The sequence below is a fragment of the Ambystoma mexicanum genome, chromosome 9 (assembly GCF_040938575.1).
Source record: "Ambystoma mexicanum isolate Mex_15411 chromosome 9, UKY_AmexF1_1, whole genome shotgun sequence".
In the NCBI taxonomy this organism is placed as follows: domain Eukaryota; kingdom Metazoa; phylum Chordata; class Amphibia; order Caudata; family Ambystomatidae; genus Ambystoma; species Ambystoma mexicanum.
Genome location: NC_090931.1, coordinates 1,524,996,760 through 1,525,068,848, shown reverse-complemented (window position 1 = coordinate 1,525,068,848; position 72,089 = coordinate 1,524,996,760). Strand labels below are relative to the sequence as shown.

The window sequence follows — 72,089 nt, the reverse complement described above, 5'->3', positions numbered from 1 at the left end:
CCCCCTCAATTCATCTCACTCTACGCTGACGATACTATGCTATATATGTGAGACCCTGAAACCAACCTTCCCCCAGTGATGCAAGAAATTAATGACTTTGTGAAATACTCAGGCTATAAAATTAACCAAGCCAAATCAGAAATCATCCCCCTTACTCAAGCCACAACCCATTCACCAGCCACAGCTCGATGCCAATGTTCCCCAAATTCAGCTCACTATTTAGGCATCATAATGGTGACAGATAAGTGCACCCGATACGCTGCAAATTATTAACCTTATTTAACACTGCTCGACATCAGGTTATGGAATAAACTCCCAATATCTATGTATGGTCAAGTAGCCCTACCAAAAATGGTCATGGTACCCAAGTTATTATATCTATTCAGTAATATTCCAATTTGGCCTGGCCGCTTAAAACTCGCCTCCAACTTCATATGGGGAGGAGGTACGGGGAGACTTAGCTTGTCCAAAATGTGCGAAAAATACGATACAGGCAGACTGGTGGCCCGGACTTAACCCTATACTACTATACTGCAAAGGCATATTTTGCGAAATACTAGACTCACACCACAGAACTATATGCACACATACAAACACAGAAATTTGTTGCTACCCCCATAAATCTGCAAACCATGCTATATGCCAAAGCTAAGCAAGACACGGGCAAAATAGACCTGGTGGCATCCACAGTGCAGGCCTGGGCAGCGCTGTTTTGCAGAGTAGAATGCATAGATCCATACTTGCCCTCTTCCCCCCTGTGGCCCTACCCAGACATTGAACCTACACTAGACACGAACCACAACAAAAATGGGACCCAGTGAAAGAGAGGTTTGTGAGTTTGGAGGAGGTTCAGAAGAAAGTGTGCTTAAGCCTCATACAACATTACAATGCCATCGACTAAGAGCAGCATGCAGAAATAAATGGCCTTCATTTCCAACTGCTCCTACCCCACACCTGTTTCTGACTTCCGTTATGTCGCAAGAAGGTTTTAAAGGCAATGGGCCTCATTACGAGTTTGGAGGCAGCCATGCCCTTAAAAAGGGCATGGCTGCCTCCAAACTCTGGTCCGGGTCCAGGTCCGGGTCCCGCAAAAGGGGACTTACCGGGCCATTCTGACCTTGGAGGGCCCAGTAAATCGCTTTCGCGGACCCAGACCCGGTACATCACCATTCCCATTTGAGCCCCCATAGGGCTCAATGGGAATTGGAAGGATGCTAACAACGGGCCTGTTAATGATGGGCCTGTTGTTAGCATCCTGGACTGCTAGCGGGTCCAGCTCTGCAATTCTGGTCTGGCCAGGCATGCAGAGCGGGACCCGCTGCAGATCTCGTAATGTGGCGGTCCGGAATGAACGGTGCCGGTCCCTTACCAGCTCCGTTCATTCAGCGGCCGCCAGCCTTGTAATGAGGCCCAGTGTCTCCACGGTGTATAAGGCGGTGAAATCACAAAAATACAATGAAGACCAAATGGGAGCGAGACATGAACATTATTAGAGATGACCAACAATGGTCAAATGACTGCTACTCTACCAAAACAATCTCCCTCTGTGCCAACTTCAGACTGAATCACCTGCATAAACACCCAGCAAATGGACTAAATGTGACCGCTCTCAACAAGCAAAACACCCCCAAAGCAAATTCGATACACATGTACTGGGAATGCCCTCGTACAGGCACTACTGGGAAGAAGTGGCCGCCATCCTCAGTGACATACTGGACATAAACATCCAGTCCACCCTACTGAAGTAACTTCTGGGTGATATAGGAAAGGTGCCAATTAAAACACAGCTTCTCGGTTGCAGGCGCAGTGGCCAAACGGAACATTCATTAAAGTTCACCCCCACTACCCAATCATGGCTAAAATACTTGATTTACGTATACGAATGTGAAGAGAACCATCTTAAGGGGATATCCTCCACCTGTAGACCAAAAGACATTCGGTGCCCTCTCCGGAGGTATCTGTTAGGCATCCAGGGAGAGTCGGACGAAGAGGTGGACCTCTCCACCCCATGTCTGATCACTTTGATCAATGCTAGACCATCCTCCATATTGTTTAGTTTAATATTTGTGGTGCGCACCGGACCCAGGGGTATCAGGGCGCAAAAAGGCAAAAAGAATATTCTCAGCTTGGTTACATTGCTGTACGTTCATATGAAATAAAGAAAATACAGTAAATAAAATACATATTAAAATAAAGAAAATACAGTAAATAAAATACAGTGAAAAAAATAGGCGAGCTTATACAGTAAGTAATATACATACAAATAAGGAGGGAGATATAAACAGAAAATAGTAAATGTGTGTAATATGTACAGTAGTATCGGTCATATGTACAGGATGTATAAAATGTACAGAGATAGGCTGGGAGGGGGTAAGGAGGTCAAGGAGAGTTAGATGTCATTTTCCTTGATCCATTGGATGTATTTGCGCCTGAAGCTGACTGGGATTCAGAGGTGGTGCCTCATTCATTTTCTAGAAACAAATAAATATTATTCAATTGCCATGTGCGAGTAGCTTACTTGGTATGCGTATAATGTGTTTCAGCATAGAAGTTGAGAGTATTATTTCAGGAGGTTGGTGGATGGCCCAATGGGCAACTCAGAGCATCCATCCGGTGTGGCCATGGCAACCTTATGGAATGGGGGTCATTTGGGCGACTTCTCAGTTATTAAGCCCTTCGCAAAAAGTACTTGAGAGGATATGTCCGGAGGTATACTTGAGGGCTGGAATCTCTGGCAGTGGACAGTGGGCAGAGGCTGGTCCTGGATGAGAGTGGGAGGAACACAGGGAGGAGTGGAAAGCATAGGAAACATGCAGTAGAGGGTACCCAGTAGGCAGTGGGAAGAGGGTGGTCCTTGACAAAAATAGGGGAGAACATGGGGGAGCGGAACATAAAAGGAGCATGCAGCTGCGGGTACCCAGTAGGCATAGGATGGCCCTCGAGGAGAGTGGCGGAAAATGGGGAGGAGTGGAATACCTAGGAAGCATGCAGCAGTGGGTACCCAGTAGGCAGTGTGCAGAGGATGGTCCTGGATGAGAGGGAGGAACATGGTGAAGAGTGGAAGACACAGGGAGCATGCAGGAGTGGGTACCCAGTAGGCAATGGGCAGAGGCTGGTCCTGGAGGAGAGTAGGGGAACACAGGGAGGAGTGTAAACATAGGAAGCATGCATTAGAGGGCACCCAGCAGGCAGTGGGCAGAGGATGGTCCTGGATGAGAGTGGGGGAACACAGGGAGGAGTGTAAACATAGGAAGCATGCATTAGAGGGCACCCAGCAGGCAGTGGGCAGAGGATGGTCCTGGATGAGAGTGGGGGAACATGGGGAGGAGTGGTAGACATAGGGAGCATGCAGCAGAGGGCACCACGTTGACTCTGGGCAGAGGATGGCTCTGGATGAGAGTGGAGGAACATAGGAGGAGTGGAAGACATATGGAGCATGCAGCAGCGGGTACCCAGTAGATAGTGTGCAGAGGTTGGTCCTGGAGGAGAGTGGGGGAACATGGGAGGAGTGCAAACATAGGGAGCATGCAGTAGAGGGCACCCAGCAGGCAATGGGCAGAGAATGGTCCTGGATGAGAGTGGGGGAACATGAGGAGGAGTGGCAGACATAGGGAGCATGCAGTAGAGGGTACCGAGCAGACATCGGGCAGAGGCTGGTCCTGGTGGAGAGTGGTTGAACACAGGGAGGAGTGGAAGACATAGGGAGCATGCTCAGCAGGTACCCAGTAGGCAGTGGACAGAGGATGTCCTGGGTGAGAGGGTGGAACATGGGGAGGACTGGAAGACATGGGGAGGACTGGAAGGCATAGGGAGCATGCAGCAGAGGATACCCAGTAGATAGAGTGCAGAGGATGGACCTGGAGGAGAGTGGGGGAACATGGGCGGAGTGTAAGGCATAGGGAGCATGCTCGGCAGGTACCCAGTAGGCAGTAGACAGAGGATGTCCTGGGTGAGAGGGTGGAACATGGGGAGGAGTGGAAGACACAGGGAACATGCAACGGAGGGTACCCAGTAGGCAGTGGGAAGAGGATGGACCTGGATGAAAGTGGGGGAACACAGGGAAAAATTGAAGACATAGGGAGCATGCAGAAGAGGGCACCAAGGTGACTTTGGGCACAGGATGTCCCTGGATGACAGTGGAGGAACATGGAAGGAGTGGAAGATACAGTGAGCATGCAGCAGAGAGTACCCAGTAGGCAATGGGCAGAGGATGGTCCTGGATGAGAGTGGGGGAACATGGGAGGAGTGTAAGGCATAGGGAGCATGCTCAGCGGGTACCCAGTAGGCAGTGGACAGAGGATGTCCTGGGTGAGAGGGTGGAACATGGGGAGGATATGATATGATAGGTTATTTATAACACACTTAATACCCAGAGGTTTGTAGGCGCGGACCCGCGGATCGAACCTGTGTTGCTCAGTGTCGTCTTGCTTCCAAGGCAAGCATGTTGCCACTGAGCTATCCTCCCAGGAGGTGTGGAAGGCATAGGGAGCATGCTCTACTAACCATGATAGGGGAATCCCAATTGTGGTGCAGCTATGGTGGGGGCCATGCAAAGTAAAGAACAAGTAGTTCCAGTAGGTTGCAAAAGATACATTTATTTGAAAGAAGTCAATCTTATAATTATAATAGAGGTATCCAAAAAACGAATATCTGCATATTATTTTCCCTTTATGGATCCAAATGTAAACATTAGTCTTTTAAGGAAAATTAACAAATACAAGATATCAGCCTAATGTATTCTTTGTGAAACACAAATTATGTGAAGCATAGGAGGATTATTTAGCATAGCAAAAACAAATATTGGTGTACAATACACATAAACAAATCACAAAAGAATCAAGAATAACAAAATACAATAATGATTTGCTCATTGCAGGTCTGCCAACATAGCAAAACTAAATGTTTGTGTCCATTACACATAAATAAATTACAAAAGAGTCAAGAAAAACAAAAAGAATTATTTGATCATTGCAGGTACGTAAATGAAAACATCATAGTCTTTTACAATTTTGGTGTTCTAAGATGTGTCCTTAAGTCCAGTCTATGAACAACCAAATATGTTTCGGCAAGCCACCTGCTTGGTGTAAATTGCCTTCCTCAGGGCGATTATGACACCAATTAATTAGTGGGTAAAAAAGGAAGGACACAATCCGATAGTGGCCCTCGTCGGTGTGAAGAGCATAATGCAGAGGGTAGGAGAATCCAACCAATATTCGGCTTCTTAATCTGATGTTGAGAGGTAATCAAGTATATCCGTTAGTTCGATGCCCATTGGATCAGATGCATCCAAATCCAGCCCTCTTGTGTAGAGCGTGGATATGTTGTTGAGCAATAACCTGGTTTTCACGGTAGACTCGAGGATTTAATGATGTTGATTCATGGCAGAGACAGTTTGGATCTCACTCTTGTAGCGTTTCTGGTACTCCAAATCCTGACTTTTCTCCTCAGAGACAGCGGCATTCAAGTGAAAAATGCTGGGAGAGTGGCAGATCATGGTGAGGAGTGGAATACCTAGGGAGCATGCTCAGCAGGTACCCAGTAGGCAGAGGATGGTCCTGGATGAGAGTGGAGGAGCACAAGGAGGAATGGAGGACACAGTGAGCATGCAGCGGAGGGTACCCAGTAGGCAGTGGGCTTAGGATGGTCCTCAAGGATAGTGGGGTACATGGGAGGAGTGGCGACAAGTGGCAGTCCTGCAGGGTGTTTTTGCACTGACTTGGTGCTTGGAGTGGTGCTGGGAATCTGTCTACCATCTCTATTGACTCTATTGCCTTTTACTACAAAAACGCCATTCACACGTGGAGCGGCGCAGAGTGGCAGCAAGTGGCAGTCCTGCAGTCTCGCAGGACAGCAGACAGTAGAAGGTAAGCGATATAACATTTGGGAAAATTACGCTGCCTACATTTTCATCGAACATCGATAGCAAAAGTATGGCTAAGAACATTGAGCCCACAGAACACAGTATACATTCAAATGTAACATTAGACGTGAGGTCCACTAAAAGTGTGAACCTCTTAAAATAAGCTCCAGTGCGAGAGCAAATGACGGAATTACCGGATGTGCAAATTATAGAACAACAACAATCAGGTTTATGCGCTTTGCATCACCAGCCCGGCTTCCATGTGGAAGTAGACATCACAGCTCGAACGGCATCACACATAAACATTAAACAATTGGCGGAATTCCAAATCGAACAGCTGCCTCTGAAAGGAATAATGCCTAAACATACTGATGAGATAACTGAAGATCAATGCGCAATTGATACAATGCATAAACTAAACGAACAATGTGCAAAACAAATGGAAGAAGCAGGAAAAATTGAACAAAAGTGCAAAAATCATCTGCAAACAATATTCACAACACTGATAAACACTACTTACCAGCCGAGGCAGGCTGCATCGGTAGCCGTAGTGGTAATGGTAGTGACTGCACGATCGTGGAAACCGCAGAACTCGAGAGCGGACGAGAGGATGGTACATGTGTGGAGAGAGGAGGCGAGCTGGGAGCGTGCGCGGAGGAGGGGAGGAGCGGAGGAGGGGAGAATCAGTGAAAATCAAACTGAAGTCGCAGTGCACGAGTTGGCGGGTGGCGATGAGAATGTTGGGGCAGAGAAAATCAGGCCGCCCACCCCAGCTAGCGGGACACTTGAGGGGCGCCAACCAGGAAAGCAACTCTCACTCGCACAAAGTTTGTTTACAGTGCCCGCCGCTATCAACAATAAAGCAGTCAAGACAAATGATTTGGAGAGCACGAGTATATCTGCAAAATTGCCCAGGGAATTAAAAAGGAAGTTGGATATAACATTACACGAACAAAGAGCAGGCAACTTTTTTGGCAAACGGGCTAATATTAGGAAGGAGTGGAGACCAATGAGCCTAAAACCAAACAACAACTTTGGCGGATGTGCTTTCCACTACACAAGTGAATGCCAATATGCAAGAGACGCGAACGATACACTGTCGAGTAGATCGACAAAGAAATCTGACAGTTCTACACTGGAAATCATACATAAGGCGCTATATAAATGCCAAGTAACATAGCATAACATAACACAGATAAATTAGAGCAGCGGGAGCAGCGCGACAAAGTGAATAAATGTGCCAGTTTAAGTGGAAATGGCTATCACCCAAATGTACTCCTCATGCCACTAGTAATAACAGCTCTGTAGAGACAGGAAAAAATCATGAACCATCTAAACAATATACAATTGATCGACATAGTACATGTAAAGAACTAGAAAGAAGCATGATTCATGCAACAACTCAAAAGGAGACAATCCCAATAATGGAGAAAGAGGAAAGTGCAAATGATAACATAAGTAACCGTGAGTTCATCTTAGTTTCTACACTGACTGCAATATTATCAACTTTCATGAAACTATATGAACAAATTGGGGGAAACCAGAAAGACCAAACAACAATGCTGGCAATGTTGCACTCCAAAATGATTCATGTGGAGGGTTTTATAAATGGAGTACAACAAAACATTGATACAAGTGAAGCAACAGTAGCATCCCTCCTACATACAATTCTAGCTCTAATCATTAAAGAGAAAGAAGCTGGTAGACAATCACGTACTTATGAAATACAAGAATTACAAAATGTAACTGGATTAAAAAAACAAGCTTCTGTAGTAGAAACACAAACAGATACTAAAAAGCAAGTAACAAGCTCATCACAGAACACAAAGACAACTTAAGATGTATGTCTATGAAGTATATTGAACAGACAATAACACAAGCCAGTGAAATGAGAAATTCAGTGCAAGCCCCTGTAGAGAGAGAACATCTATTGAACGATACAATGATAGAAAAACCATAAAAAAACAATGGTGAAGACAATTCAAGACTAATGAAGAAACATACAATGGTTGGCATACAGAAAGTGCAACAACCTAAAAAAAATAAGAGGAAAAGCAAACCAAGGGAGAACAAATAAAAATCAATCATTAATTACGCATGCTAAATCAATTCAAAAAAAGTTGTTCATTAAGAATATAAGAATACCAATTTCCGAACCACAACCAAAAATGTTAAAGAATAAACTGCACCATACTGATTTGATTCAAGTAGTGGAAGAACTTGATCAGCCCTTGAGATTGCAGAGAGAGCCATCAATTGTTTTGATGGATATGTCAACATACCCGATATCAACATCAGATGAGCACGACTCAGAAGTAAAGAGCAATGAAGACTCCTCTTGTGTACCTCAATCATCTGATTCTGAGGAGGAAACTGTGGAAACATCGCTGGACAAAACACCACAAGGTCCGGCTAAAATTCAGTGTCAAACATCAAGTAGTACTGTAAATGCAGGGAATAATAAAGTGGAAAAGACAAGACAAGCAATTATAAGAAAAAGAACAGTGTGAACAAATCCTACACTGAGAGATACTGATGACAGTTCAAGAAGAGGTTGACAGGAATTTACCAATGGATCAAAAGGAGCAGCGGCTGAAAGATATACCACAGAGAACGGAAAAATCTAAACAAGTGGTACATAACAAAGGATAATTACATAATATCTCCACTGAGAATAACCAATCGAGAGAAACCAAAAAGAGCAACCAAGAAGAATCAAATAACGAATCCAATTAAAAATCAATTTCAAATCAAAAGGATTCTGCAGCTCTAATATTAGTTGAACGTATTGATCCGGGATGACGATGGACTTATTATAAATAGATCTAACGACATCCAGTTATTTCACCATCTTCCTGCTCTAAGAGCCTTAAAAACAAAAGATCTAAAGACAATTGAATTCGTAACCGAGGACCGATAGGATACAATCATTATCCATTTAGATAGTATAATGATTAAACAAATCCTAATAAAAGAAGCACTGAAGTTGGGACTTGACCTGACAGAGATAAATAACTCGGTGCGAGAATTCATAACAGGGAAATCACCCACAAAACAGACGATAGTTAATTCATAAAAAGAATTTAAGCAACAAAAAATTGCATTCCATCAACCACAGACAAGACAACACATACAACAGCAAAACACGAGATCTAACCAATTGATGGAGAACAAGAAAGAGCCTTGTTGAGTAGAAATACCTGAATTGGGGTCTGCAGAAAACAGGAAATTACTTGCTAGTTTGCTTGCGACAAAAATGAACAATGCATAGTACTCAAAGCAACTAAACAACGAAGGCTTAACAATAGCAAGCTGGAATTCGCGTGGGTTTGTGCACTTGATAGATGCCACTGAAACAAGCAATCTAATTCAGGACATAGGGCCTCATTACGAGGTATGCCGGTAGCCATGACTTACCGGACCATTACGAGTTCGGATGGCCCAGTAATTCCTCACTCGAGGACACGGACACGGTTCATCCCCATTCCAGCCCCCATTGGGCTGAATGGGAATGGGAGAGGGAGTAACAACGGGCCATTACGGTTTTCCCAGGCGTGCTTAACGTGTCCTGCGAGGGGACCTCGTAATGTGGCGGAACGGGTTGAACGGCGCTGCAGCCTTTTACGGCGCCGTTTAACCCGTTCCGCCAGGGTCTTAATGAGGCCCATAATCTGCCTACAAGAAGTGGAAGGCCATCAGCAAGTTTGCTAATTGCAATTAAAAAATAAACTCAATTTTGAGTTATTGCACACAACCAATATGAACTTGCATATTCAATGTGTAGCTGGAACATTGGTAGAAAGTGATTCACATAACTTAATTACTTTAATAGTTTTAAACGTATATTGGAATCTGGCAATATCACACCTCAAGAAGTTTCCTGAACTAATAGCAGCACAGGTGGACAAAGCCAGAGAAAAATGGCCCAACCCACATATTGTCATCTGTGGGGATAAAATTCAATTTAGTGAAACAAATAAGGCTACGTAACAGATGATGAACCGCCTTATGTTACAACAGCTAGGCAGCGAGCAATAGACTGGAGAAGAACAATGACTCAACAAAATATAACCATTCTCACTGATAACCAGCATAATGACACACTAGGTTCTGTAACCTGGAGAGGATTGAAAAGTAGCAGAATACTCGACTATATATGCATATCGGAAAACATCTTACAAGACCAAATAACACTCGAGGTGATTGAAACACTAAAAAGTGATCATAACTTATTGCAGATTACCTGGTTTTGGCAAACAGAAAGACTGGGGAGCGATAATAACACCCATCTGGATGTGAACCCAGGCAGAAATAGATAGCGAATCTCCTCGAGAAATGGAATTTGATAGAACAATTTCAACAAAACGATCTCTGGGAGAAGTGGATCTAGAGTTCACACTATTACTGCACATTTTCGAAAGTAAAGAAGACAATTCAACTAAAGTAAAATATCAGCATAAACATCATTATGATGAAACAATTGTGAGACAAAAAAGAAAAGTGAAGGAAGAAATACGAGCCATTAGAGAGATGGATATAGTACACAGGAAAATTCTGATTTAAAAAATCTGACAAAAATATCAGAACTGGAGGAAAGGATATATGAGAATATTAACACTTAAAGATGCAGAACAAATATTAAATCTCATTAGCAAAAACAACACAGCACAGATATGTTCATTGATTAATAATCTGGACATGCCCCAAAATGCCTATACTATTCAAAATTCTATGACCAAACTAAAGAACAATATTCCACCAAAGAATCATGTGGCAGTTGGGAACTGCTACACATTTAGTAAACAATTGTGGAAGAAGCAATACATGAATGAAACAAATCTCATGCAGCAGGCCCGGATGGTCTAATAAATGCACTGTTAAAAAACAATGTAGAACAATGGTCAACAATTTTAACATCATACTTTTCAGCAATTCTAAAAAAAACAAGAAATTCCACATTTTTGGAAGAAAGCAATTATCGTCCCAATCTTTAAAAAGGGATTGAGAAGGAAACCATCTAACTATCGCCCCATTGCACTGTTAGATGTGGTGGGGAAGTTATTTGCTTTGTTTGTGCGTAAGGCTCTGAATTTGTGGAGTATTGAAAAATGAACCATCAAGACACTTGGCAAAGTGGGTTTGTTAAGGGCATAGGAACCAGCTGAAACCTTTTTTTAGTGAACATCTTAAAGGCGCGAACTCAACGCAGCAAAGGAAAAAGGACCTATGTCGCTTTTATCGACCTAACCAAAGCCTTTGACCTTGTTGACCGGCAAACACTTTGGTATAAGTTAAAAACGTGGAAATGTCCACCAGCAATTCGCCAAATAATTGAACAACTATACTCAGACATTTCGATTCAGATCTGCGTAAATCAACAAGGGATCCTGGCTAAATTGATAGCAACAAACAAGGGGCTAAAACAAGGCTGTCCCCTTACAGCTGAGTTGTTCAACTTGTGCATTGCTGATATAAAACAAGCCTTCAGCAATACAAGATACTTTCCACCAAAAATTGGAGCTGTCACAATAAGTTGTCTATTATATGCAGACGATATTGTGGTCGTAGACCAACCGCCCATAGGGCTGCAATACCAACTGAACGCATTCCACTCCTACATTCAAACAAATGGGCTGAAATCGAATTCAACCAAATCAAGAGTCATGATATTTGGAGAAAAAACAGGGAACGCTAAGAAACACACTAATTCTTGGATGATCAATGGAGAAAAGATACCACAAGTAACTGTGCTCACACACCTAGGAGTATGCGTGAATACAAGCCTAACTGATAAACCAAGAGGTGATACTTTAAAAGCAAAAGGCAATAAACCTGGCAAGCCAAGGTAGAATTCTCTGCAAACGCTACTGTGAATTCTTCATGATGCCCCTGATAAATATTTATCGATCAAAAGTCAGCCCAATCCTAACATATGGAGCGGAAACAGCGTTCACCTTTAAAAAACAGAACTGGACGATTCTGGAAGGCACTTTTTGGAAGCGGGTCCTGCATTAACCATCTGGTCTACCGATACAAGCATTACAAATGGAATTGGGGTTGACATCCCTCCAGGCGATTGTTACATGGAAATCTTTAACTGTGTCTCGAAAATGTATAGAACCACCAGCTAAAAGTGGATTTAAAATCATAATCTTGATTGACACGTCCCGCCTGCAGGACTCGGAATCAGCGGGTCTGGAAAGAACGGTGGTGGCGGTTTTACCACCACCGTTCTTTCCGGACCGGCTGACTCATAATGAGGCTCTGTGTATTTCTTACTTTCTGTAGATCTCACTGTATGTATATTGAATGTAAATTTAAATACATGGCCACGGTAGTGGCCATGTAGTTATGGTTAAGTTGCTGTTTCCATAGGAAGAGCACTTTTTGGGCGGCTTATAACTTCGCTCTCCCTGGACGGATCCTCACCAAACTTTGCAAAAAAAGTAGTTGGGTCACTCTGAATGTATTTGCAAAGTTTGGTGAGGATTCGTCCAGGGGGGGCAAAGTTATAGGGGGGGTCCCAAAACTTTTTTTTTCCCCATAGACATAATGGGAAAAAACTTTGCGCACGGCTGCAGCCCGAACCTCTGGACGGATTTACACCAAATTTGCGGCAGGCGAGGCGGCCTGGTCCCAAAAGCGTGCTTTTGTACATTTGGTGTAAATCTGTCCAGTAGTTTTTTTAAAAATGACCAAAATGTAAGGCAAAAAAATTAGTGATATCTGCGTTCGCTTCGCGGACGGACTTCCCTGTTCGCTCCGCGGACAGCACCCCGATTGGCCTGTGGGCTTGCGTCATGTCCGCGGACATGCAGCGTGTTCACTGATTGGACGGTGAGGGGCGTGGAGCGCGTCAGATTTTCTGTGGCGCCCGCCATCTTGTATTCGCAGTCGACCGCGTACAGCGCAGTGAAACATGGATAAAAAATTGTATTTAGTGCCGTGTGTTGGTGTGTAAGAGTGTTTGGGGAGGGTGGGGGAGTACGAGATAGGTTCAATGCTTTGTTTTTTTATGTGCTAGACCTTTTTTGTTGCGTTCGATTTGTCCGCAGAGAACACGGCTCTTCTGACATTTTGTAAATAAACTAAATGGTGGGGTGTTTAGATGACGGAGTATGTGTCATTTTTGTTCGCAAGGAAGGTAAAAATGAGCTCTGAACACTCGCGGTGCACTTAATTGTTCGTAAATACACAAACTGGGGGTGTCCTCCGGACGCTGTCCGTATTGTAATCTGTCTAGTTGAATGTGTTCTAAGAACACTCGCAGTGTCCCGAAATGGTTGCAATTACACAAAATGGGGGTGTTCTGAGAACGTTTTTTGTATTGTTCGTTGTCAGGGTGAAAGTGTTTTAAGAGCACTCCTTTTGTCCGCTAATAGTACAATTTCCTAGGGGCGTCAAGCGACTTTTTGTCCACTAAAGAAACGATAAATCCGGCTGGTGTGCGTCGACATTATGTGATAAACGTATGACTGGCACTATTGACCTGGGTGACTTGCTTTTGCGACACTAAATCATATCTCCCGCCACTAAGCCTGATATTATCAAAGCATTCATATTCCCCGCCTCTCTCCGTGACGTTACAGGGTGCGTCATGAAATGCGCCCAGTCGTCTGCAGTAGTACGCGACTTTACACAGAACCCGGAAGACAACGCACATTATGTCACAACACAGCAAGCCGCAATTCAGAATATGAAATTGTGAATTAAAAGCAAAGAGCAAGATTGTAAATGTTGTAAAGTACATTTATTTGACATCAAATGTTTAGAGAATATTTAGCAATTTGCATTTGTCTTTGTTGTCGATCCGCAAAAGTTCATGTTGATACACGCGATGTTCCTTTGCGGTACAGAGAGTGTTAGATCAGGTTACAACTCAGTGCGTCACAATTCGGAATATGAAACTGTGGTTTAAAAGTAAACAGCAGGATTGTACACTTGGTAAAGTACATTTATTTCACATGAAATGTTTAGTGAATATTCAGCGATTTGCTATTGTCTGTGCTGTCGATCAGCAAAAGTTTATTTGGACCCGCGCGTTGTTCATTTGCGGTAGAGAGGCTGTTGGTTTATGATAAAAGCAGTAAATGGTCTCTCTGATAATCGGAAGGTTGCTCCAACAACGAGCCATTAGACCACCGTATTGGTTGGAATGTTGTTTGTAGCCGCTAGTACTGCGTAAGGGCATATTGGTCCTTGGCGATTGTCCCATAAAATGGTGAGGGTCATGAAGTTGTATATTTGGACTTGCACCTGGCAGTTGAAGACCCCATCCGCTGGAGTCTGTAAATCGTGACACAGACAAAACGGGGCCACGTACCTGTTTTAAAAAACATAAATTAGTCTCACCAGCCGATCTTCATTAAAAATCATCATTTCATTTATTAGGGCGTGAAACTATTTGCTATCGAGGATAGTGCAACAGAGTATGTTAATAATAAAAAAATAATATGTTCCCATTCATATAGCGCTAAGAAATGTGAGGTATCTAGGCGGTGCTTATTATTAACCACGGTGTGCGGTCCTCATTTATCGACTACGGAAGGATGAAAGGCTGAGTTTGGGCTTGCCTGGATTCGAACTTGCGTTAGCAAGCTGTGCACGGATGTCAAAGCGAGCGCTGTACTCGCTGTGCCACTTGACAGGCTACAGTAAAGTGGCACAGCGAGTAGAGCATTTGACCGCCTATAGACCGGTTAAATTATTTCTATTAACCCACCCTGTGTCGTCTGCCTTTTTGAGAGCCCTCTAAACGACAGGGGATCAATTCGGCGGTGATAGTACGCAGTAGAAAACATTATGCCACTTTCAACGAACAAGTTCAACTTCAGCGGTCTTTAATGCTGAGCTATTGTAATTATATTTGGTATAAAGTAATGTAAAGGGTTACTTACAGTACAATTGCAATTTCCATTGCCTACGAGTGGTGCAGTCCGGAAATACGACTCCGCGTGTGCCAACGATCTTTCGCATAGTGATATAATATGTAAAAGTGGTTTCGTTTCAGAAATTTCATCTTTACCTTCTCTTACGTTTTAGCCACACTCCTTCAAGAGAAGTCTTTCATCACAATCTCTGTCTGTCAAGGTCAAAACAAAATACAACCTTATAGTCCGCTTCGTGAGCCTCTCCGGGGCCCGAGCAAAATATGAAGCAGCTGACCTTCACTGTGAACGAGCATGAATTCTTACTTTGCAACATTCTGTGTAAAGCCATCTGTAGAAGTTGGTTGTTGCAAGCCATGTTTGTGTATTGTTTGCGTGATATTAAAAAAAGTTTGTTTAAAAGACGTTATGGTTCTAAGTACAGCCGAAAAACCCCTGAAAATAAGAAGTTATGGTAAGGTATGTAAAATAACTCGCGCCAACACCATGCACTGCTAAGACTAACACCCATGACATCGAAGATGACATCGCAAATGTCATTGATGACATAACTGATGATATCACATGTGTATGTACTTTTCATGGAATTTGTGTACTAGGGATTTTCATTATAATGTTCCGAAAAAAGTGTCAAGGATATTGCAATAAATATCATACCGTTATTAGTGCTTTGCACGATGCATTTATATCAATAAATAGCATTGTATTCTGGAATTCTTTGTGGTATACTGAGCTGCTAATGGAGAAAGATAGCATTGTGTGCAGAGTACAAGATAAAAGTATAATATTTGTAATGTTAATATGTAGAATAATGAAATGATAATTGTCCTGAAATGTTGGAAAATTCACAAAATGGGGGTGTTCTGAGGACGTTATTCGTATTGTGTGATTGCTTAGCTGTATGCAATGAGGGAATGGTACAGAGAGTAAAGTGGACGCCGTCCGCGGACACCGCGGCTGTTCGTGGACAGGGCGTGGTAAATCAGGGTTTTTCCAGGAAATCCAACATGGAAAGAAGACTGTACGGATCAGTCAATCAGATGTCGAGGTTGTGGATTTGTGTTGAAAGAGACTGTGTGTGGTGAAGATGGCAGAAGTGGAGAAAGTCAGGGTGTTGGTGCTCGGAGATATGTTTGTGTATGGTTTACAGCAGTACGCTGAATGCAGGCATGTTGCAAACAACTTTGATGTCAAAGGAGTGGAGGTGGTGTGGAGCACTGTGCCTGATTGCAATGTACAGGGAATTGTACAAGTTTGTGCGGATATGGCCACGATGAACAGTCCGCATGTGGTAGTTTTGCACTATGGTGCTTTCCATTTGGGCAACGTCAGTGCCCCTACTTTGTTGGCTGATTTGGAATGCTTGGTTCAAGCCGTAGTGAAGATCCTTCCAAATGCGAAAGTAATTTTTTCTGGATTACTACCTAGGGTAATATGGGACAATAGTTCAGTTTTTTGTCCTCAGCAAAACATTGGTAGGTGTGTCATCAACCGAGGCATGTGTGCCTTCATGCTTAGAGCTGGGAGCACGTGCAGTGCAAAATTGTTCGTGCGTTTTTATAACACGCGTCCTTGGTGCGGAGCCGCGTGGGCGTGTGCTGAGAGCAGGGCCGGGATCGGCGTGGAGCTGCAGGAGCAGAGGAGGACGCAGGCGCTTGCGGGCCGGCGGTGTTTGGCGTGGGCTGCGGAGCAGGATGGGCGCCGGAGGCGAGGAGGAGGAGGACTCGGCGGCCTGAGGAGACGCCTCGTCGCCAGTTGTTAAACCCGGATGGGCCTACACAATAAGGACAGGCACACCGAGAGTTCTGGAACACGTCTTCTTTATTCAGCATACAACTTCTTGCTGACGATCCAAACTCCCTCCCCCTTACGGCACGCGTCACGTGTTCCAACCACGTGACACCAACGCTGTCTCTTAAGGAGACAAGGCCGGCGTGCCAGGTATGTTCTTCTGTAACAATGAGAATATTGATGCCAGTAATGCTGTTAATTTTAAAGAAGATGGCATTTATTTATGTTTTACCGGAAATGCCTTTTTATTTTGGAATGTAAGGGTTGCTTTGGAGAAGGTTATGTGAAGATTTTAGGAGTAAAGTAAGAAAAAAAACCAGAAAAAAAATATAAAATAACAGGTGTCTGTCAAGCATCTGTAAAAAAAAAAAAAAAAAACGGCTCTTTTCAGAGCGAACTTCAAAGGGGAAATGGGGCACACTATTTAAATTTTGCATTCACAACGCTCAGATATTCGATGTGTCCGCGGACATGAAAATCACTACGAGGGGGTTAGTATGATCTATGTTACATGTCAGGTATATTATGGTTAAGTTGTGCTACTAAAAACCTATGAAATTCAGTGAAAAAACTTTGTTAAAGGGACGTTATGGTTAAGTTGTGCTACTAAAAACCTATGAAATTCAGTGAAAAAAACTTTGTTAAAGGGACATTATGGTTAATTTGCGCTACTAAAAACCTATGAAATTCAGTGAAAAAAACTTTGTTAAAGGGACGTTATGGTTCCAAGTAAAACCGAAAAAACCTTGAAATTCGGCAGTTATGGTAAGCTAAGCAACCATAACTCGCGCCACCGCCGTGCACTGCTAAGCCTAACACCCAGGACATTAAGATAAGATAAAGATGACATCACAAAAGTCATTGATGACATCACTGATGACATCACATGTGCATTTACCTTTCATGAAAAGTCTGTACAAGGGATTCTTAGTGTAATGTTAATAAAAAAAAGTGTCAAAGATTATTGGAATAAATATCAAGTGCTAATCAGTGCATTAAGCAATGCATTGATATAAATAGCATTCTATTATCAAGTTCCATCCAGTATACTAAGGTACTCATGTAGAAACATAGGCATTGTGTGCAGTATACACGATGGAGGTGCAATATTCATAAGCTTACCATGTTGAATAGTGAAATAATAACTGTTTTCATATTAAAATTTTGTGTACAGTGAAACTTGTCATAAGTAGGTAATAAAACCCACTTACTACGTAATTGCATTGTAGACCAATCACAGAGACAACACCACATACAAATATGAATATATACAAGTGAATTGAAGTAAGAAAAAAAACAGCAATAGTAGCAGAAAGTGTTCAAACCTAACTGATTACCTTAATGCAGACAAATTATTGCTCTGTTTCAAAGCTGTTACTTACCCTATCTATATATATCACATGATGTGTCTGGACCCTAAGGAAAATAGTGTGAGTACAACATATAAAAATATGAGTATATACAGGGAAAGTAAAGTTATAAAAAAAACATCAAAACTATCAGAAAGTGCTGATAAATCTACTGATAATTTTAATGCACAAAAAGGATTGCTGTCTTTCAAGGTTGTGTCTTCCCCTATGTATATGTTTGATATGATATGACTGGACCATAAGGGAATTATTGTAAGAACATACTTGAAGGATAAGTCTACGAATATAGTACATTTACAATTTTTAGTTCCTGACTGTTACTGAAGAAAATAATGTGCCCTAGATATGTCAGGAAAAGAAAAAAGGGGGAGTCAGACATGTGATGTCATCAGTGATGTCATCAATGACATTTGTTATGTCATCTTTAATGTCCTGGGTGTTAGGCTTAGCAGTGCACGGTGGTGGCGCGAGTTATGGTTGCTTAGCTTACCATAACTGCCGAATTTCAAGGGTTTTTCAGTTTTACTTGGAACCATAACGTCCCTTTAACAAAGTTTTTTTCACTGAATTTCATAGGTTTTTAGTAGCGCAAATTAACCATAACGTCCCTTTAACAGTTTTTCACTGATATAAATATAATTGCAACTTTACTCAAACTGACAAATACACTATTGAAAGATTGATGTATTCAATTGTAACAATAATAAAAAAAAAATTAAAAAAATTAAAAAATCAAGATTGAGTACACCTGATCATCTGTGCGGGGTTCCAGACTAACATTCACCCCAAGACTGCTGGATCTTCTTCGGAAAAATAATCTCTGGTGGTAGTTTGTCTGCATTTGAACTCGATGCCGGCATTGATGTAGCCTAAAGGTTTCACTGAGGCTTCCCCAAACACAGTGGGTCTGTGTTTGGTCCCCCTTCCCTATACCCGGTGCTCCCCCACCATGTTCTTGTATGTTTGAATGGGCAGGATGGTTAAATCTTAACCATAGACAGCTATCACTTGAGTCCTGTTGCCGTCCTCTCTTATTATGCTATGAGGGTTCTCTCTTCACACCCACAAACTGTTCAACATGAGGACTCTTGGCCTATCTTTATCACCCACATCGTTTTTACTCAATTCCCCCTCGCCTTCTATATAGGTAACCTTCTTTCCCCGCCATTAGCAGGCTATTGTGACCATATCTCTTGCAGTTTGAGCATTCTTTACTCCTTTCGGCACAGCCTTTGTCATTCACCAAGTGGTGTGTGCTGGTACCCCTTTCACCATAGAACACGTGTCTGGGATTGTTACGTTGCCCCTTCCATTGCACTGCGTGCACATCAGTGGCTGGCACCATTCCTGCCATTTCTTTGCACCTGCACGAGGTCACTTCTTCCGCTCCAGTGATCTGGATGGCTTTATCCAATTCCAGCTCATTTTGAGTATGAATTTGTCTTTGTGAGGACTCTGGGGGCATCCATACTTTTCTCAAAATAGCCCCCCCTAATCGACATGAATGCCCTGTACCTGAAGCCAAAGGGGCAGTATATATGGCCAGCTCAGAAGAGGCTAATGGAGAGAACGGGAACCCTGTGGAATGCGTGCAGACGGAGAGGCTGGAGGAAGAAGCAGGGAGACCTGTGTCCGAAGTGCTGCAGAGCCTTTATAGTGGAAGCAGGATATGGCTGGTGTTGTAAGAAGGTCTCTGGTGGAAGAGGCAGGGTGCTGGCCACAAGGAGTTAGGAGGACTCCCTCTCCAACAGCCTGAGGTGTCGGAGGCCCAGGAAGAAGGGCCTGCCGAGCCGGGAGCAGCAGCCAAGAAGAACTGAGCAGAGCGGCAGATGGGCCCACGAAGACAGCATACCCAGTGAGTCAAGTGAGGCACAGTGACTCCGGGAAAGTGTGGGCGAGCCGCATGCTGAGTAAAGGTCAGACCACTCGTGAGTGAGTGAGCGTAAGCAGAGGCAATGCGATTGGTGCTTCAGTAAGGTAAAATACTGATGCTGGATGCATACGATGTTGTGAAGGGTGATGAATTTTATGAAAAGAGCGGTTTAATAATACAGAACTGTAAAGCAAGTCAAAAGGCCAAGGAAGGCCCGGAAAAGTAGTAATTGTGAACGGGAATGAGAAACCAGTGAGCCAGGTGCAAATCCCCAGCAGGAGAGTTAACTGGAAAGTTGCCTTTATGTTGTTTTGAAGATGAATGAAAAGCATTTTGAATACCAAACCAAAGGAAAGTGATAATGAGTGAATGCCACATGTATGAAAAGCAGAGCTAGCTGATACAAAGGAACTGTGAATCAGATACATTGAAGAAAACAAGCATTTATAATGAATATGATGAACTGTGAAGTGTTGAAGTTGAGAAAAAGCAGCATTAGCTAAAGCCATAAGGAGAAAAGGAATTGTTCAAGTTGTAGGAAAACTATGAAAATGTTGTGATACCTCAACAAGGGAATAGTGGTAAGACAAGTGTTGGAAAGAACTGCAAGAGAATAAGTCTGATACCACAGTTGAGCTAAAGCAGTGGTGGTGCAACTGTGGAAAAGAAGCCAATCAGGAGTGTTGGTTGCGTGACCTGTAATGGGTGGACCGTGTGGTCAGACAACTGTGCCTAGACTGAACACACCCCACTGAAGAGAAGCCACTTGAATCATCTATAAGTCTATGGTTGAATATACAGAAAAAAACCTGAGCTTTGTGAACTTGAAGAATTGAACTTTAGGATTATCATGAAAGAGTCAAGAGCCTGAGAGCTGCGATGAATCCCAAGGTGTTGTTGTGAAAACAGTGAGACTTGAAAGCTCGGTGAAGGGAACCCCTTTCGAATGACATTGAACTATTTGGAATCCTGGGGAAGGGAGAGCCCCTTTCTGACCTAGAGTTGGAAGAAACTCTGAACCTTTGTCTGAGCACTTATTCATTTGAAGCCGACATCCCTACACAGTTTGAGCATCTAGACGTGGGGGCAAGTATAGATTTTGAACACAGACAGACCTTTACTTTGGACTTCCTGACGAAGACCATCCTTAGTTTTATTTAGGTGGCCTTAAACCCGTATGCCACCATGGATTGGAGTTTTTAATTGAATAAAGGCCCCACGCAGGCCTTTACCCCTACACCACCAGGGATATAATTCATTATTATTTTGAAAGGGCCTCTAGGCCTTGAGTGTGCCAGCGTCCCAAGACCCAGCAGGGTCCATGTTGGAAAAGGGGCAGGGGCAAGCCCTTTTAAGCCCTCCCATGGCCTTCCCCTGTCACATACTTGGAAGCAGGTAAGTGAATGGACAGGGTAAGTAGCCAATCCTGTGAGGGGTGGAGTATTGAAGGAGGTGTGTGTGAGTATGCAAGTGTAGGTTAGTTGGGTGCAGACAGGAGGCGGTGGAGGACATCTGAGACACTAGTGGAGGCAAGAGCAATTGTAGTGCAGAGGCTATTGTTAAGGAGGGGGTCTGTGGAGTGTTTGGGTGAGAGGAAGAGTGACTATTAGAGGTAGAGGAGTGGAGTACTGACGAAGAGGTGATGGTAGTAACTGGAAGTAAGTAAAATAGGCGGTGGGAGTAGCAAGTGAAGGAGATAGGGGTAGTGGGTAATACAGGGGTCTGCAGGGCACCTTGTCACTGGGGGTCTGACCAGGGACTAGCGAGGATGGTGAGCAAGGCACAATATCCCAGAGTGTCTTAGAAAAGTAAAAGTAGTAGAGAGGTAGTGGCAGTAGCGAAATAAGAACAGTAGTAAAGGTAGAGTGGGAGTGACAGTGAGCAGGAGAGCAGGAGTAGAAATTGGAAAAGACTGATAACTAGAGAACCAGTAAGAGGTAGGGAAAGAGTGAGAGGAAGCAGGGAAAGGAATAAAGGGGAAAGGAGGATAGTTGGAGTTAGAAGCGGTAGCAAGAATAGGAGTGGGAAAGAAAGTAAGATCGAAGGGTGGAGGTGGAAAGGCAGATTGTGATTGGAGGGACAGTAACATGGTGGGAGGAGAACAGCTTAAGAGATAAGTACATCGAAGGGTCAGGTACGAGAGGCTGAAAAAGGCTGTGAGTGTGACACTGGGCGAAAGAAGGCACAATTCCCTATTCCCTGAGTACTAACTGATGACAGGAGAGGTAGAGTTAGAAGTTCCCTAGTGAGCTAGGTAACCACCATCTCAGGGCAAACAATTAAAGTGTAGAGAGAAGAAAGACAGCTAGGGGATACTGATCGTAGAATTACTAACAACCCATTAGGGATGTCTGGCCTAGGGAGGTGGGAACCAAGCCTGGGGAAGTCAAGAAAGGAAAGGGCTGACCCTTGTGCCAAATTTCCTCAGCCCATTAGACCCAAAAGAACCTGGAGAATCGGCCATTCTGACCATCAAAAGTCTTTTGATGGTCAGAATGGCTTGAATTTACTCTCGGAGTCCGCGTGGTTATTTGTGGCATGTCGCCCTGTGACAAGAGCATCAAAAGATACATTGGCAGAAAGAAGAACAAGCCCATTTTTACACCCTCAAATTGATTCTGTGCAGAGAGTCTGTGTTAAAGGTCCAACATTTTAATAAGGAATTCATTGTTCAAACAGATGCCTCGAAGGTGGAGAATGGTGTGGTACTATCACAGGAATACGATGGTGTAGAACATCCCGTGCTATACATCAGCCAGAAATGATTTCCAAGGGAAAGAAATGATGCCATCATCGAGCAAGAGGCACTGGCAATAAAGTGGGCCTTAGGTTACCTAAAGTACTACTTAACAGGTAGGAAGTTTAGGTTCGTTACGGCTCACTCGCCCCTTATCTGGCTCAGTCGACGAAAAGACGCCAACCCTAGGGTGATGCGCTTGTTTCTAGAACTACAGCCCTTTTGTTTTAGCGTGGAACATAGGAAAGGAACAGGGTAACCGGTCTCACTTTCCGATAGAGGGAGATGGGGAAGCCAGCAACATTAGGAGAAGGGTACGTGACAATTCCATAGATGTTGTCACTTCTCCCTGAGGGGGAACCCCTTCCCATGAGGCCAGAAAGGTGAGGCTGCTACCCGATAGTTCCACCAGGGGTGGTAGACATCAGGAGGATCCCATGGGAAGGGAATCCCCCTCTGGTGAGGAGGATGAACATCTAGAGTACAGCCCTGGAAAACACATCACACCCCCACACACCCTAGACCCTCATTTCTCTGATAACCCCTTTATAGAACATAGGTCCATCTATTGGTGCCAGGCAGAAGATTTTAATATCCTGGCAAATACGGAGAAGAAGAATGTGTGTTTGTAGTTACAAAATCTTTATTCAGAAATGAAAATTCCCATCAAAGAACACATAATAAAATAATAATACAATAAAATCTGGTACAATACGTCCAAATCTTGCGTTCTATGGAAATGATTAGTATAAGAATTGCTTGCGTAACATAAGGGCTTGCTCAATTTATAGGTGGTATACACTGTCGGCTATCAGCAGATCCGGGACTGACAATAAAACCTAAGTGCTGATTGCACGTGTCTATGCTTAGGCGCTCTTAATACTGGAATTATGAGATCTTTCCTTGGTTTTATTAGAATGGGACAAAAGAACAGAAAATGTAAAAGGTCATTTCTATTGCTGTCACAGCAAGGGCAATGACTTCTCTCAGGGCTCTCTGTTGGTGAGAAAAGTACCCTTTCTCCAGTGAACAAAATATTTGCTCTGAAGGCCATGATTACTGCCCTTTTTCTCGGGTTGGTAAACCATTGGACATAGGCTGGCTTAGCGGTTTTGTAGTAATAAAATTGTACCCTCCGTTTCTGCTATCCATTTTTGCTTCTTAATCTCGCTTTATAAGGAGAGAAGATATTTGTTAATTCTTCCTTATCAAAGTTACCTGTCCGCAGGTTCATCACTGAATAAATGCTGAAGGCTGAGCTCTTTTTCAACAAAGATGAGGCAGCACAGGAGTTTGTGGCCATAAGATCCCTCACCGGGGCCAAGGTTATTGACAATTGTGATCTCTCCCATAACCGTATCCAGTAAATCAAGGGTTGCATTGCAACAAGGTCTTTCACATAGCCTAGTTTGAGTTTGTTGTGCAACAGGGGCGCTGGAAATCCTTGTGGCAAGCCCATGATTTTCCTACGGAACACATTTTCAGTGAGTAGGTATTTTTTTGTTTGATGGTGACCGCATACGGTCACACCTTATGTCAGCAAAGGTACTGATTGTGCCTTAAAGATTTGAAGGGTGTGATCCATGGGCAAACCACCCAATTTTACTCCGAATCTCAAGATTGAGCAATTCATTTGGGATGCCTTTGCAGTTTACTGTTTTACATGAAAAAGCCAGCTAAATCGCTACAGATCGTCACCCCAAGGTAACAAAATGATTTGACCAATTCAAGACTTTTCCCTGCTGCCAGTATTGTATTCCCTCGTGGTTTGCTGATGCCAACGCACATAACCTTTGATTTTCCTTTTTCCTGCGTTGATCGCCAGGCCTCTTTCTTTCATATAGTCATTGAATCCATTTATCAAATCTCTGGAGGATGTGTTTTGTCCTTGCCATCAGGACTGCATCTCCCGCATACAAAAATGCACACACCCTTTGGTTGGTTATCCTTGGGCCATTGCTTACCAAGTTGGATAGAACATTTGGTAATGAGTTTATATAGAGATTGAAAAGGAGTGAGGCCAGGACACAGCCCTGTCGCACTCTGCAAGAGATCTTAAATGCCAGTGTTTCTTGGCCTTGGTTTCCCATTCGTACCCTTGCCGTCAGACTAGTATGCATGTGAACCAAGATCTTTACCACCTCACTCGATATTCCCATAGAGTGCAGTGTGCTCCAGAGCTTACCATGGTCCACACAATCAAAGACAGGCGAGAGGTCCATGAAAACTAGATAGATTGTGCCCTTGCGGACACAAACATATTTATCCAGAACCAAGCCTAGATTTACTATCTGTCAACTGTTCTGATACCCTCTCGAAAACCGTATTGGTACTCCGAGAGGACTGATTCTCAGTGACCCAAGCCATGATCATTTGATGTAATAATCGCCCAAACCACTTAGCTGAAGTATCAATAAGGGAAATCAGGTAGTAACATGTTGGATTGGTTCTGTCTCTCTTTTTGAAAATTGGGACAATGATCTCTTCCTTCCATGAATTAGGGAAAATCCTCAGGTGCAATATTATGTTAAATATCAAGGTAGTAATCGGCACGCATATCATTTTCTCACATTTAAAGAATTCTATTGGAATTGGATGTGTGTTACAAAAGGATCATGCCTGACCTTAGTACTGCCATGAGGACAATGCATTGAAGCAAGAAGAGTGCATCATCGTAAACAACGGATTTCCATAGGACTTCAATGAGACTCGTATATATAAAAAGAGAGAAGCAACCATTGGAATGGTCGAACATCTCCTGGAGCAGCAAGCAACAAAGCTGTCAGACGATTGAGATTAAAAAAAGTGGAAGCCAAATGAGTGGAGATACGAGCATGAAGCTGGTGGCATCCCCGCAAGCTCCATGACCAGTGAGCCTAAACATACCGCAGCAACACAATGGCAGGACCTCCAATGGGAGGTGGAACGTGTGGCCCTTACTGTGGAGCACTAGCATCTGCAGAGCCGCTGAAGCAAAGCAGAAGCAGATAGTCACTGACGGAGTGCAGGAGGTTGGCCCCGGTCCCTGAAAGAGCCACCACCATGCAAGCAGGTCCCAGAAGGTAAAAGAAAGCATGGCCGGGTCAGCAAGGACACCGCCAAACTCTCATTCATGACCTCAAGGCACCAGGTGGGCTAAAGAATGGCCCCACAGTGTCTGGACCCAAAACAGACAGGGGGAAGCATCAGCACAATGGTCACAAAGAAACAACTAGCCACTAGAGAAGGGTCTAGGACACACAGCATAAAGGGTGAAGTATCGGAGAGACTCTTCCTCAGCACAGTGAATAAACCACTAGCCACTAGAGAAGGGTCTAGGACACACAGCATAAAAGTTGAAGTATCGGAGAGAATCTTCCTCAGCACTGTGGTCATGAAGAAGCCACTAGAGAAGGGTCTATGACACAGCATAAAGGGCGACGCAACAGAGGGAATCTTCCTCAGCACAGTGGTCACAAAGAGACCACTAGCCACCAGAGAAGGGTCTAGAACACACAGCATAAAGGGTGAAGTATCAGGGAGCATCTTCCTCAGCACGGTGGACACAAAGAGACCACTAGCCACCAGAGAAGGCTCTAGGACACACAGCATAAAGGGTGAAGTATCAGAGAGAATGTTCCTCGACCGGGTGGTCACAAAGAGACCAGTAGCCACCAGAGAAGGGTCTAGGACACACAGCATAAAGGGTGAAGTAACGGAGAAAATCGTCCTCAGCACAGTCGACACAAAGAAGCCAATAGAGAAGGGTATAGGACACAGCATAAAGGGTGAAGTAACAGGGAGAATATTCTTCAGCACAGGGGTCACAAAGAAACCACTAGCCACTAGAGAAGGGTCTAGGACACACTGCATAAAGGGTGAAGTATCAGAGAGAATCTTCCTCGGCACGGTGGGCACAAAGAGACCACTAGCCACTAGAGAAAGGTCTAGGACACAGCATAAAGGGCGACGCAACAGATGGAATCTTCCTCAGCACAGTGGTCACAAAGAGACCACTAGCCACCAGAGAAGGGTCTAGAACACACAGCATAAAGGGTGAAGTATCAGGGAGCATCTTCCTCAGCACGGTGGACACAAAGAGACCACTAGCCACCAGAGAAGGCTCTAAGACACACAGCATGAAGGGTGAAATATCAGACAGAATCTCCCTCAGCACAGTGGTCACAAAGAAAGCACTAGCCACTAGAGAAGGGTCTAGGACACACAGTATAAAGGGTGAAGTATGGAAGAGAGAATCGTCCTCGGCACGGTGGTCACGAAGAGACCATGAGCCACTAGAGAAGGGTGTAGGACACACAGCATAAAGGGTGAAGTATCAGAGAGCATATTCCTCAGCACAGTCATCACAAAGAAGCCAATAGAGAAGGGTCTAGGACACAAAGCATAAAGGGTGAAGTATCAGAGAGAATCTTCCTCAGCACAGTGGTCAAGAAGAAACAGCTAGCCAGTAGAGAAGGGTCTAGGACACACAGCATAAAGGGTGAAGTACGGAAGAGAGAATCTTCCTCGGCACGGTGGTCACCAAGAAACCACTAGTCACTAGAGAAGGGTCTCGGACACACAGCATGAAGGGTGAACTATCGGAGAGAATCTTCCTCGGCACGGTGGTCACGAAGAGACCATGAGCCACTAGAGGTGGGTGTAGGACACACAGCATAAAGGGTGAAGTAACAGAGAGCATCTTCCTCAGCACAGTCGTCACAAAGAAGCCAATAGAGAAGGGTCTAGGACACAAAGCATAAAGGGTGAAGTATCAGAGAAAATCTTCCTCGACACAGTGGTCACAAAGAAACCACTAGCCACTAGAGAAGGGTCTAGGACACACAGCATAAAGGGTGAAGTACGGAAGAGCGAATCTTCCTCGGCACGGTGGTCACCAAGAAACCACTAGTCACTAGAGAAGGGTCTAGGACACACAGCATAAAGGGTGAAGTAACTGAGAGAATCTTCCTCGACACAGTGGTCACGAAGAAACCACTAGCCACTAGAGAAGGGTCTAGGACACACAGCATAAAGGGTGAAGTAACGGAGAGAATCTTCCTCAGCGCATTCGTCACAAAGAAGCCACTAGAGAAGGGTCTAGGACACACAGCATAAAGGGTGAAGTGTCAGGGAGCATCTTCCTCAGCACGGTGGATGCAAAAAGACCACTAGCCACCAGAGAAGGTTCTAAGACACACAGCATGAAGGGTGAAATATCAGACAGAATTTCCCTCAGCACAGTGCTCACAAAGAAACCACTAGCCACTAGAGAAGGGTCTAGGACACACATCATAAAGGGTGAAGTACGGAAGAGAGAATCGTCCTCAGCACGGTGGTCACAAAGAAACCACTACTCACTCTAGAAGGGTCTAGGACACACAGCATAAAGGGTGAAGTATCAGAGAGAATGTTCCTCGACACAGTGGTCACAAAGAGACCAGTAGCCACCAGAGAAGGGTCTAGGACACACAGCATAAAGGGTGAAGTAACGGAGAAAATCGTCGTCAGCACAGTCGTCACAAAGAAGCCAATAGAGAAGGGTATAGGAGACACAGCATAAAGGGTGACGTATCAGAGAGAATCTTCCTCGGCACAGTGGACACAAAGAGACCACTAGCCACTAGAGAAAGGTCTAGGACACAGCATAAAGGGCGACGCAACAGAGGGAATCTTCCTCAGCACAGTGGTCACAAAGTGACCACTAGGCACCAGAGAAGGGTGTGGGGTTCAATGAAGAGAGCATCAGAGGGAAGCTCCCTCGGCACAGTAATATTAGTCACCAGAGAGGCATCTGGGAATCTGTAAAGAGAGACTGTAAAGAAGAACACTTGGTATGCGATTGTTAGGGAAAGGGAGTCATTCCCCCTGGCCCTAAGGGAGGAATTTCCCAGACACAAGAGGAACACACATTACTGTCCTAAGGTAGAATACCCTGTGGAAAGAGTGGAAAGGAGTAATCGGAAGCAGAGGGTCATCCTAAGGAACTGTACAGTAACCAGGGGGGTGAGACATTCCCCCTGGCCCTAAGGGAGGAATTTCCCAGACACAAGAGGAAAACATATTACTGTCCTAAGGTTGAATAGCCTGTGGAAAAGAGTAATCCCAAGCAGAGGGTCATCCTAAGGAATTTACAGTACCCAGGGGATGAGAGTCATTGCCCCTGGCCCTCAGGGAGGAATTTCCCAGACACAAGAGGAAAACACATTGCTGTCCTAAGGTTGAATACCCTGTGGAAAGAGTGGGGAGGAGTAATCCCAAACAAAGGGTCATCCCAAGGAACTGTACAGTAACTAGGGGATGAGAGTCACTCCCCCTGGCTACACCTTGAAGGAGCCTAAAAACCAGCGATCACCAGAATGGAGCCATTCTCCTGGTGCTTGAGCTTTAGTGTGTTTAGAGGCTTTTAGTAGTAAGTGTTAGGGATAGTTAGGATGATTCGGACATAGAAAGGACATCTATTGACTTTACAGACATTTGGACAGGCGCATGCTCTCCCCAGTTTTCCTAGGTTGAGGAAGGGAAACCCCCCATAGCAATAGGGAGAGGTAGGGGTTTCTTTTAAATAAAAATCTATAACCAAAATCATGCCCCCTCTTGTCTTGTCTCATGCATCTACGCCCTCACACGTTCCACTCCAACAATGCGCCAAGCAAACTTAACCTGCTACAGGAGCCAGCCTAAAAGATGGGTTTTCCAGGACACGTGTATGGGTGCATGGACCTTTGCTTAACCCTGTGAGGTCCGCCTGGCGGCCCAGACAGCCTTGTCCAAAAAGACCATTTTGCCTGTGGGTGCTTTGGAATTGGGGGGCTGAAATAGACTGCATGTCCCCCATTCATTTATTTATTTATTCATATTTGTTAAGCGCACAACAGCCCGTGGGCATCGTGGCGCTGGTTACATACAATGAGAAGCATGATATATATAAAAGTTGTAGAGAAACACTGGACCTCTTTTTTTATTTAACTATTAAGTAAATAGCATGATTAGTAGGTAAATCGTTTTTCAGTCACATTTGCACTCTGGAAATCGGACACTCATATAAACTGCGTTTCTCTTCCTTACAGAACCGCCTTTGATTTTGGCAGGCATACGCTCATACACATTGATAGCACCATTCAGAGCCTGCAGACCAGTATTTCACACCTGGCGGCTGTTCGCAATCAAAACCCCCAAATATCCTACAGCTCAAGTAAAGAGAAACAGGATGTAGAGAAGTCATTATTACATCCCAGGCTTCTGTCGCGAATTCTGCATCAATCTGGTCAGTCAATCCACATTTTTATTATCAGGTGAACTTGATTTATTGGTCACAACATCAGAACTTGGCAATTCAACTGAATCACTTTTATCATTGACCAAAGAGTTGGATATGTTTTCTGGGTGTAAAATCAATTTCAAGGAGTCATTCTAATATGGAATTCCCAAACAAACTTTAATAATCTTTAGAAATCAACAATTACATACTTAGGAATTTAATACCCTGCACCTTCAGAAAATTAATTATGTGAGACCGCCCAGACGAGAAACACTCAAGAAAAGAATGATGCCAGAAGAATCCCACACCCATTCTACCTAAATCTGATCTCCTGTTTAGCCACATTCCATATCACAACCCACAATTCTAATCCAGAAACCTGAATCATAGACTAGCACAGGTGTCTGGAATAGCAAGTCAGACATTTCTGTTAAGAAAATCTAGAGAGTTTGGGCTCTGGCGATATCCTACAGAAGCAGAACCCTGCACCATGAAAAGATGAGTCAAATCATCAGTGGAGGCGATGGCTGCTGAGGCTTGTCTTTGGTATATCTGTCCAGTCCTGACACTCCATGCTAGTCATCAGTGGGTGGGGAAATGGAGCACTATCCAGCTGCATTCTTGACAGGACTTGGTGTCCTGTGGCGCTGCATGTGATTTCTAGCAACAAAAAAAAACACTGGTGTCAACGATTCTGAAATGTGATGCTCCTCTAGTGAAAGATGTTAGTGGTTCAGCATAGATCAGAGAGAAGCTCCCAATAACCCCACACCTAGATGGGTACATCAGCCTGATCTTCTGAACAGGTTTCTAGGTCATGCAGATTGACTGCTTCTAACGGAAACACCCTTTGGTTCTCAGTTTACCACAAGACTTCTAGATTTCTTTCAGCTGCTGGGCAACTTGGTATGTGTGAAGACATTTGGCCTTGCAAACAAGACTGTTGTGTAATCAGCCATGTCTGATAGTTTGACTGGTGCTTTGTATTTTGTTTTGGTTACTTGTCGGCATTGTCCATCAAAGACCCTTCACCAAAGCTCACTGGGTCTCGGTTTTTGGCAACTGCATGAATTAAGCCAATTGTGCCGCAGGAGTTACCAATAGTTTGCTTCACAAAATACACTTTTGATGTTGCTCTCTTTTCCACTCAGGTCTGCAATTTGTTTTTCTCTCTAGCTTCCATGGGTTTTTGAAAAATTGTTAGAATAAATGTGCTAGCAGCAGATTTAGAAAAAAGTAATATTTTTTTTTTTTGATGTTTGGTTTACGTTCAAACCTCTCATCTTTTTATCTTCTCTTCTGTTTATTGCTCAAGTTACTTAAAATAAGCCATCAAGGCTTTGGCAGTAGTGTTCCTCATGTTTGTTGATTTTTACTTCAAATTCTTATTTTCTCTTGTCCTAGAGATGCATTATCCCGTTTGTCTATTGTTCGTAATGTTGTTCCAGAATGATATTAGTGCAAGCACCAATTTTTTTCATTTCCAGCAATCATCGTCGCCCAACGATCATCAGGTGTTAGAGTTATTTGGGTTTTCATGAACCATTCTCTGGATAGATGTCTTTTTTCATTCAGTGCCGGACATATCATGATTATGTGATGTAGACTCTCTGTCATCGTTAAGTCCTTGCAAAATCGGCAGTATTTTTTACTTTCCGGGATTTGTTTCCTAGCTGCCATTATTTCTCGAGTTGGGAGGATGTTTAGCCGTAGTCTCATGAATGTGTCTCTTATTTTAGAGGAAGGGAAAATTTGCAAGTACAATGGTAGTTGGTTAATTCTTCTATTGTTGAGTGCACAGTGTATGTCATGCCGGTATTTAGCTTTGGCTTGGTTGGTGTTCAGCCAGGCATTCTCTCTTAGTTTGATTTCCGCTTTTTGTGGTCTTTCTAGTAGCATTTCCATTGATATGTCTTGTTTTTCTCTTTTTGCTTCTGTCGATCTTTTCCAGATTTCTAAGGCATGTTTTGTGTTGACTATTTTCCCATTTCTGAGTATTTCAAGCTGGGGGGCATTGAATTTGCTCATGATTTTCCGATATAAATCGAGCTGTTTCCGCAGGACGATGGATTTGAGCGATGGGAGCGCAAGTTCAGCTTGGATGCGTGTAGTGGGCAGTGACATAGGCAGGCTTAGCACTTTCTTCCAGAAACTCCCTTCCAATTTATCCCAGATGGTGCTGTTGATGTTTATCATGGATTCTGCTCTGTATGCTAGAATAGCCGTTACTTTTTGCTTATAGAAAGTAACTACTTGGATCAGGGAGAATTTTCCGTACTTTCGGTGTATTACTTTCGCCTGGCATGCTAAGGACAGTGTTTTTTCTTTGAGATGTAGGGTCCATTCCTCTTCTGTTGGAGATTGAGTGATCCATATTCCCAGATATTTTATTGTTTTTACTTGCTCCATTCTGTCTTTTCCTATATGAAAGGAGGGGGCGCAATCGGTTTTTCTTAGTTTCTTTCTTTAGTGACAAGATTTTAGTTTCCTGCGTGCTAATTTCCAGCTGATTCTTTTTCATGTATTCTTCTAGTTTTTCTAGTGCAATCTCTAGTCCTCTGGGTGTTTTTGCCAGTAGCACTATATCGTCAGCATACAAGATACAGGGTATTGCTGTGTTGTTTATTTTTGGAGGGTTTATTTGAGGTGTGTATATGTTTCTTTCAAGGTCTGCAATATAAAGATGGAATAAAGTAGCTGCCAGTAGGCATCCTTGTTTCAGGCCATTTCATGTTCTAATTTGTTCTGTGAGTGTGCCGTCTCTTGATAGTCTGACTCTTATACTGGTGTCGTCGTACAAGAGTTTGATCGGTTCAATGATGTGTGTTGGGCACTTCCATGCATTCAGTTTTTCCCACTCTGCTCACGGAATCGAAGGCCAGCCGTAGATCTACAAAGGCAGCATAGATCTGCCTTTTTGTTCTTATGGCTTCTTGTTTCAGTATGTTTAGTAGTAAGAGATTAATATTGGTGCCTACTGTTTTGATGAATCCCGTTTGTCTTGTTGCATATCTCTTTTCTTTAGTTGCCCATCTGTCCAGTTTCCCTAGTAGGAGTTTTGCAAAAATCTTCCCCAAGGGGTCGAGTAAAGCTAGGGGTCGGTAGTTTTGCGGTTCTTTTGTGGATCCATGCTTGAATATGAGTATTATTGTAGCCTGCTTCCAGGTGTTTGGGATCATTTTTGTATTCTGGATCATCTCGAATATGCTCTCGCATATTGCTCCAAAGACTTCCGGATTCTGTTTGATTACTGTATTTGATAGACCATCTGGTCCTGGGGCTCTGGAAATATTTAGAGTACTTATTGCCTTCTGGGTCCCATTCCCATTGCCATGCTATGTTTTTTGTTGTATGGATTTTTTTCTTTTGATGACTTGTTGTTTCCATATATCTCTGTAAAATATTCTGTCCATCTTGCCTCTGGTACATCAGTGATCATTGTGCTTTGTATTTGATCATGTAGAAGCGTCCATAATTGTCTTGTGTTTCTCTTTTTTAGGTTCTGGAGCATCTTCTCTGCGTCATCTTGCATTATTAAGGCTCTGTTGTTCTTTGTCCAATTTCTGTATTCTTGCTTTGCCGCTTTGATATTCTTATATTTCTCAGCTAGGTTTTGTTTCATTATCAATTTTATTTTTAATCTCAATTCCTTTTTTTAAGTTATTATTTTCTCATTGTATGCATGAGTATGTTTCTTTGTTAATTGCTTTTCATTTGTTGTATTCTGGCACCTATATGGTAGAAGTAACCATCCATAGTTGATATTTTTGATTTCGTCTATTGTTGAGTTATTCATTATGTTTGGCAGTTCTTCCATTGTTTATTGTCCGATTCTTATTCTGTTTCTTCCATTTTTTATTTGGATGTTTGCTGGTCCCATTTTTTTATTAATCATTTTCTCAGTGTTCCACGATCTTTTCATTATGTAGTGGTCGCTCGTTTCTGTTTTGATGTTTAGAGATTCACTCAGTTCGTCATGTATATCTTTAGTCGTGTATATATAATCGAATATGGCAGTGGAGTTGCCTCTTGCCCAAGTTTCCATTTGTCTTCCGGTTGATGTGTTGAGGCTGTCCGATCTTCTCAATTTCCTGCATCTTAATTCTTTGGTCCAGCATTTAGCTCGGGGTGTGAGATGGCTTTCCTCTAGTTCTTCTCCTTTTTTGTCGAATATGTGAATATTTAAAATCGCTGCATATTATAAATGAAATCGCATTGTATTTTCCTTTTATGTTGTCTATTGCCGATAGTACCATGTCTATACATTTCTCATCCGTTATGCTTACTGGATTCCAGTACAGGTTCATTAGTGCCCATATTTGGTCCTTCCTGTAATTCCTAGTTGGAGATTCTTTCTCTTTCTTTTCTGTTTTGCATTTGAGTATTGTGATTTGTATCCACGGGTTTAGGTCAAGTGGCACAGCGAGTAGAGCGCTCGCTTTGACATCCGTGCAGAGCCTGCTAACGCAGGTTCGAATCCCGGCGGGGCCAATCTCAGCCTTTCATCCTTTCGAGGTCGATAAATGAGCACCACACACCGTGGGTAATAATAAGCAGCGCTCAGATACCTGAGGGTTCGTAACGCTATATAAATGCCTAATTATTATTATTATTAGGTTTTCGGATTCTATTATGTCGATCTTTCGCCCATTTTTGATTTGAGTCCAGATGGCGGTCGGCCTTTCTTCTTCTGGATTGCTGGGTTCATTTTTATTGTATAACCATCACATATGGGTTGTTCTGTTATCCACGATTCCTGAATGCAGATTATGTCAGCCGTTATGAGAGTCGGGTTTGTTGTGTTGAATAGCAGAGTCAAGAACAACCAACAATGTATGAAAGAGGTATTTTATTTACATATATAATCCCTCTTTTCATCTTGCGAAAGCAACACTTTATTCATCTTCAAATCCCTCAATACATCTCACTAGTTCAACATGAGATCAAGCACATGTGTTTGGAAGGTAACAAGTCATACTCTCTTTTAAGGGAATTAATAAGCATCAAAACTCTCTTCTCGGGGCTCAATTCCCAATTTCAATACATAAAGCCCTGCCCATGCCAAAGCGGGGCATAACTCACTGTTCCAATACATAAAGCCCCGCCCATGCCAACTCAGGCCGTAACTCACAGTTCCAATACATAAAGCCCCACCCATGCCAACGTGGGGCGTAACTCACCGTTCCAATACATAAAGCCCCGCCCATGCCAACTCAGGCCGTAACTCACATTTCCAATACATAAAGCCCCGCCCATGCCAACACGGGGCGTAACTCACAGTTCCTTCCTTTAAGTAAAGGCCCAACACTTCTAAAGTCAAATAACAATGCGTAAGTCACTGGAGCATCTATGTCTGAAGCGATATTGTGTAAATGTACACAAACCTATTCCACAACAAACCAAAGCTATATGACCATAATCAATGCACGGCAAAGAGCACAGCATCACAATACTAACGCACCAGAACCATTGTTGTACATTACTCAATCAAGCCAAAATCCCATTGCCTCTCAATCTAGAACAGCTTAGAACTGGCACACCCTGCAACCGCTGACATCAGCATTCACACCTGCTGAAGCCCTAATGTGTGGGCATGCAGCATATTTATAGGTATTCTTGCTCGGAAATCCCCTTATCATAACATGTTGTCACTCAGTTGGTACATCCCTTGCTTCTGACTCTAGTTTGGACTTGTAGGTTCCTCTCCTCATCTGCATGATGCAGGGACCTCCCCTTAGGTTGCTGTAGAATTATGATGTCTCAACCTCTTTGCGGATTTATCTCTAGAGCTTCTAGCCGCATTGTCTACAGGCCTATATGTTCTTAGTTCAAGGACCTACCTCAATGACACAAGTTTTGTCTCCAACATAGAAAATGAGGTGGATTTCATTTCACGGCCTACTCATTATAGCTTGGACTATTTGTATGCATATAGGGTTAATGTACTGGCCTTCTAAAATCTACATATATAAGCACATTTGCATGCATGCATGCATGCATGATATGACCAAGCTATTAAGTTGTTAGGACTTTGCTATAAATGGTTACATGAATAAATGAATAAATGTGTGTGTTAACACAGAAACATACTTCTCAAACATAGGCCTCTAGGAGCCTTTTGTAGCAGTAAAGCGCTTAGAGTATACTTCTACTGTTTGTAGCATTACTGTTGCGATTCTAATCATGCATCACACCGCTTCCTCTTTCTCTTCAAGGCACTAAGTTCTACTCAGCCTAGCCAATGCTAGTTGTACTATTATGAGGGGAATTCTGCAATGAGATGGTGCCTCACCCATCCAACCCCGCAGGGCAGAATGGGGTGAAATACCATGCCTAACGCTTACCTGTAGCTAAACCGCTCCAAGAGCAAATTCCTGATGCTGACCAACAGCATTAAACACTCTGCCATCCAGATCTGGGTCTCCGCTAGGAATCTCAAGGGCTTCTTTCCTCCAGCAAAAAATAAAGCTCTTCGTCCCAACAAACACCTTTGCATCTACTGTCCCAGCCTTGGCCTGAATGGTGGCAATGACTCCTGGAAGGTCGTCCAGTGACAGCCCTGGCTCTCCTGAGATGTGTCCTACATACTGCAGCATGACTAATCAAGGGTCTCCACAAATTCAACCACATTGCGCCAACCCTCACCAAACTGCACTAGTTCCTGCTGCAAGTATGTATCAAACCGTGCTGCATCATCTACAAGACTGCCAAGTGCCTCCAATCCCCAAGCTACCTCACTGAGAAACTCAGCATCCTGGGAGGCCTTTGGTCCACCAGAAGCAAAGACATGTGTAGATGTGAACTTTTGAGCTGGTGCAAGAAGTGGAGAACCAGAAGACAGTACACCTGTGTCGATGCCCCCAGAGTCTGGAAACTCTTTGCTGTCAACAAAAGACTCACCCCCTTGCTTCTGCATATTTCAGGGAAGAGCTTAAACCCCCCTCTTCAAGGAATGGCCCCTAACACACAGGTCCACACAACCTCCACCCCTCACCAAACCTGCGACTGGGACTATCAATCCCTCCTGTTTCCTTTCTGTTTGTCTAGATCCCTTGCAGCCAAATTACCTGCCCCCCCCATTTGTAGCTCCCTGGTCGCATATGGATCTCTTGGCGATCTGCTTCCCTCACTGTGTACTTTCCCCATGACTTGTAAAGCACACCATTGCTTCCTGAAGCTAGGTTGGCATTCAATAAATGCCCAACCAATAATAATAATTGATTTTCTGGGGTTAGTATCTAAGAGATCAGGGCAAGTTTTTATATATTCAATGGTGGGATGGAACTTAAAATAAGGGTGTGTTTGGTTAATGTTCTGTTGAAATTGTAGTTGTGATTAAGTGAAAGGCAAACAAACTATAGTCCAAGAAGACATGTTTGCATGATCTAGCCACACCCCTACCAAAACATTGCACAGTTCCACTACCTTTCTTTTTGCACTTCAACCACTGGATATAGTTACTTCCCATTATGGCTCTTCTGATGCTGGTACAGATGTGAGCTACGAGTGAAGCTTTTCTCACACTCTGTACACTGGTATGGTCGCTCCCCAGTATGGCTCCTCTGATGCTGGAACAGATGTGAGCTACGAGTGAAGCTTTTCTCACACTCTGTACATTGGTATGGTCGCTCCCCAGTATGGATCTTTTGATGCTGGTACAGACATGACTTCTTACTGAAGCTTTTGCTACACTCGGTACACTGGTATGGTCGCACCCCAGTATGGATCGTCTGATGCCGGTACAGACTTGCACTCTGACTGAAGCTTCTCTGACACTCTATACACTGGTATGGTCGCTCCCCAGTATGGATTTTCTGATGCTGGATCAGAATTGAGCTCCGAGTGAAGCTTCTATCACACTCCGTACACTGGTATGGTCGCTCGCCAGTATGGATCTTCTGATGCCGGTACAGATTTGTCCTATGAATGAAGCTTCTCTCACACTCTGTACACTGGTGTGGTCGTTCCCCAGTATGGATCCTCTGATGCCTGTACAGGTGTGAGCTCTGATTGAAGCTTCCCTCACACTCTGTACACTGGTATGGTTGCTTCACAGTATGGATCTTCTGATGCTGGCACAGATGTGACTTCTGAGTGAAGCTTTCCTCACACTCTGTACACTGGTGAGGTCTTTCCCTTGTGTGGGATGTCTGATGCCGTGTCAGGTGTGCTGCATGATGAAAGTGCTTATCGTGTTCCATGCACTCGTAGGACTTCTCCCCAGCATGGATCATCTGACGGCTGCTCATTCTCTGTGGAAAGAAGCATGTATTATTTCATGTCATTGTGCAAACTAAATATCAAAAGATCGTATGCAGAACTGTTCATTCTCATTTTACACAGTCCAATCCTCAATAATTATAATAAAATAAACCTTTCCAAGCCTTCACCAACCAGGAAAGTGAAACGGACAAAAATACTTGGTAGGAGAATACGACAATGATTTACATGTACAATTTTGCACAGAGACATTTTGTATTTTATAAAACTGTATGGGTCTCAGTTTGGGGATTTCATTAGTTAAGGGTGTTAAATTAGGTGTTCAAAATAGAAATAAATTCCAAAGAGGCTACTGGCCACAGCAAATGGGCTTACACCATGGTAAAGGTGCATTGCACGTCGGCTGAAATTACAAAGGTCCACGACAAGTGCTGTGAAAGTACTGCTGAGGTTTACAAAAGTACAGAACAAGTGGTAGCTTCATTAAATGGAGGGAGAGTGAATAAAGCACCATCCTGAAACTGGAAATCCCTTTCACTGAAACTGGATCATGTTCTATTTGGAATCTCGATTCTCAATTCCATGTCGGATCTTTCCCTTTCAGACATTCCTTTCCAGTGCCTTTGTGTTCACACAATCTTATTCCAAAATGTAGGGACTCCACATGCTTCCAATGCATTCACAATATTAATCCTTCTTGTGTTGCAATGACAAGAATGAAGTTCTTGGCATGGAGAGCTGTATCGGGCTTGATGCTAAATATTGCTGTGTTCAGTGTAGGTTAAATTACTTCTCTGATTCTTTCTGAGATATTTTACACATTCCAAGGTTTTACCCCATTGTACTGGACTAACTGAATATATTATGCTGAGATGGCAGATGCATGAGCTTTTGAAGTCCCATAGACCTCTTCATCAGATGGTGGAGACATGATAAAATGAACAATGGTGAGATACAGAGTTTGTCGAGCTGGTCATATCTTTTGCAAACAGAATAATTGGTCACTTTAAACTCCATTGGGAACAGGTGTGCAAGGATTCCAGAAGGCTCAGGCCTCCTCTAATGGTCAGCATATCATGGAGCCAATACAGAAGCGTTCCCAAAGCTTACATGGCGCAATGTCCAGTTTTATCCTAGAGTGCCTGATGCTTGTCAGTGCCTTACTCACTTGCATACGAAGCGGAAAATACCAACATAATTACCACAATGTCCACTATTATCTGAGCAATTCGAGTTTAGACATCCAAGGTAAATCATATGTGAAAGACCCCACAGACATGACCAATAGTATTGAGAAGATGAAGATTGATCAGATAGATACTTTAGTGACCATGGATGTGGAGTCTCTGTATACTTCTTTCCTATAAGCAGAAAGTCGGGAAGTATTAAAAAACATTCTTGACAAAGGCAGGCAACCAATACTCCCTCCTATGGAATGTGTTCTCAATGTGCGAGATTAGCCATGATGGAAAATGTCTTCCTAGTCAAGAAACAAACATATATAAACAACAAAAAGGTGGAAGTATGGGTGCGCCTATTGTCCCTGATAAGGCAAATTTATACATGGCTGCTTTTGAACGCCAACATATTGGAGCAATCTCAAATCCTTTCCACACTGATATTGTGGTGTGGAAAAGGTATATTGATGATTTATGTCATTTTAATATGGACTGAAGACCAATTGGCTTGAATTACATGTGGTTGAACATGTGATAATAACATCAAATGTTCTATTGAATGGAACAAGAAGGAGGTTAACTTACAAGATTTGAAAATGTACAAGACATATGAGGGATTAAGCATCACCCTATTTAGGAAACCACCCGATCTTAATGGTTTACTTCATTATACAGGTTTACATCCGGTCGGACAAAAGACTAATTTACCCTATGGACTGTTTGAGGATTTAGCAAAGCTGCTTTAAAACGGAGCGACTTCATTACACATGCAGATCATTTGGAGAAGAGATTGGCAGCAAGAGGGTATCCCCAGAAGACGGTGAGAAATCACTGAAAAAAGGCTGGGAATAGTAAAAGTTAGATATGCTTAACCCAACAGGCCAAGAGGGGAACAGATAGGCTTATCACCTATAGCCCAGTGAGGCATCTCATCGACAAGATAATACACACAAATTGGCATTTGGTGAAGAACCAAGCTACTCTAGACAAAACAAGCTGTGTTTGCCTTTAAAAGAAATTGGCACACACCTACAAAACTGGGAAAGAAGATCAGAGTCCAGTGTCGATGTGGGGACTCCCTCCAATCACAGGGCAGTATAAATGTGGGAATTACATAGCATAGCAATTTACTAATACTAAACATTGTTTTGTACATGGCCGTATTGATTGGGAGCTAAGAGCACATACCAATTGTCTGAGCAAGAAACTGGTCTATATTGCTGAGTGCCCAAGCATGTTGCCTTACGTTGGTAAGACCATGCAACCTATCAAGCAGAGGCTATCTGAGCATAGATCATGCATCAGAAATAAGGCTGGTGATAAACCACTGGTGGAGCATTATGCCAGGGTGCGATGCAACAAGATGGACCTACAATGGTTTGCAATACAAACAGTTAGGCCACAGCCCAGAGGAGATATTAACATCCAATTCCATAAATGGGAGCAGAAATTGATATATTGCTTGGATACGGTGAAGCACGGATTGAACATCGCTGTGGAATGGAATCATTTGATCTTTACATTAATGGGACCTCATACTTTGCACACAGGTGCCAGGGACTCCTTTTCTAAACACAAATTTAAATGAATATTGGTTATCATACACAAGTACATTATGGCCTGACATGTTCCAGTGTGGCACTAGGGTGGATATTTAACATTGGATATGAGATTTAAAAGGCAGGTTGATAAGAGTTATCTGTTGTGGACTAAAGGAATAGAGTGGCTGAATTTCAGTCGGTGAAAATAAATGATTAGTACCTATTTGGGAGCGTTGAAAACCGCATATTGGAAATGGAATAAGTAGGGAACCACAGCGATATGTTTTGTCTCCCATAGTATCAGGACTGTTAGGCAGAAACCTGTGCAGTTCCCTTGGGGACCACTGCAAAAGATTTAAGACTACAGGTATAGCAGTAAACCCACTTGGTAGCAGTCTGCACCACCTAGATTTACCTGGTAGCTGTGGCTGAGCAGTCAGACTTCCCTCAAGAAGAGTTAGGCAGTATGCAAAGTATACACAATATGTACTCAGGCACAATAGCACAAGCAAACACTGACCAGAGCTTGGTTTCAAAAGTATATAGTTATTTATTTATTAAACACACATAAGTTGAAATCACTCTAGCAAAATATAGTAAAAACACTTCAAACACAGTTATAATGAAAGCAGTTTCAACCCTTACTCCTATCTAGACAACTCTAGGTTAACACCACATAATTAAAACAGAGGTGAGCGCTTAACGTTAGATGACACTCTAGTAGGTTAAAGAAGGGAGGGAAAAAGAGCAGAATTAGGATAAACACACCACTCTAAGGTCAAGAACACTTTTGGTAAGCTCAAAGAAGCACAAAGTCACAGGTGAGCAAAAGTCACTAAGCAGGGCCCCCTCTTAGAGCAGACAGAGCGAAAACGTGCCCAAGATCACACAGTTGGTAGGGATTCAGAGTCTTGCAAAAGAGTTCGGAAAAGAGTTAGAGAGGCTCAGAAAGTTTAGCCAAAGTGTCCCAGGCAATCCCAGGATCGAAAGCCGAGGGCTAAAACTACCTCGTACAGTCGGTGGCAAGGGAAGCCAGGCGGAACACGGTACCTTAAGCGGAAAGGATCCTCCAGCGGTGGCAGTTGTTCCAGGCAGTGGCAGCAAGGCTCGACGTCGGTCAGGGGAGAAGAAGATCTCGCTGAAGAGCAGAAGAAGAAGGTCGTTGCACTGCCCGGGAAGAAACCAGCCGCGGAGTCCTCCGGTTAAAGGGTTGTACCGACTTTCGCGGTTGGGGTAAAAGTGGTGGGGTTCCGGTTGCCGGGGTGCTTGGCACTGGCAAGGCGGCCACGGGATACCTCGAAGAACGGAAAGAAGGTGAAAACTGGTTGTCCCCACCAGTCAAGGGAAGGAGCCACTCCGTTAAGAGTTCTCCTCGGTCGTTGGAAAAAGTGGTGAGACGGTTCAGCAGGGCTCCACCGGGTGGTGTCGTCGAAGCAGGTCGGCTCAGCTCTTCCCTCGTCGGATTCTTGGTCCTGTGGCGACTTCTGAAGTTCCAGTCCCCAAAGCCCTGCTTTTATGCAGCAAACCCCCATTCACCCAGCCTAGCTGTCACTCAAACATGCTAAGTGGTGAGCCGGCCGGCTCACCACTTGGGCCAATCAGGACGGAGTGCGACTTGAGTTACCAAGGTAACTCAGTCCAGGGTGCCTAAATCCCCCTCCACCCCTCCTAAGTACCCCAGACAGAGTGGCACCACTTTGGAGGGCTTCTGTGGAGAAGCCCGCCAAAAGTGGAACAAAGGGCTCCACTTTGGGTCAGAGTTACAGAGGCGAACGCCAACGCCATTTTAGAATCAAGTTTTGGCAAAAAGTCCCAACCGGAGTTATAATAATAAATATATAAACCGGCGGTATGTTTAAGGCTACCGTAAATAAATAATTAAATGTGTTAGCCTAAAACAATGGGAAATCCCATAGGGAAATATTCGCGGTCGAATATAAAAAGTAGTTTCCACTGCCACCAGCCAAAACTCGATCAGGGGGGACGGAGACGTGCCCCCTCGACTAACAGACCCTGGGGCAATCGAATTGCCCCGGCCAGTACGTCCACAATATGATGGTTTGTACTGGTTCTGTTCAGGATTCAAGACTAGCAAAGTCTTTGGTGACTTTACATGCCCTGGGAGACAGTAGTCAGTCCCAGGGTATGGAGTCTATGTTGGGGAGTCCCTAGGACACCCCTGGGTCACGGCACAGAGGGTGCTGTGTAACCCACATCACAAAAATACATGAGGCCCTATGGAGTAAAAGACCCCATAGCCCATTCAACACAAGGTTTAACCAAGAAAACACACTTCAACATGCCCAAGAGTGAGGGTAAAAGGAGTCTCACTCTTGGAAGGAGAAAAAAAGAAACCCCAGAAATCCAGCAAAGCTGCTGGGGGACTCACTAGGTAGGGAAATTCAGCCTAAACAGAGAATTCTCCCTAACACGGACACATGGTTAAGGTGCAGCACACAGTAGTAGGGTATGTCCCCTTATGTCTTTTTACCAGGTTTGCTACATGAAATAATATGGGATGATGTTACTCTTTTATTGATGAGAAGAGAACACAGCTATGTGTATGAAAAGGTACAAACGTTTCGGAACATTTATTGTACATAAAAGAAATGTAAAATGATTAGATTCAAAACATTTTAGACAATGGGCCTCATTACACGGTAGGCGGTGGACAAAGGTGCTATTAGCACCTTGGTCCATGCCGGTAAATTACCGGCACCGCCTTGGTGGAAACGGGAATTACCGCCCTATTACAAGGTTGGCAGGGAGGTAATTCCCCCTACCACCATTGCCCTTCCCCATTCCCATTTTTGCCCCATAGGGCATAATGGGAATGGGGAAGGTGCTAATTTACGGTACCGCAAATTTGCGGTGCCGTAATTATCACCAAGGTCCCTTTGCGGGTTCGTTTTTAACGCCTGCAAAAAGGAGGCGTTAAAGTACCAAGCCGCAAAGGGACCTCATAGTAAGGCAATAAGGGTTAACGGTCACCGGTACCGGTGACCATTAACCCTTACTGCCTTCCGTGTAATGAGGCCCAATTTATGATATGACAGAAAGGGAAAAACAGAAAAGAAGTGGTATGTATTACTCTATAGACACATATGAACAAAAGTAAATAAAAGGAAGGGTGCTCTAACAGGCCCTGTTCACGTCCTGAAGAAGGCCGGATCAAATAGGAGCAGCATAATCGCTAATGTATACCAGCAGAAACACGCGTCAACCTTATAATAAAAGAAATGCGTACAATGTAAATAAATACGGGTGTGGAAAAGTATCAAGTAATGTTTATGGATTAAATGCCTAAACAGATGTAATAAGCGATCTGTACATTGTCATGTTTATGTAATATGTGTATGGTCACTGTATGTATGTTTATAATCTTGTGTCTTGGAATCAACTGATAGCATTGTGTTGAAGTATACACAATGCAAGGTGTTGTATATTTATTAAGACAGACAGCTATGCTCTGGTGATATATATTTTTAACACTGAATGGTGATATTTATTGAAATAAACATATTTAGAAAAATACATTTTACGTGATATGAAATGTCATTTATAAAGTGCCTGTACACACGTGCTTCTAGGTGCCACAAGACAAGGGAGGGAAGACAGAGGGAGGACAAGACAAACCATCTTACTAGGCCTTGTGTCATACAGATCATGCAGTGCGAGAAAGAGAGGTGCAAGGGGAAAGGGAGAGTGGGAGTGCAAGGGAAAGGGCAGGATAAAACAGGGCAGCAATGCTCTGAGTAAGTGCAGCCAGGGCAGTGCAGCTCTGGATTGTCCAAGGAGAACAGGGGACTGTAGGGTTACAGTTACAGCCCCTAAGTGTGTGGGGCAGTGCAAGGTTGACTGATCAAGAAAGAGCCCGGTACCCAGAGGGACCCTGAGAGTAGCCAAGCAATGAGTCAGTACAGCAGACAGGTAGATCAGCAGGGATGGTAGAGAGAGAAAGCAGAGGAGAAGAGGAACGTTTTGACCTGCTCCCGGAACTTCAGGTGGTCCGGCTCAAGTTTGAGAGGAGTAGGGAGGCCATTCCAGAGGGAGGCACCTGTAGAGGAGAGAGATTTACCCCCCACTCTCTGCCTGAAGAAGCATCTAACCCTAAGAAAGTTGGAGGTATCTGAGCAAAGGGCTTGAGAAGGAAGGTATTTAGGAAGAGAGTGTTGAATGAGGTGCAGGCACCGGCCCCAGAAAACCTTGTGGTCAATACAAAGGGTCTTGAACTTGATCCATGCAGCCATCTAGCACCAGTGGAGATATTTTAGTGCTGGAGAGATATGGTCCCTGTACTTGAGGCCCAGGATAAGTCTTGCAATCCTGTTCTGGATTGTAGAAACCTATATCGGTAGGTAGTCATATATAATGGATCTCGTTCACTTTGCTGGTTATATTTATTTTAGGTTACTTGAATGCAATTGAGGGAGTTTCATGGAAAATGTCCCTCAGATTATCATCCTTTTGCAATATTGTAGGTCCTTAAAATTCAATTCAATGGCGTTAGCGCTGGATGATTGTGATGCTGGAAATGCATCAGAGGGACAGGGCCTCTGAATCCTTGTCCTTTACTGCTTTTTATCGTGTGTTCTGTCGTGTTTTCTGCCCAGGAGTCCATGTGGGACTCCTGGCAGTGCAGCAATCTCTTTTGGTTTGGTGAACAGACCCATGGGATACCCTTATGGCACCCATGGGTAGGGGTACAACCCTGTGCCCCTAGTGTATGTTTTTGGGCACCTGTGGTTGGCCCACAGAGCAGGGTATGGGCTGGTGGCAGCTCCATGCTGAATTTGACAGGTGCTCTGGGTGTCCTCCATTTTGGGATCCCCAGACCCTGCCATTGGGATCAGTTGATTCCTGATAGGAAACAAGATGGCCCCTGTGGCCTCTTGCTTTCTATTGCCTGTTACCTTGTTTTCCCAAAGTCCTGGGAAGCCCTGACTCTGTCCCTTCCCCCTGACTGGCTGTTGGGTGGAAGTTCCATATATGGTGTTGTTGTGAAGGCCCAGCTAGACTGACTGGAGCCTTCCCAGTGACTGTATGTTGTGGGTACCTCCTGTGGGTGGGACCTGGGTGAATGGAGTGTGTGACCAATATACACTCCTTGTTGTGGTTGTCTGGTTTCTGGCATGAGAGACAAAGACTGAGACAGCCCTGCCCGAAACTGGCCTGAACGCAGTGTGTAGTGTTGAATGGCTGGGTACTTGTCCCAATCCACATTTTTTGTTGTGAGTGTCTGAAAGGGAGGAGTGTGGCCTGAATGCACTGTGTGCCTGATTGGCTGACTAACTGCATGAATGCCCTTCTGTGTGATTGGCTGCTGAGTGTGTGCCAGCAGTGTGGATGAGAGACAGAATAGTATATCTGGGGACCTCTCACCACTGGAAATTGTTCAGAAGCGTTCAGAAGCTGAGTCTCCACTCTAAGAGTAACTGGAATTGCTGATCCTCGACGTCCAGCTGGAAGAAGAAGACTTGCTGTTGCACTTGCTTCGATCCTATCTGAAAGCTGCCGAATTCGTCGAGGACTGACTTGAGAGAGGACCTGGTAAGGCGCCCTCTTCCTGTGCTCCGAGGGATCATCGAGCACCGCTACATCTTCGCCGAAGCGCCCTGGAAGTCAGACCCTCGAAAGGCTGCCAACCCGGGACGGGACCGCCGAGGAGATCGAAGTGAAGCACCCGGACATAGCCGCCGTCGAAGTCCATTGCCGTCGACCAGGGTTCGCAGGTCTGTGTAACCTCTGGAGGCCCGTCGAAGTTGTGTTGCCCAGCCGTGGGAACCACTTGACGCCGTGCCGCCGACGACCGGAGCCGTCTGCTCCTTGCCTAAGAACATTTGAATCGAAGGACTCCCTCGTCCGCACCGTCGACCGCTTTATCCTGCCGGAGAAAGTCGAGGACGACCAACGCGCCGAGGAGAAACCTGCCGGTGGGTTTCCCGCCACCCGACGACCACAAAGACTCGAACGACTCGACGCCCTTGCTGGGCCCCCGTCTTCACAATCTTTGCGGTCCAGAACAATTGTCATCGAGGTGCCCCGCACGCCTCTGCCTTGCAGGACGCCAACGCTCCGTTGTCAACGAGCACCGCTTGGATCGAAGCTGCCGCCTCATCGACACCGTTCTACCCTGTTTGTTGCCGGACGTTCGACGCCCCGTGTCTCCCGCTTGAAAGGGAAGGCATTCAAGTAGGGCCGTCGATTCCCCAACGCCGAACGCCGAGTTCCTCGACGCTTCGACGCCTCTCGACGATCCGTGACTCCCGCTTGAAAGGGGGTCGCTCAAGAAGGATCTGTTGACGCCTCTTCGAAGAACTCGACTCCACCAGGTACATTGGGGGGGTAAAAACATTATAGGAGGGAATAAGATTTGCAGAACAATATATGGACTGGGCTTGTCCTATATCTTTATTTTACAGGTTGCCCAGGTGGGGGGATCTCCACACAGAACTGTGTCTAGTGGTAGGGGCCAGTATTCTGCCTATTGCTCAACCATCTTATTTTCTCTCCTCTCTCTATTGCTGGTTTCACTCTATTGATCTGTGTGACATTGTTACAGTATTGTTGATGCACTTTAATGAGGTCTAATACAAAGGGTGGTACCACTTTAGAATTGTATATATTTGCCATTGTTGATTTTACAAAGTGAGTTATTATGATAAGTGTACATACCCTTGAATATTGATTATATAAAGACTGTGTTCTAACCAATACAGTGTGTGGACATTCCTTTGTGGGGGCTTGGGGACTACACTGTACTTAAGAACCAGCCTGCATCACCTCCTGAGAAGCTAGGCCTTGATTGCTCATCCATTGCTACCGTAATAGAGAATCTTGGCTGGGGTCCTCTGTGCCTCCCCTCTACCATATAGAGATCAGAAGTACAGACACCCCCTACCAGTCTTTACAAGCTTGGTGGCAGCAGCGGGATGCTTATGGTTTTAAGAATCAGTGTATAACCGTGCCACTTACAAAATATCTGCACTTTATTGAATTAAGGTTTAGTTGTGTACAAGATAACTGCATTACAAACAATAGAGTCTATTGCAAATGGCAAATTGACTCGGATGAGCTTGGAGGCTCTCCAGAGTGCTTGTGAAGCCAGGGAGTTAGACTTTGTGGATAAGTCTAGGGCTGAGCTGATAGCTGCCCTGATGGACTACCAGACTGATGGTGAAACTCTTGATGAGGGGGTTAATGCAACCAATGAGGACTCTGCCCCTGGGGTTTCTGCTGAATCTGTTTCTGGGAATGCCGCCATTCCTGCTGCCTCTGTTCCAAACCCCAGCAATTCCTTGGAGCTTGAGATATTAAGGATGAAATTGGCCTTTGAATACCGTAAGTTGGAAATAGATGCTGAACTTAAGAAAGAGGAGTTGGCTCAACAAGTGGAGCTCAAGAATAGGGATCTTGAACTCAAAGATAAGGACCTCGAACTCAAGAACCGGGACACTGAGTGTCAGAAAATCCAGCTAGAGAAAGCTAGAGTGGAGACTTCAGCTAAAACCAGTGAGAGTGTCAGGTCCCCAGCCACCAAGTTCATGAAAGACTTGGTGGGTGTATTTGTGGAGGGTTCAGATATCCTCCAATTGATTGAAGCGTTTGAAATGGCTTGTGCAATTCATGATGTTGATAAAAGAGATTGGGCTAAGTGTTTGTTAAGCAGAGTGCCTCAAACTGGATATGACTGTATTCTGAAGCTGAGTGTGGAAGAAAGGGGTCAGTATGAGTGTATGAAGTCTGCTTTGATTGCCAAGTTTGGCAAGACACCTACCCAATACCTTAAAAGGTTCAGGGATTTTAAGAAAAGAGAGAATGTGTCTTGGGTTGACTGGGTGAGTGTAAAGACTGGTAGGGGGTGTCTGTACTCCTGCTCTCTATATGGTAGAGGGGAGGCACAGAGAACCCCAGCCAAGATTCTCTATTACGGTAGCAATGGACGAGCAATCAAGGCCTAGCTTCTCAGGAGGTGATGCAGGCTGGTTCTTAAGTACAGTGTAGTCCCCAAGCCCCCACAAAGGAATGTCCACACACTGTATTGGTTAGAACACAGTCTTTATATAATCAATATTCAAGGTTCTGTACACTTATCATAATAACTCACTTTGTACTTAGGAAAATCAACAATGGCAAATATATACAATTATAAAGTGGTACCACCCTTTGTATTAGATCTCATGAAAAGTGCATCAACAATATGGTAATCAAGTCACACAGATCAATAGAGTAAAACCAGCAATAGAGAGAGGAGAGAAAATAAGATGGTTGAACAATAGGCAGAATACTGGCCCCTACCACTAGACACAGTTCTGTGTGGAGATCCCCCCCACCTGGGCAACCTGTAAAATAAAGATATAGCACAAGCCCAGTCCATATATTGTTCTGCAAGTCTTATTCCCTCCTATAATGTTTTTACCCCCCCAATGTACCTGGTGGAGTCGAGTTCTTCGAAGAGGCGTCGACAGATCCTTCTTGAGCGACCCCCTTTCAAGCGGGAGTCACGGATCGTCGAGAAGCGTCGAGGAACTCGGCGTTCGGCGTCGGGGAATCGACGGCCCTTCTTGAATGCCTTCCCTTTCAAGCGAGAGACACGGGGCGTCGAACGTCCGACAACAAACAGGATATAACGGTGTCGATGAGGCGGCAGCTTCGATCCAAGCGGTGCTCGTCGACAGAGCGTTGGCGTCCTGCAAGGCAGAGGCGTGCGGGGCACCTCGATGACAATTGTTCCGGACCGCAAAGATTGTGAAGACGGAGGCCCAGCAAGGGCGTCGAGTCGTTCGAGTCTTTGTGGTCGTCGGGTGGCGGGAAACCCACCGGCAGGTTTCTCCTCGGCGCGTTGGTCGTCCTCGACTTTCTCCGGCAGGATAAAGCGGTCGACGCTGCGGACGAGGGAGTCCTTCGATTCAAATGTTCTTAGGCAAGGAGCGGACGGCTCTGGTCGTCGGCGGCACGGTGTCAAGTGGTTCCCACGGCTGGACAACACAACTTCGACGGGCCTCCAGCGGTTACACAGACCTGCGAACCCTGGTCGACGGCGGCGATGTCCGGGTGCTTCACTTCGATCTCCTTGGCGGTCCCGTCTCGGGTCGGCAGCCTTTCGAGGGTCTGACTTCCGGGGCGCTTCGGCGAAGATGTAGCGGTGCTCGATGATCCCTCAGAGCACAGGAAGAGGGCGCCTTACCAGGTCCTCTCTCGGGTCAGTCCTCGACGAATTCGGCAGCTTTCAGATCTGTCGAAGCAAATGCAACAGCAAGTCGTCTTCTTCCAGCTGGACGTCGAGGATCAGCAGTTCCAGTTACTCTTAGATTGGAGACTCAGCTTCTGAACGCTTCTGAACAATTTCCAGTGGTGAGAGGTCCCCAGATATACTATTCTGTCTCTCATCCACACTGCTGGCACACACTCAGCAGCCAATCACACAGAAGGGCATTCATGCAGTCAGTCAGCCAATCAGGCACACAGTGCATTCAGGCCACACTCCTCCCTTTCAGACACTCACAACAAGGAATGTGGATTGGGACAAGTACCCAGCCATTCAACACTACACACTGCATTCAGGCCAGTTTCGGGCAGGGCTGTCTCAGTCTTTGTCTCTCATGCCAGAAACCAGACAACCACAACAAGGAGTGTATATTGGTCACACACTCCATTCACCCAGGTCCCACCCACAGGAGGTACCCACAACATACAGTCACTGGGAAGGCTCCAGTCAGTCTAGCTGGGCCTTCACAACAACACCATATATGGAACTTCCACCCAACAGCCAGTCAGGGGGAAGGGACAGAGTCGGGGCTTCCCAGGACTTTGGGAAACAAGGTAACAGGCGATAGAAAGCAAGAGGCCACAGGGGCCATCTTGTTTCCTATCAGGAATCAACTGATCCCAATGGCAGGGCCTGGGGATCCCAAAATGGAGGACACCCAGAGCACCTGTCAAATTCAGCATGGAGCTGCCACCAGCCCATACCCTGCTCTGTGGGCCACCCACAGGTGCCCAAAAACATACACTAGGGGCACAGGGTTGTACCCCTACCCATGGGTGCCATAAGGGTATCCCATGGGTCTGTTCACCAAACCAAAAGAGAGAGCTGCACTGCCAGGAGTCCCACATGGACTCCTGGGCAGAAAACACGACAGAACACACGATAAAGAGCAGTAAAGGACAAGGATTCAGAGGCCCTGTCCCTCTGATGCATTTCCAGCATCACAGTGAGTGCTGCGCACATGAACATGATGGGGTGGATTGATGGATACAAGGTTAAGACTTTTGTTGAATTGTCCCACCTCTTGTTTTTTGAGCATTTTTCTGAAGCCTGTTCACCAGAGCTGCGTCAGTATGTGGCTGACCAGAACATTTTGGACCCCTTTAAGCTGGCTAGGTTGGCTGACAAGTGGGTCTCCCACCGGGTGTCCCTTAAGGACTCCAGTGGGAAGGACAAGGACAAAGAAAAGGGGGCCTCTCAGAAAGCTGAGGAGTCCCACAAGCAGTCACAGTCAGGTAAACCTAAACCTTCCTCTCCCAAAACCCAAACATCTAGTGGGGATAAGTCCTCTGTGGGTGGGAATAAGAGTAGTGGTCCACCTGCTGCAAAGCAAGCTCCCAGTGGTTCCAGTACCGTACCCCGCACTCCTGGCACTTGTTGGGACTGTGGGGCTCTGGATCACAAAAGGGGTGACTCCAAGTGTAAAGGTAAGGCACTTGGAGTACAGGCTGTCAGCCTGACCTACCCTTACCCCGTGTCTGAGGTGGAGGCCACTGTCCTCCCCTCCTCTACCGGGATCACATTTGGTGCTCCGGTAGAGATTTCCTTAGTGTCCCTTGGGGCCTGGGACCAGTATGCAGAAGTACTGGCGACTATCCCACAGAACACCCGTAGGTTTTTGAGAAGTGTCCTCTTGAATGGCCAGCCTTCTACTGGTTTGAGAGACACTGGGGCAAGCATGACAGTGGTGGACAGGACCCTGCTCAAGCCAGAGGACTATGTAGGTGCTCCTCTGAGAACCACCAGGTTAGCTGGTGGGCCTCCCAAATTATCGCCTGTAGCCTTAGTCACACTCATGATTGGAGACAAGACAGCAAAGCTTCCTGTCCTGGTTCAGGACAATGTCCCTGCTAACATTCTGTTAGGAAATGATCTAGTAGAGTTGGGGTTGATCTCGGATGGTCTTCCCATGACTGCTGCTGCAGTCACTAGGTCACAGGTGACACCGGGTCTGGCTGTGAGTCAGGTACCCGAGCCAAAGGCGAGGCCTAAGGCAAGAAGAAGGAAGACCAAGAAGGCCACCTCTGTGGAGGGAACACCTTCTCTTCCTGCTGTTCCGACAGCACCCATTGGGATCCATGCTCCGGACGGGCTGGGTCCAGTGGAAAACCCAAACTCAACTCCTGTGGGAGAAGAGACAGAAGACTCTCCTGTGGGAGAGGTTCTCAACCCGGAGGATCATCCCGACCTTCAATGCTTGTTAGCTGAAGGGGGACCCTCCCGGGCAGATTTCTGTAAGGGACAGAGAGAGTGCCACTCTCTCGAGGGACTGAGGAAACAGGCCCTGTCCCAGACACAAGGAGAAGTGCCTAGGACATTCCGGATTTATTGGGAGGGTGAGCTCCTTGTTAGTGAGCCCACTAAGCCTGAACCTGGTGCCCTCAAGAGGTTGGTGGTACCCCAGGTTTACAGGCCCTTCCTACTGCAGTTGGCGCATGAGGTGCCCTTGGCTGGTCATCTTGGGACCAAGAAGACTAAGCAGAGGCTCTCTGCCCATTTCTACTGGCCACGGATGGGAGTAGAGGTGGAGTCCCACTGCAGGACCTGCCCAACTTGTCAGTTGTCTGGCAAGACTGGAGGCAGGGTCATTGCCCCACTGCAGCCATTGCCAGTGGTTGGCATACCATTTGAGAGGGTGGGCATTGACATCGTCGGTCCCCTTCACCCTCTCACTTCAGGTGGACATCGGTTCATCCTGGTCTTGGTAGATCATGCCACCAGGTACCCTGAGGCAATACCCCTTCGGACTGTTACTGCCAAGGTGGTTACCAGGGCTCTCCTGGGCATTTTCACCCGTGTTGGATTCCCCAAGGAGGTTGTCTCGGACAGAGGATCCAACTTCATGTCTAGTTACATGAAAACCATGTGGAAAGAGTGCGGGGTAACCTACAAGTTCTCCACCTCTTACCACCCCCAGACCAATGGTCTGGTTGAGAGATTTAATAAAACTCTCAAGGGCATGCTAGGGGCTTTGGAAGAACCCCTAAGGAGGAAATGGGATCTCCTCCTGCCATGCCTGCTGTTTGCTTACAGAGAGGTACCTCAAGAGGGTGTTGGTTTCAGCCCCTTTGAGTTACTCTTTGGACATCCCGTGAGGGGGCCCCTCGCCTTGATCCGAGAAGGCTTGGAAGCCACCCCTCCAGGTCCCGCCAAGCAAGTGGGGGACTATGTGTTAGGCCTCAGACGGAGGATGACACAGATGATGGGTCAGGCAACAGCAAATCTCAAGGCCAGCCAGGAATTGAATAAGTACTGGCATGACCTTAAAGCCTCGCAAGTGGATTGGACTCCGGGACAGGAAATCCTTGTGATGGAGCCTACCAAGCCTAGAGCTTTGGCAGACAAGTGGACTGGACCCTTCAGGATCATCTCCAAGATGGGCGAAGTCAATTATCTGGTTGACATGGGAGACTCTGGGGTAGCCCCTCAGGTATTCCATGTCAACAGGCTCAAGCCTTTCCACCAGCGAGCAGAAGTCTCATGTCTCTTGCTAGCTTCAGGGCAAGAAGAGGATGAGAGTGAGCCCCTTCCTGATTTGCTGCATAGCAACCCTCAGGATGGCTCAGTGGAGGGAGTACATCTCTCTCTGGATTTGACAACAGAGCAACAGAGGGCCTGCAGGGCTTTGCTCCAACAGTATGCCTCTCTGTTTTCACTGACGCCAGGCCTTACACCGTGGTGTAGGCATGAAATTGACACTGGTGACAGTGTGCCTGTCAAAAGCAGGTGCTATCGTATGTCAGATACCGTCAAGAACCACATCCAGGCTGAGGTCGCCAAGATGTTGGATCTGGGTGTTATTGAACCCTCAACCAGTCCCTGGTCCAGTCCGGTGGTCCTTGTCCCCAAGCCAAGTTCCCAGGCGGGTACCAAGGATTGGAGGTACTGTGTGGACTACCGAGGAGTCAATGCCGTCACCAAAACTGATGTGCACCCATTGCCCAGGGCGGATGAGCTTGTGGACACCATAGGTGCTACCAAATTTGTGAGCACCTTTGACCTTACCTCAGGCTATTGGCAAATAGCTCTGACGGACCATGCCAAGGAAAAGACGGCATTCTCCACACCTGAGGGACTCTACCAGTTTAGGGTCATGCCTTTTGGGTTGAAGAATGCCCCTGCCACCTTCCAAAGATTGGTCAACCATGGGCTCAGTGGGCTGGAAGCCTTTTGTGTGGCTTACTTAGACGACATTGCCGTCTACAGTTCCACCTGGGAAGAGCATTTGACACATCTGGATAAGGTGTTGCAGGCCTTGAAAAGGGCTAACCTCACTATCAAGGCCACCAAGTGCCAGATAGCTCAGGGGAAAGTTACCTATCTTGGTCATGAGGTAGGAGGGGGTCAAATCCAACCTCTCTCCAGTAAAGTACAGGATGTATAGAACTGGGAGACTCCCACTACTCAAACCCGGGTGAGAGCCTTTTTGGGCCTCACTGGGTACTATCGCAATTTCATGACAGACTATGGAACCATAGCTGCACCCCTGACAGTTCTAACTTCACCCAAACAGCCTAGGAAGGTTAATTGGACCGAAGACTGTCAGAGGGCCTTTGATGGCTTGAAAGAAAGTATGTGTAGGGCACCTGTGTTGTGTGCGCCTGACTACAGCCGACTCTTTATCGTCCAGACGGATGCCTGCGACACCGGAATTGGAGCTGTCTTGTCCCAGTTAGATGACAAAGGGAGAGAACATCCTATCATATTCATCAGTAGACAACTCAAGGGTAGAGAACTTAGGTGGGCTACTGTTGAAAAGGAGTGTTTTAGCATAGTTTGGAGCCTTAGGCGTTTTAGGGCCTACCTTACGGGGTCTACCTTCAAGGTCCAAACAGATCATAAGCCCCTGAAGTGGCTTATGCAGATGAAGGGTGAGAATCCGAAATTGCTCAGGTGGTCCATTAGCCTGCAAGGGCTAGACTTCACCATAGAGCACAGACCAGGGAAGAGTCACGATAATGCAGATGGCCTTTCCAGAAGGTATGTTGACCGTCTGGATGAGGGTGTCTATCCCGTGGGAGATTAGACACCCTCCACCTCAGTCTGGGGGGGGCGACTGTGATGCTGGAAATGCATCAGAGGGACAGGGCCTCTGTATCCTTGTCCTTTACTGCTTTTTATCATGTGTTCTGTCGTGTTTTCTGCCCAGGAGTCCATGTGGGACTCCTGGCAGTGCAGCTCTCTCTTTTGGTTTGGTGAACAGACCCATGGGATACCCTTATGGCACCCATGGGTAGGGGTACAGCCCTGTGCCCCTAGTGTATGTTTTTGGGCACCTGTGGGTGGCCCACAGAGCAGGGTATGAGCTGGTGGCAGCTCCATGGTGAATTTGACAGGTGCTCTGGGTGTCCTCCATTTTGGGATACCCAGGCCCTGCCATAGGGATCAGTTGATTCCTGATAGGAAACAAGATGGCCCCTGTGGCCTCTTGCTTTCTATTGCCTGTTACCTTGTTTTCCCAAAGTCCTGGGAAGCCCTGACTCTGTCCCTTCCCCCTGACTGGCTGTTGGGTGGAAGTTCCATATATGGTGTTGTTGTGAAGGCCCAGCTAGACTGACTGGAGCCTTCCCAGTGACTGTATGTTGTGAGTACCTCTTGTGGGTGGGACCTGGGTGAATGGAGTGTGTGACCAATATACACTCCTTGTTGTGGTTGTCTGGTTTCTGGCATGAGAGACAAAGACTGAGACAGCCCTGCCCGAAACTGGCCTGAATGCAGTGTGTAGTGTTGAATGGCTGGGCACTTGTCCCAATCCACATTCCTTGTTGTGAGTGTCTGAAAGGGAGGAGTGTGGCCTGAATGCACTGTGTGCCTGATTGGCTGACTGACTGCATGAATGCCCTTCTGTGTGATTGGCTGCAGAGTGTGTGCCAGCAGTGTGGATGAGAGACAGAATAGTATATCTGGGGACCTCTCACCACTGGAAATTGTTCAGAAGCGTTCAGAAGCTGAGTCTCCACTCTAAGAGTAACTGGAATTGCTGATCCTGGACGTCCAGCTGGAAGAAGACGACTTGCTGTTGCACTTGCTTCGATCTGATCTGAAAGCTGCCGAATTCGTCGAGGACTGACCCGAGAGAGGACCTGGTAAGGCGCCCTCTTCCCGTGCTCCGAGGGATCATCGAGCACCGCTACATCTTCGCCAAAGCGCCCTGGAAGTCAGACCCTCGAAAGGCTGCCGACCCGAGACGGGACCGCTGATGAGATCGAAGTGAAGCACCCGGACATCGCCGCCGTCGACCAGGGTTCGCAGGTCTGTGTAACCGCTGGAGGCCCGTCGAAGTTGTGTTGCCCAGCCGTGGGAACCACTTGACGCCGTGCCGCCGACGACCGGAGCCGTCCGCTCCTTGCCTAAGAACATTTGAATCGAAGGACTCCCTTGTCCGCACCGTCGACCGCTTTATCCTGCCGGAGAAAGTCGAGGACGACCAAATCGCCGAGGAGAAACCTGCCGGTGGGTTTCCCGCCACCCGACGACCACAAAGACTCGAACGACTCGATGCCCTTGCTGGGCCCCCGTCTTCACAATCTTTGCGGTCCAGAACAATTGTCATCGAGGTGCCCCGCACGCCTCTGCCTTGCAGGACGCCAACGCTCCTTCGTCGACGAGCACCGCTTGGATCGAAGCTGCCACCTCATCGACACCGCTCTACCCTGTTTGTTGTCGGACGTTCGACGCCCTGTGTCTCCCGCTTGAAAGGGAAGGCATTTAAGAAGGGCCGTCGATTCCCCGACGCCGAACGCCGAGTTCCTCGACGCTTCTCGACGATCCGTGACTCCCGCTTGAAAGGGGGTCGCTCAAGAAGGATCTGTCGACGCCTCTTCGAAGAACTCGACTCCACCAGGTACATTGGGGGGGTAAAAACATTATAGGAGGGAATAAGACTTGCAGAACAATATATGGACTGGGCTTGTGCTATATCTTTATTTTACAGGTTGCCCAGGTGGGGGGGGGGGATCTCCACACAGAACTGTGTCTAGTGGCAGGGGCCAGTATTCTGCCTATTGCTCAACCATCTTATTTTCTCTCCTCTCTCTATTGCTAGTTTCACTCTATTGATCTGTGTGACATTGTTACAGTATTGTTGATGCACTTTAATGAGGTCTAATATAAAGGGTGGTACCACTTTAGAATTGCATATATTTGCCATTGTTGATTTTCCTAAGTACAAAGTGAGTTATTATGATAAGTGTACATAACCTTGAATATTGATTATATAAAGACTGTGTTCTAACCAATACAGTGTGTGGACATTCCTTTGTGGGGGCTTGGGGACTACACTGTACTTAAGAACCAGCCTGCATCACCTCCCGAGAAGCTAGGCCTTGATTGCTCGTCCATTGCTACCGTAATAGAGAATCTTGGCTGGGGACCTCTGTGCCTCCCCTCTACCATATAGAGAGCAGAAGTACAGACACCCCCTACCAGTCTTTACAATGATCGACCGGTAGTTAGGCTTGCATGGCCAGATAAAGTGCTAGTGAAGGTGGTCACCTGCCATTTGCAGAATTATGTAGAGGTTGAGTCATTACTTGATCCTTTTCAATCTGGGTTCCAGAACAAGTTCGGTAGTGAGACAGCGCTGTTGGCAGTGTAGGATGATATACTAAGGGTGACGGATGAAGATCTCTCATTGTTGGCAATGTTGGACCTCTCTGCAGCCCTTGACAACATAGATAATCATATCCTGCTTAGCCGTTTGAGAAAGATTGATAATGTTTCTGAACATGCATTAAAATGGTTCAACTCTTTTCTATCTAACAGATGTCAGCAGGTCAAATTGGGGGGGGGGGGGTTCTGTCAGACCCAATCTCCCTGGGCTGTGGAGTACCACAGACACCCTCAGTATCACCCCTGCTCTTTAATCTTTACTTTCGGCCACTAATGGATACTCTGAGGAATTATGAGATTTATTTCCACTCTTATGCAGAGGATACCAAGGTTTTCATTAAAAAAGGAAATGTTGAGGAAACATTCCTCAGGGTTAAACAGTGCCTGCATGTAGTGAGTCTTTGGATGTTGGAAAAAGAGTTGCATCTTAACCCGTCTAAGACCGAGTTTGCTCCGTTTGTAACCAGAAATCTCCTTGCAGCAGAGACGTGGTCCCAGATTCAATTTTGGGGGGGGGGGGGGGCGAGTTAAACCTTGACTCTAAAATGAAAAATGTAGGGTGTATCTGGCAGGGCAATCTTGTCAGAGAAGGCCAGGCCAGTGCCAAGGATCAGGCTGTTTCTACTCCCTGTGCTTGTTACAAGTCCTGCCGTTTCTCCCAGAAGATGATCCTGCTGCTGTAGTTGGTTCCTTGGTGAATTCACATTTGGACTACTGCAACAGCCTTCTTGCTGGAACTCCAGTCAAACAGAGTTAAAAGGCACTGAATGCTACCGTAAGATTGGTCTGTCGATTGGGTAGGTCCTCCCACATGTTGGTCTCCTTCCGGACACTTGCCAGGCTGGCCGTGGAAGGTAGAATTAACTTTAAGGTGGCTTGTCTTATATTCAAGAGCTTGAATGGTCTTGAGGAGTTTCTGGAATTTAAGGAGATCAGGTTCAAGATGGAGAGAGGCAGGGAGGTTGTTCCAGAGGGAAGCACCTGCAGAGGATAAATATCTATATCCAAATCTCTGTTTGGAAAAACGGCTCACCCATAGAGAGTTTGAAGAGGATGAGCGGGAGGGCTCTAGAAGGAGAGTATTTAGGGAGAGAGAGTTGTATATGGTGTGGGCCCGGCCCCAGAAAGCCTTGTGGACTATGCAGAGGGTCTTGAACTTGGATCATTGCAGCCACGGGGAGCCAGTGGAGGAATTCCAGTACCGGAGAGATGCGGTCCCTGGGCTTGAGGCCAGGGATAATTCTTGCGGTTCTGGATGAGTTGTAGAGGCCAGAGAGAAGTAGGAAGATTATGATATGATATTTTATTTATATCGCGCTCGTACACAGGTGTTTCAGAGCATGACCAGGCGAAGGGAGAGGAACAGGGGAGAAACAAAAACAACGATCTTACTAGGCCCAGTGACATTGAGATAATGATAAGATTGAGGGAAAAAAACTGTTGCGGTAGTCTAGTCTAGAGAGGACCAGGGCTCTGGAGACAGTAAGCCTCTGGGGGAAAGTGAGAAAAGGTATGATACCTCCGAGGAGGTGCAGCTGGTAGTGGAACTTTTTAGAGATGTCCGAGGTGTGAGAGGAGAAGGAGAGAGTGGAGTCGAAGATGACCCCCAGATTTCTTGCCTCACTAGTGGGTCAGGGCGTAGGGCCAAGGGAGGCCGGCCAGAGTGAAAATTGTGGGAAAGCAGGAGCAGGCCCCAATGAGGATGATCTCTGTCTTGCTGGCATTAAGGCAGAGATCGTTTGCAGCACACCAAGACTGAATTGCACACAGACAGTTAGGAATGAACGAGGAGGAGGCCGAGGGTAGCCATAAAGACAGCTTTGTATCATCCGCATAACACTGAAAGTTGGAGGTGAAGGCAGAGATCTTGCAGGCCAAGTAGACATTGAAGAACCAGGGGGATACACTCTCTCTACTTGTGGTGCCTCCCAGGGAGATCCCTGGGAGGCACCACAAGGAGAGAGAGTTTTACGTCTGGCAGTGTACAAGGACGTATACGGTGCACTAGGCATCTTACCAACAGCCTTTTTGGAAGGTCTTATCAGAGGTATCAACATCTCTGGCTGCGTTGGCAGTTGTCACGGCAACGACTACACGCTCCGTTGCTTCGTTTAGTGCTGCGTAGCAGGTCACGTGTTCAGTCAGCTGACCGTCCCCGTGATCACGCCTCCTAGAAGCCTTAAAATGGATGTTGTCGCTGAACTCGCTGCTTCTGTTAGCGTTATTTCCCATATTGATTCCTGAACTCTAATTCTGTATTTTCGACCCTGGACTGTCCTCCGGATTCCGTTAGTTTATATGATTTGGATACTGGCATCCTTCATGGTACTGAAGCGGACTGTTTTGTGGACTTCCTTGTCTGATACCTGAACACTACGCAGCCAGCCTGTTACCGAACCTGCCTTGCTCATCGGACTACCTTTCGCGTCTAAACCATTCAATGCAGTCTCACTCCGCTGATTGGCGTTCCGTCGCCTTCTGTTTGGGGAGCCGCTACACTGATCGTGTACCACTCTTCTGGCCACACTCCGAGGTATCAGCCTGCTAACCACTTCCCGGTAAGTCTTGTGTTCTCCATTCTACTGCTCATTCCTCTTGGGGTTTCACTTGTATAGCAACGTACCACCTTGCTATCAAGTACTGTAACTGTCAATATCCTACAAATTGTATTTGCACTACCAAGGTTTGCTTCTGAAAATACCCAACAAACTACAGAACGCTGCCAAGTACTGCTTCCTGAATAAAACTGCTGCATATCTGACTGATCTTTTCTACATTACATTTGGAAATCAAGTGCATTTCAAAACGCTTTGCTGCATGCACCAACCTGGCCCTAGTGCGACCCTCGTTCTGCCTGGGATTAAACTTCCCAACTAACTACCTGTTTGTTGTTTTATCCCGTTGTCGTTTTTGGGACTTCATTGGGCTTCACCCTCTCCTGATTAGGGTAAGAACTCAACTCCTTCCGCTTCTATATTGGGTCTAGTAGCTCCATTCCTTGGCTTAACCTTCCCTTCTGGTTTATTTAGGGCTCCTTCATTTGTTAAGAGGCGGCAAAGTTAGTCATAAGGTATAAACCTAGTATTTCTACTGTCACTATAATACTTCTATATACCTTGGCATTAACCTGTCTTGTTTTCCTTTACAGCATTGGGTTGGTGGTGTGTGTTTCCCCGCTCTTTAGTGTGATTGGCTCCTCTGTCTACTTACCTCACAGCAGAGGGGCACGTCATAATAAAGAGATTCCCTCAAGTTGAGGAGGCTAAGCTCCTGGCGTGGACCTAAGCTTACGAAGTCAACGGGACTGTTTCCGATAGGCATACTCAACACTCCGGGGTTTCTTATCAACGCCCCGGCCTGTGTGGTAAGTTACAGAGTTATAACAGAGAGAAAAGAACCATGTTCCACTTGGGAAGGACGTCTGAGAGAAAGGAGGCAAGCCATGCCAGGGCCTGATCTGCGATGCCAGGGTATCACAGAGACATGAGATCAGGATGTTGTGGTTTACCATATCGAAAGAAGAAGAGAGGTCAAGAAGAATGAGGACAGAGGGAGAGTTTTAGTAAGGATTTGAGAGCAGGTCCTCATGGGTGTTTAGAAGAGCAATTTCCGTGCCTCTTGATGCTCTGAAACCAGACGGATGGTGATGGAGACAACCAACAGATTCAGTGTGGAGGGTAAGCTGAGAGATAGCCAACTTGTTCAGGAGTTTTCCCAGGAAAGCAGTGATAGAGATCGGGAAGAGTTTGCCGGAATAGAAGGGTCAGCAGAAGTTTTTTTTTAGCAGGTTTGCACTTGAGAGATGTGGGGAAAACTCCAGTGGCAAAGGAGAGGTTACAATGGTCTGCCAAGGCTGGAGCGAGAGTGTCAATGTTGTCCTTGATGGTTTTGGAAGGGCAAGAGAGCACCTGTTTGGAAGAGGCTTTCATAGACCGGACTTGTCTAGAGACCTCCTCAGGTGTGACAGGGGAGAGACTAGGGGGAGGGATGGGGGCGGCCAGGAGGCTCAAGAAATGTTGGTGCATGAGTGGTTGTGGAGGCGAGAGGGGACAGGATTTCCTGTGTTTTGTCAGTGAAGTGTGCAGTCAGGGCCGAGCAGAGGACCTGGGTGGGTGCAGTAGAAGATGATGCTGCAGTAGGATTGGCCAGTTCCGTGCAGACTTTGAAAAGTTCAGCCGTGTTGTTAGATGGCTCAGAGATGTAGGCTTGAATATGGACTCCCTTTTTGGACCGGATGCAGAGTCTGTATTGCCTTTGAAGAAGGCTGCAGGCCAGCTTGTCAGAGAGTGCACCTGAGGATCCCCAGTTCCCTTCTGCTGCTCTTCACTTGCGTTGAAAGGCAGCCAGATCGGAATCGTACCAAGTGTTGCACTTTTTGGCAGGCTTCAGTCAGACCCTCATGACAGGTGCAAGAATGTTGAGAGCATTGTAGATGAAAGGTGAAAGTTAGAGAGGGCTGTGTCATGGTGGGAGTCAGCCGCAGGAGTCAAAGGAGGAGAGTAGATGGAGGCAAAGGCCAGCACTGACACTCTTTTCATGGGTCGGAAGACCATGAAGGCGATCAGCGGTGCAGGGTGTGTTGGTGCTAATGGAGAAGAGAGCTTCAAGCGTGAAGAGTGATCAGTCCAGGAGAGTGAGGTAGTGAGAGGGATAGAGGGGGATAAACGTAGCCGCTACCAACCGACAGGAAACTACGTTCAGGGGATCAATTGTTGTTGATAATCAAGACTTCTTTTTGCATCTCAAGGGGAGACAGAAGGTTTGCTGTCTATGGTCCAAGGCTGTGGAACAGCCAACCTCGAGAAATCAGAGTTCTTGAATCTTTCTATCAGTTTCGTAACCTTAAAACCTTCCTCTTCAGATAATGGGCAGACAGAGGTATTATGGCTTTTATTCTTGTGCCTGAAGAATGGTTCAGACACTGGGCCTCATTAGGAGTTTGGAGGTAGCCATGCCCTTAAAAAGTGCTGCCTCCAAACTTTGGTCCGGGTTCCCTGAATGGGGAAATACCGGGCCATTCTGACCTTGGAGGTCCCGGTTGTGCCCCATTCAGGGAACCCAGACCATCCCCATTCCCATTCAAGCCCCCATAGGGCTCAATGGGGATGGAGATAACAACGGGCCCGTTAAAAACAGGCCCGTTGTTAGCTCCCTGGTCCCCACGCGGGACCCGCAAAGGATGTCTGGTCTGACCAGATGTCCAGAGCGGGTCCCGCGAGGGACCCTCATAATAGGGTGGTATGGGTTTAACAGTGCCAGCACCTTTAACGGCGCTGTTAAACCCATACCGCCAGGATCGTAATGAGGCCCACTGTCTGTTGGTTTCTTTTGCTATATTGGTTACTAGCTGTGCCTTTACACGATTGAGTTAATTCTGTGTGTGCTCATAAATGCTCAAATTAAATCGTATGATGACAAGGAAGGTTATTCAAGTGCGACAAGATGATTGTTACTCGTCTACCTGTTGGAGCATATTTTTCATAAAAGGTAGCAGGCGCTCATCTCCAGAGAGAAAATGGCATGATAATCTGTTCCAAGATGAGAGTTTGCAGCACACGCTTTTTGCTCACTGTACCTTTCACAGATGGGAAATATCCATTTGCATATCAGTCTTTGTCCCGCCCACATGGAGCATATACCTTGTTTTTATTCATTAATTTACTTTACATTTATAGCAGGACACAAAGCCCTGAGGCATCTAGGCACTAGTTACAGTACAGGTGGGGTAGCCTGGCCCACAGTGTGGAAGACCAACGACTAGACACAGCTTAAAGGTCACTCGAGAGGCATTCGTGTAAATGCACCTTCCGGAAAAGCCTCGCCTCATGGTGCGGAGGGCTATATCAGGGGTGATATGATATGATAGGATAGGTTATTTATAACACGCTTAATACCCAGAGGTTTCTAAGCGCTGACCCGGGGGTCGAACCTGTGTTGTTCCATGTCGCCTTGCTTCCAAGGCGAGCACGTTGCCGCTGAGCTATCCCCTCTGAGACTCTAGAGGTGCAAACAAGAATAGTAAGAAGCATTTGTGTGAATGCACCTTCCGGAAAAGCCTCGCCTCATGGTGCAGGGGGCTACATCGGTGGTTCAAGCAAGCATGGTAAGAAGCATTCATGCAAATGCACTTTCTGGAAAAGCCTCACCTCATGGTGAGGGGGGGGGGGTACATCAGGGGTGTAAGCAAGCATGGTAAGAAGCATTCATGTAAATGCACGTTCTGGAAAAGCCTTGCCTCATGGTGCAGGGGGGCATTGGAGGTGCAAGCAAGCAGGGTAAGAAACATTCATGTAAATGCACTTTCTGGAAAAGCCTCGCGTCATGGTGCGGGGGGGTTACATCAGGGGTGTAACCAAGCATGGTAAGAAGCATTCATGTAAATGCACTTTCTGGAAAAGCCTCGCCTCATGGTGCGGGGGGGGCATTGGAGGTGCAAGCAGGCAATGTAAGAAACATTCAAGTAATTATTAATGTGGATGAAAAATAAAAACACAGTGTGGGGTAGATTATCCAATCAGCCCCCTACTTGCTGGAGATTGTAGAGAAACACAGTCTGCATAATTAAGCACTACAGGCAAACAATTAAGCAGAGGTACTAAATGTGACAACATTGTTGAGGTTACAGTGGCATGGAATATGGTTGGAGCAATGGTAAAAAAAACATTAGAAGGCTCACAGGGCACACTCCAAAGCCAGGGCCAGGCAAGGCATATCAGGCCTACTGTGCAAAGACAGGTATACACGAGAGACAGTAAAAACAAAAGAAGGTTTGCATTCGAGTCTTAATCAAGACACACCACTGTGGCTAGATCAATTTTAGGCAAGTTAGGAGTGCAGGAAGAAACCAGGTGATACACCGAGGGAGGTGTGTTCCTACAAGTGGTTAATTCAAAAACTATTTTTTTTATTTCTTCCTATGAATTCAATCTGTTAATGTTAGCATCTTGTTCAAAGAACTTGAGATTATTAGGTGAAATGTTATTTGTTTTGATTCAATCAAGCATTTTAATTAGTTGGAGCATTAGTCTTTATTATCATTGTGCATAGTTTCTGCACACTTCTGTAACAACCATATGCTTGCATGCCAACAGTATTACAAACGTGCTAGAGCAGAAGGCTGGTGCAAGTAACATAGTGTATGCATTATTTCAAAGAACAACAGCAACACAAACAGAGTGACATATCATATCTAATAAATTGCAAAATTAATGTTGTAAACAGTCCAGGGTCGACGCAGATTGGCAGCCTTTTGACGTGGATAGATTAACCACCTTCATCAGGACAGGACTCCCTTAAGTTGAACCTCCCATCTCAGAAACATTGGAGAGGTGGGGGAGTGGAGGTAGAATTCCTATACTGGTGGATCTGTGATTCACTTTACTAGGTATACGCGATATTGGTTCGGTATCCGAAAGTGGGCCTCTGAGGGTGAGCGTGCACCAAAGGTGAGCGACTCAGTTGGAGAATGCCAACTGAGCCGCTCACATTTGGCGCATGCTCCAGTAGAAGTGAATGCGACGCTTTCAAGCCGATGCAGGCAACACGAGTCTATCTCCCCTTAACTGCACACTACGAACAGGGAACCTTCGGAAAAAAGGCAGCTTTTTCTCACAGGTCATCATCAGAGTCTCAAGTTTGGATACCAAACCAATATCCAGTATTCCTAGTAAAGTGAATCACAGATCCACTAGTAAAGCAGACGCAGCGTGATCCAAAATGAAGTGAAAGAAATAACTAGACTCCGTGCAACAGATGGCCCCAGCTGGAGAATAAATCTACTTGCTTTTCTTACTATAACTATCAGATTGGGCCCCTGTTTATTTTTGGGGAGCTCCAGATGATTTATGTTTTCATGCACTTGATTTTTCGGTGTCTTGTTCTCCCAGATGAGGGTTGGGGAAATTGAGGTGCGCCGTTAATTTGCCTACATCCACTATACATTTTCCTTTGACTATGAATAACGGGCGCAGCTTCACACTGATGGTGGAGGGAACTCTACCTGACTTTTGGATCAGGTGGGCCAACTATTTAGGCCAATTACAGATATTGTTTATGGATTTCGATATCTACAGGGTCATCTACTTCCTTTGGTCCTGATGAAGGTGCAGAACTATCCATTTCACTGAAACATTTGATTATGTTTCGTTATATTTCTGATATGTATACATATTGGGCCTCATTATAGGTCGGGCGGTCCGGAAATAACAGTGGCGGTAAACCCGCCACCACTGTTAATTTAGGACTGCCCGATCTTGCGTCCTGCAGGCGGGAGGTGGCGTTCCCGCCAGGTCTAACCTGGCAGGTTTACCACCGCCCTCCTGCAGGTGGACGTGGAAACACCGGCACTATCAGGAGATGGTGCCGGTGTTTCCATGGTCCCCATTCCCATTAAGTCCTATGGGACTCAATGGGGATTTACACCATTCCGCCTCCAGAATTCCCAGGTCACCGGGGTTGTAATACCCCGCTAATTCCGGGAATCACCGTATTCCGGGTGGCGGAATGGTAATACGAGTCTGGCGGTAACCAGGCGGTTTTACCGCCGGACTCGTAATGAGGCCCATTGTCTTTGATGCATTGAATATTAAATGAATACATTCTGCATTTTCTACAGACCCTTTCTGGATCAATGCTTATTTTGGGTTCAGTATATATAGGATGTATTTATTATTTCTTATAGCAGATGTGGCATTATTGGGAGAGGTGAGGCTACGGCCCAGCTCAGCAGAGAGAGAACAAAACTATAATAAGCTGCCAATAATACCTGATGGCAACTTTTTTTGCTGTGTTTGTATATGCCCTGACTCCAGTTCTCATTGGAGATGGAGATGGCTCTTGGGTGAAAATGCCCAAAACACAAATATGATATAGTTGCGTTTAAACAAACATTTTTTGATTCATTAATTTCTTGATTGTTTGCTACCGCTGACACATGTTTCGACCTCTGGTCATCTTCAAAGCTATGCTATGTACAGTCAGTTAACATAATTACATTCCGAATAAAAAATGTTACCATGAACAGTCATCAAAATAAAGTATAAACACAATGAATTGTCCATTGATATTACCATTTGTAACCCAAGTTTTGATCATTCATAGATGAACAGAAGTTGAGAAAGAAATTCAAAATAATAAAGTAAAATAAAAAAAGAAGAAGGTATACAACTCCATTGGTTATACTAACAACCTCAATTGCCGTTGAAGTATAATAATGTTCATCCCCTTTTATTCCCTTGACAGTGACACGTGATATGTGATTAATATTAGTTAATTGGATTCATTAGTACAATTTATTCTAAATCATTTTTTAGTATCTTTATAGATATGGGGTGTAACTGATCATTCCTTTGACATATGGTTCTTAGAGGCGTTAAGAAATGTCTTTCTTAGAATTTAAGCTCAATAAGGGGTTGCATTTTAAGGATAAGTAGCTCACCCACGCCGGTGTGATCCTTTGTTAATACAATGCAATATGGGCTCATTGATATGGCCTACTTCGTACAGTATACTAATTCATATAAATGTCTTCTCTGAGCAAAGTGTCCATACGAAGGTGTTCTAGCTTGTGAACATTAATATAATCCACACCACCTTAGTAGTAAGGTGCCTATGGTGTGTTAGTACCGGGTTAACATTTCAGTCTTGACTCATCTTATCATTCTTTCTTGTCTATTCTCCAATGAGAGGATTTGTATCTTCCTAAGTAAGTGTAACCAAATTAATTGTTATTGTTCCGAAACTTAATGGACAAACATCAATTTAGTAAATTACAAACATTGTTCTCACGCCATATTGGATCTGTGTAAATGCCCATTCAGATTTGATGAAGATTCTTATTATTCAGTCCAAGTTATCTAGATAAATCGATCAGCTTCACTGCGCAAACATAAAATTATACAATAGTTTTATTAAATTTAAGTCCAATTATTCAATCTGATAAGGTTATAATAGCATCAGTGCTCGGTGCCCAGGATAAGCTTATCCCTTAACTAAATATGGTTAAATCCTCCGGATACAGAGTGTTATCCTATTCGGGTTGAGGCGTTCTGCACTGTCGTGCCCGGAAAGGGTGGGGAGAGGGTTGATTGGTGTTGGGGGGTTGCTCATAGTGTTCTCAGAGTTTGTTCTGCTTGTCTCTCCATTTCAGGGAGTGGCACAAACCTTCCTGGTCCCTGAAAGGCACCTTTTATCATTCCTTGTAAGTTGTAGTTAATGTCGGTGTTGCCATATCTGGGTCCTTCTATGCAGTTCCACATAGGTAGGGGGGAGATCTAGTCAAGGGCAGAGCAGTATAGGCCCATGCTATAGTGGGGTGGGGGAGGGGGGCTGAGGGTGGGTGTAGGATGGTGGTGTGGGTGGGTGTAGTGACTGACCACATGCAGTATAGGCCCATGCTATAGTGGGGTGGGGGAGGGGGGCTGAGAGTGGGTGTAGGATGGTGGTGTGGGTGGGTGAAGTGACTGACAGCATGCAGTACAGGCCCATGCTAGAGGGGGTGTGGAGGGGGGGGGGCTGGGAGTGGGTGTAGGAGGGTGATGTAGGGGGGTGTAGTGACTAACAGCATGCAGTAAAGGCCCATGCTAGAGGGGGTGTGGAGGAGGGGGCCGAGAGTGGGTGTAGGATGTGGTGTGGGTGGGTGTAGTGACTGAGAGCATGCAGTATAGGCCCATACGTAGAGGGGGTGTGGAGGAGGGGGACTGAGGGTGGGTGCAGGAGGGTGGTGTGGGCGGTGTAGTGACTGACAGCATAAAGCATAGGCCCATGCTGCAGGGGGTGTAGAGGAGGGAGCTGAGAGTGGGTGCAGGAGGGTGGTGTGGGCGGGTATAGTGATTGACAGCTTGGGGAAGGTGGGGAGAGAGGTTGTGTAGGAGAGTGTGTGTAGAAGGGTGGGGAGATTGACAGCATGGGGAGGGTGTGGAGTGGGGGTGTTTGAAGGAGGGGTGAACAGCAGTGTCAAAGGCAACAGAGAGATCAAGGGGGTAGACATAGAAGAGAGTCTGAAGTGGTGAGAAGTGGTTGTGAGGATCTGGAGATGTGAGTGTGCATCATTCCTTACTCACTATTCACCATCTATCACTGTAAAGCGCCTCGTTAAGGTATTGCTCTCTCTAGGCGCTCATAACTTATTTACACAATTTCTGATAGAAGGGTTCAGCTTTCTCTTCGATAAATTCAAAGTATCAAAATAAGCGCTGATTTGCTGCCAACTGGCCCCATGTCACGGAGGTCATTTCCAGCCAGGGCTGTTTAACAAACAGTGCAGTGCATGCTGGGACGTTAAGCCCTTATAGACCCATATATAATGGAACACGTGAAACTAAAACTCCCAGAGCCCCATGACATGGGTGCAGGTGGCAGCAATGACCCCTGACCCCCAGAAAACCTCGCCAGAGGCAGCTCACCTCATCTGGGCCCTGCCCAGGCATTTCTCCCCAGTGATCTTCCGTGGATCTCACTCCACTGGAAGTAGGTGCTTCTCTCGATTGATATTAAGGGGATTTATGCCCCTAATCTTCGATGTACCCCTCCCCAGGGGTTGTGCGTAGAAGTCTTCAAGGGACATTGGTGGCAGTGATGATTCAGAGCAATGCAATGGGGGAGAGCGGAAGAGCCTGGGACAGGAAGGCCCACCCCCACTTCCGGGAGAGGGCTAGATCGCACTGAGGCTGCGCAAAACAGGAGACACTACATCCAACACATGCGCAGTGACGCAAGAGAAACTCAGTCCTTTCATGTTTTCATATTCTTGATATTTTACTTCAACTATCCCACAATGCACCCGCGGCTGTTATTTCACTTATTAATGTGTTTAAAGGTCTTACAATGTTCTATGTGATAGCTGCTGCGTCACATGCCCCTCTCACTTATCTTTGGTGGGGCTTCATTGCTCCTGCACATTGGACCACTCTCCCCACAATTGGGCTACTTAAAATCCATGTGTACCGGAAATGGCGCGAGGATGAGAGTTTGGGCTACTTTGGGCTAGGGGACACGGCAGTGCTTGCAAATTCATGGGCCAACAAAGGTCTCTTGCTTACAGAAACAGACTGTATGACTTGCAGATATCAACAGAGTTACATACAGATGAATATAAACAGAGTTGCATACAGATGAGTAAAACATGGCGTCTTTTTACAGGTTGATAGTGGAGATTTTCATTTCAAACAAAGAGTTTGAAGGTGATGACGGAAATACAGAAAGAAAATGGAGGAGGCACCCGATAACCGGGGCAGGGGCCTTCCTCCTTCCGCTCTCTCATCCCCCCTCCCCTCCTCGGGGGCAGGGGAGAGGGCGGCAAGAGTCCAAAAGCGCGCCAAGCGCAACAGTAAGCCTGTGAAGGGCAACAATGGAAAGGGGAGGAGCAAGGGGTTCATATGCAGCGGACGCCCGGCACAGGAGCACTTGCAGCTCTTCCAGCAGCCGGGCGCCCGTCAACCAGGAGAGGATTTCGTTTTATCACGATGGGTTTGTTACTGATTTCGGGCCTCCTTTTCACGTTACTGATGTGGGGCCCCCGTGTCACCTTAATGATTGAGGGCTCCGTTTAACTTTTCGGGTCGCTGCACTAGCGGTGAATTGTTTGGAGGTACGGTTGTAGTTTTGTAATATTATGGCGCTACACATGCCCTGTTTATTGGATTGTTCAGGGGGCACACAATGCGTTTCCTCAAGGGGAAAGTCTCCCGTGTTCAGCGTTGGTTTTCTGCATTATATGACGTTATCTGGTTGCCCTGTGCCCTCATTCCGGCCCTCGGGCATTGCTGATTGTGGTATCTATGCGCAGTATATCATTACAGTATCTAAAAATGTGGCCGTTGTGAGGTGTTTGTTCGGTACGGCCGCCACACCGATTTGGGGCATTTCTTGTCTGCCACAGTTCATCCTAATGAAAAGGAATCGTTGGGTGGTGATATGTATATATCTGGCATGACCCAGGAACCACATGGTACTCCGTTGTCCGTATAACCAAGGGTCGTCCCATGTATCCACTCGGAAGAGCCCATTGTTGTTCGCCAAAGCGCACCTCGGATGCAGATTTAATTTTCATAAAGAGTTTTCATCGCATGGTGGGATGCGAGCTTCATAGAGGTATACTTCAGCAACTAAGCAATTGGACGATTCATAACCCCCACGCCGCATGCTGCCAGTATGTCAGTATTTTCTTGCCCAACCGCATTGGAAATGTAATGGTACAAGAGGACCGCAGCGAGGCATCTTGTTCACTTGACCATGTTCGCAATCTTATGAACTGCATTGCTGTTCTATTTTGGCGGCAAAGCTGTTTCACTTGACCAGCCTGTGTTTTGGTGCACAATAGTCCCGTCCTGCACTGTTGTTTTCGAGGTTGGAGCATGTGTAGTGCAGTGTTGTAATGGAGGCTCGGTGTGAAGCAAAAGCTTTTTTGTTTACGGGTTGCTGGGACAAAACGGCATGAGTGCTGAGCGTGTCTTTACCCTAAGAGCTGGGAGGTCATACAATGTGCATAATGGGCTGTAATTTTGGACTGATTGCCGGAATTTATATGGACACTCTTAAATGTCTGCACGGAATGTAATTCATGCGATTTATTCACACAGTTGTTCGTGGCCGCGCCTCTGTGTACTAACGCGAGCACTCCAGGTGAATGTGATCAATGCCTTACATGCTGTGTCTGTGCATTCATCAGGTTTTGAAATTGGTAATGTCGAAAGTGGGTAGCACATATGGTCTTGGAATTCAAAATTTGAACCATTATAGGATGCAATAGGTGAAGAGATGAAGAGATTACAGATGGTTTCATGTACTTCTTTCTCGATGCTGGAGATGGGATCCGCAGGTTGGCGCATGGTCTCTGCCCGCATGACACAGCCTGTTTAAGGCGACGGTTTGTGTTGATTTCAGCTACTATGTGACATGATTGTGTGGGGGTTGCTGGTAGAATGAGTTTGCCGGCATTTTATTACACATGGCAACATCAAGGAGGGAGAAAGGGCGGCATGTTTTTGTTTTGTCGCTCAGAACACAGTACCGCGTGTCGCTTAATAATTTAAGAAATGTACAAATTACTTTGAATTGGTGCAGTGTTTTCCGGCATACCAGATGCTCCCAATGGTATGCCGAGTGTTTAAATGGAGCGTTAATTTGCGCTCATACTTGCTTTACAAATAGCGAGAATTCAATGTGAACCTCGATTCGGCGCGAAAAAGTAACAGATCGGCCGTTTTGAACCTGTAATTTTCCAATGGGGCTGTTGATGGCCGACGTCCCCTTTTGTTGTTGATGCGTAATTTAAACAAGTGGACCTTCGGAATTATAAGTAAATTGGTTCATGGCCTCGGCGCCGCACGTTCCCTTTATGGTTCATGGGAGCGAAGGTAAACGCATATGGGCATTCAGAGGAACAAGCAGGTTTGTTCACGGCGCCACACCTGTCGGTGCATAATTTGAGGCGTTGTTCCAGAAAAGGTGTATTTAATTTGAATTCTACGCCCAACTGTTCATGGCCCTGTGGCACAGTAATTGAGGTAATACT

At 45.7% G+C, this 72,089-nt stretch overlaps 1 protein-coding gene across 2 annotated transcripts; it reads right to left on the bottom strand.

Moving 5' to 3' along the window:
• Positions 1 to 13,601: 13,601 nt before the first annotated feature.
• LOC138489417 (zinc finger protein 551-like) lies at positions 13,602 to 69,205 on the bottom strand. 2 transcript variants are annotated; one of them, XM_069617137.1, is made up of 3 exons: positions 68,980 to 69,205; positions 37,185 to 38,011; positions 13,602 to 14,183 (listed from the first exon to the last, which is right to left on the bottom strand). In XM_069617137.1, exons 1-2 carry the CDS (start codon positions 69,001 to 69,003, stop codon positions 37,217 to 37,219), a joined length of 819 nt encoding a protein of 272 aa, XP_069473238.1. In that variant the 5' UTR covers positions 69,004 to 69,205; the 3' UTR covers positions 13,602 to 14,183; positions 37,185 to 37,216. The 2 variants fall into 2 exon arrangements, with proteins under 2 accessions (XP_069473238.1, XP_069473237.1); XM_069617136.1 differs by lacking the exon at positions 13,602 to 14,183 and having other exon boundaries at positions 29,918 to 38,011.
• Between the last annotated feature and the right edge of the window lie 2,884 nt (positions 69,206 to 72,089).

Coding starts and splice junctions, on each gene's coding strand:
- LOC138489417 (XM_069617137.1), bottom strand. CDS start 69,003: ATGCCTGGGCAGGGCCCAGATGAG. Junction 38,012..68,979: donor CTGGGCAGGGCCCAGATGAG/GTGAGCTGCCTC, acceptor TTCTTTCCACAG/AGAATGAGCAGCCGTCAGAT.